The following is a 69466-nucleotide window of genomic DNA, read 5'->3' as shown; positions in this document are numbered from 1 at the left end:
TGGCTTGGAATTTTCTTGCACTCTTTAATATTCATTAAAACATTCTTCATTAATTGTGTCCTCAGGGATGATAACATAGAGCTCCCACACCATTTTGTGTTTGTGTACCGCTCTGTCATTTTCATCTAATGATCTCCTCATGAGCATGTCCTGCACTTCAGAAAGGCTTTACAAAGCCCCTTGAAAATCCATCTGTTCTTTACACACTAATTACACATTAGTGATGTTTCAGTTTCATAATTTAAGCATCTCCTCAGGATTCGCCATGTGTAAAAGTTACATTTATATGGACCCCAGCAGGACTCTGGCTGTCAGGGATTGGTTTCAATCCACACTGGTGCAGTGGCATTTTTTTCTTGCACCATTTGTCTTGCACCAATTTTAGCACCACTGTTGCACCTCACATTACTATGAACAAGAGACCTTCCAGCTGTTCGAAATGGACAATACAGACAGGCAAAACATTTATTAATGTACAACCCCAATTCTAAAAAAAGTTGGGACGCTGGGTAAAATGTAAATTAAAACAGAATACAATGATTTTCAAATCTCATAAACCCCTATGTTATTCACAATAGAACATAGAAAACATATCAAATGTTTAAACTGAGTAAATGTACTACTTTAAGGGGAAAAATTATGTAATTTTGAATTTGATGGCAGCACCATGTCTCAAAAAAGCAGGGACTGTGCAACAAAAGGTTGGAAAATAAGTGTTTCTGAAAGGAAACAGACGGAGGTCGATTGGCAACAGGTCAGTAACGTGATTGGGTATAAAAAGAGTATCTTAGAGAAGTGGAGTCTCTCAGAATTAAAGTTGGGCAGAGGTTCACTAATCTGTGAAAAAATGTCTACAAATTGTGGAACTGTCATGTTCCGGGACTTAAGGGAGGTTGAGGACGGATGCAAATGCAGATAAAGATGTTTATTAAAGAGCGAGACAGGCAGACAAATCCAAATCGTGATACAGAAGCGTGGTCTAATAACATTCAAAAGGTCAGGCGATATACAAACAGGCATGAACTGGGCGAGGCTAGAATCATAAATGTGAAACGAGAAACAAGGTCAAAAACATGAATGAAAAAGAGAAACAACGAACATCCGCTTGGTAATGAGATATACTCAGGTAATACTTCACCAAGACTAATTGTTTGAACAGTTTCTTATATAGCGTGGAGTGAGTGACTATGAGATTGGCAACAAGTGTGTGTGATTAGAATTCTGGAGAAGGTGAACATATTTGTGTTGGTGGTGCATCCTGGGAAATGGAGTTGCTGGTTTGCTGTGATATGACAGGGCAAAGAGGCGAAGCGATGTCCTAAGTGGAGCAGGAAGGTGGAGCGATGGCCTGAGCAGAGCAGAAAGGCGGAGCGACGTTCTCAGCGGAGCAGGAAGGCAGAACGACGTCCTCAGTGACATGGGAAAATGGAGTGACGTCCATATAGAACCTTGGTGTAGTGGCATCCACGGCAGAGTAGGGAAGCAAAGTGGAGCTCTTGGTTGCAACAGGAGGTGAAGAAACCTCTGTAGAACAGGGTGGCTGAGCAGCGTTCTCAGTCACACAGAGAGTCTGAGCATCGTTGTCCATCAACTTTGCAGGCTGAACTTGGTGGAATTTGGTGTGAGAGGTCATCTCTTCGACCTCTGACAGGAACTTGGCTTGGGAGGTCACCTTGTTAACCTCTAGCAGGAACATGACTTTATGCTGGAGCTCGGGGATGAGACAACGTTGTAGGTCTCGAACTGGAGCTCTGGGACTGAGGTCGCCACGTTGACCTCGGTAGGATGGTCGGCAGATGAGACCACTTTGTGAGTCTCATGTTGGAGCTCTGAGTAGGAGGTCGCCCAGTTTGCCTGTTCATAATAGTTAATGATGAACGGCACATCAGGTTCATCTCTGAGGTAGGGCTCCCCCAAAAGATCCTCAAGGACTGCCCTGGATTCTGGACTGCCGAACATCATGAGTAGTCTAACAAACTGAGTGACATTCTCCAGTCCCCTGGATCCCATGGCTGGTAGAAGATTTGCACATTGGCGTGCTGGGCCACAAAACCGGGACAACAGTGTCACGATCCGAGGTTGAGGCAGAAGCAATCGCAGATATATTAATGCTTATTAAACAATTAAACAACAAAACAAAGACACGAAGACAACTTGGCATAACACCGTGGCATAGAAGACAGAAGTTTAAGACAACGCAAGACAGAGAAACAGTGCAGACAATGACTATATATACACAAGAGTGCTCATTAACAGAACGTGAATCAGGTGCAGGTGGTCATGTGACATGTAGTGCAGTGGCTGATGGGAACTGGAGTCCAGAGTTTCCTGATATATGACAGAACCCCCCCCCAAGGGTGCTACTCCCGGAGCGCCCAAAATTACATGCCCTCCATCTGGTGGTCCTGGCCCCCTGGGCAAAATGTCCCCAGCAAAACAAGGGGGCTGAGTGGCTTCCATAACGGAGCAGGGAGGCAGATTGACGTCCTTGGTGGAGCATGACAGCGGAGCAACGTCCTTGGCGGAGCATGAAAGTGGAGCGACGTCCTTGGCAGAGCAGGTAAGCGGAGCGACGTCTGCGTGGCAGAACAGCGGGACAACTTCCTCCGCAGGACAGGAGAGGGAAGCAATGTTCTCCACAAGGCCATAGAGGGGAGTGAGGTTCTCCATGAGGCCCAAGGGGGGAGCGAGGTTCTCCACGAGGCCAGGGAGATCAGCGAGGTTCTCCCCAGAGCATGAGGAGCGAACGATGTCCTCCGTGGAGCAGGAAGGGGGAGTGACATACTGCACGCAGCAAGGAAGAGGAACAACATCTTCAGCGGAACATGGAGGCAGAGTGACGTCCTCAGTGAAGCAGGATGGCAGAGTGATGACCTCAGCTGAACAGGAAGGCAGAGCGACCTCCACAGCCGAGCAGGAAGGCAGAGGGACGTCCACAGCCGAGCAGGAAGGCAGAGGGACGTCCACAGCCGAGCAGGAAGGCAGAGGGACGTCCACAGCCGAGCAGGAAGGCAGAGGGACGTCCACAGACGAGCAGGAAGGCAGAGGGATGTCCACAGACGAGCAGGAAGGCAGAGGGACGTCCTCGGCAGTGCAGGAAACAGAGCGACGTCCTCAGCTGAACAGGAAGGCAGAGCGACGTCCTCAGCTGAACAGGAAGGCAGAGCGATGTCCTCAGCTGAACAGGAAGGCAGAGCGACGTCCTCAGCTGAACAGGAAGGCAGAGCGACGTCCTCAGCTGAACAGGAAGGCAGAGCGACGTCTTCAGCTGAACAGGAAAGCACAGCGGCTTTGAGCGCGAGGTTGTTGAACAGAGGGGAATTCTTAAGTCTGGCAGGAGACGGATCAACGTCCTCAGACGAGCGGGTAGGCTGAACAAGATCCATAATAGGGGAGGGAGGGTGGGAGATGGTATTAGCCCTGACCACAGACTCCCCCTCCTGTTGGCGTGGCATCTTGATGCCCCAGTTGTCCATCCGGGCGATCTGCTCCTTCTGATTGTAGGTCTTTCGTTCTGTCATGAACCGAGGTTGAGGCAGAAGCAATTGCAGATATATTAACGTTTATTAAACAATTAAACAACAAAACAAAGACACGAAGACAACTTGGCATAACACCATGGCATGAAACAAAACACTGTGACATAGAAGACAGAAGTCTAAGACAACGAAAGACAGAGGAACAGTGCAGACAATGACTATATATACACAAGAGTGCTCATTAACAGAACATGAATCAGGTGCAGGTGGTTATGTGACATGTAGTGCAGTGCAGTGGCTGATGGGAACTGGAGTCCAGAGTTTCCTGATACATGACAAACAGGAACCCTAGCCATTGCTTCTCGCCAAGAACAATTTCAGAATATTCTTCCTCAATGTAAATCTCGTCATCTACAGTACATAATATCATCAAAAGGTTCTGAGAATAAGGAGAAATCTCTGTGCACAAGGGACGAGGGTGAAAACCTACTGAACAGCGTGACAGGGTGAACCAAGATTTATACGTGGTGTTAAGACGGAACAGAAGTCCCTGGAGCAGTCACATCTGGTGCACCAAATATACAAACAACACCCTAAAAACAGAGCCTGGTGCATTAGGATTTTTATTACAGACTGCTTTATTTCAGTAAGCTATAAATTTGATGACTATTCTCAAAGCTTTTGTTTTATTTTTGTATGCAGTGATAAGTGGCTGAGTGCTGATCCAAATGATATTCATTAAAATCATGGTGCTTGTTTGAACAATGGTGATGTCTGTCAGGGAAAATGGCGGCTCACGCCGCTACTGCGCGCACTTCCACAGTGCCTAGCGTTTGTTTACACTGCCATGTGTGTTTTTGTTTTGGTCCATGTCTTGTCTCCACCCTTGTCTTGTGATTGGTTGTCTGCCTAATGTGTCATGACTACTCTCACCTGTTCTGTGTTTACTCTTGATTAGTTTGCGTATTTATGGCCGTCGTGTTGCCTTGTTCATCACAAAGTATATGTGCTGTGATTAACGCTAGGCGTTAGTGTCCACTGTCTAATGTGTGGAACTAAAGGGAGGATCCTCTGCACTCAACACTCACTCTAATACCTTTCTGAATCAGAGCGGGGTCGGGAGATTGTTTGGATATTCTGTACTAATGGATGGACCGTAGCTCTTAATTTGCTTAGTGATATAATGTATGTCTCAGGCTCTATTTTAGGGAGGGACTTGTATATTTAAAGGTCTTACTGTTTAACCCAAGATAAACAGCCTGGAAATCCTACCATGTGTTTTTGATCATTAATATCTGACTTTTTTGTTGTAGATCATGTGATTTTTATCTAAAATGTATGCATATCTGTTAATTTTTGCTCCAGAGAAGCAACACCTGCACCTAATACTTGCTGGAGAATCCAGATAAATGAATGAATCAGGTTGATTCAGGTGGAGTTGCTGCTTTGCTTGGAATTAAATTTGCAGAATTACTGCCCATTTTCAAATCAGATTGAAGACCATTGATCTATATTATCATTTCACATCAGCCCCTGTCCTAGCACTTCCTGACCCTGACCTAGCCTTCATAGTGGATTTGGGAAGAGTCAGGTGTTGGGGTTGTAGCTGTGCTGCCAGTGATTGAATCATGATGAGCTTCACCCTTGTCCATCGTCGACTCATTAATTGACCCCCCACCAGAATTTTTTTTATGGTCAAGCTGGCTTTGAACGTGCTGGCTAGAGGACACCAAACATATAATCCTGCTCTGGGCCAACCATAAAACCCAGCTCATATCCAGAAGCCACAAAATATAAAATGTCTCCAAACCAGAGGAACACAACTGTTCCCCTGCTTTGACTCCACCCTGTCTTATCGCCTAGGTTCCACCTAACAGAACCAACATGTCTTTTTCCAGAAATTTGGAGTCACAAGAATCTAAACTCACCCCAGAATACAGGCACTCAAGCTCAAAGACTGTACCACCAATGTGTTGGGGAACTAAACCATGAATAGTCTGACAAACTGAATGACAGGAAAATTTTCTGGCTCCGTTTGTGGTTCTCTCCTGATGATACATCAGGAGAGAACCACAAACGGAGCCAGACCTGAACACCAATCTACTGGGATGTTCTTTGATTCTTAAAGTCATTCAATTACTTCTAACACCTCACCCACAGAGTATGCAGACAGTGGAGTTTCTAAAGAAACAGTTTTAATGCCCACCATGGAGAGGATGTCATGTCTTTAGTAGCTACCTGAGGTACATGTACCCAAAGCAAGGAATACGTGGTGAGAAAACACCATCATCTTGGTAACTGTGGAAAGGATTTCTAAACCATTTCATTTTGTGTCTCTATCCAAGCTATCCTCAACTTAAACTGCTGATATAATATAATACTACCTCATGTCCTCCATTTGCATGGTCTCCACAGGATATTTCTGAGTTGAAAGAATCTTTTGTACACCATTTTGGTGCATCTCTAATCATCTCTTATCAGTTTCACCATTAGTCCCTTGGACTGTCCGATAGGTCCATCCATCCATCTTCTATACCGCTTTACCCTTATAGGGTGAACCAAAATTCATAGTTCACCCTATGTGAAGAGGGTATATACACAAGAGAACGTCATTAACAGTTCTCCACCACAACTCCCTGCGGTAGTCCAGTCTTTTGAGACAAATATTTGAATAACATTCTAACAACAGAGCCTGATATATTAGGATTTTCTTACAGGAAGTGATTTTCTTGCAGCAGAGTTAAAATTTGATGATTATCCTCAAAGTTTTGTTTTTACATTTATATGTAGTCGTACATGTCTAAGTGCTGGTTCAATTGTACCAAATGATATTCAATAAAATTGTTGTATATGTATGATATGTAGGTTTGAACACTGATGCTGTGACAATACTTTTTAAATCTTTTTTTGTAGATTCACAAATCTGGGTTGACAAAATGGTTTCATGTTGTTTTATATATATATATATATATATATATATATATATATATATATATATATATATATATATATGTATATATATATGAAATACATTATTAAAGCACACGCTAAGAAAAACATGCTTGTAGTCATTTTATTATATGATTCTATATTTTGATTAAACAGCAAATTAAGTCATCACTACATCCTCTATCATTAACAGTTCTACAATATTAAATCAAAGTTAAATCAAGCCAAAAGACCAAGTTCAGCACTTGTAGAGAGTGTTGATCCTCAGGATGTCGATGGCAGACAATTCATCTCTCTGTCCAATCTCCACTGAAGGATCAGGGATAGGAGTGATGGTGTCCAGATCGTTGATGGAGAAAGCTGTTTTCCCATAGTGCATCACAGAGGAGTAGTCGTACAGCGTGTTGAGGTTGTTGGTGTTATGTAGGTTGAAATTATACTGCATTTCTGGGTCGATGTTTTCCCAGTTGATGGTGACGTACTGATCACGGTCACTCCTAGTATGCTCGTGGTAGAAACCGAGCGCGTGGTTCAGCTCGTGCTCGACGATGCCGTAGTAAACACAACCCAACCTGTTGAGAGAGACCACCTGAGCACCACCTGTTCTGCCCAGATTAGAGTAGCATCTGATTGAAAAGAGAGAAGATTGACCATGTCACTGACATCAACATGTGGACACTGTGCAGTAAAAGCGAATTAAAAAATGTCGAACTCCATTTACAGGTACAGGAAATGTTTCGTTGGTTCTCACCCGTCTTTGCTCTCGATGCTCAGGTAGTCAGTTTGATTTGTCCTGGGAACAAAACTAATGCAGGTTTTGCTGCGGAAGGTGGCCATGGCGTTGGCAATTACAGTCTTGTCAGAGGAAGCTGTAAAGAAAATGGCCAAAGCATTCATAAGAAATAAACAGAGACGTGTCATAATTGGACAATGTGAATAAGGAACTCTTACACTTACAGAAAACACGGCTCAGTGTGAAAGGCACCTCCACTAAGCCATTTGAGGACTTCTTCCAAAAGCAGTTTTTGGTGGCGCAGACCAGAGCGTTCCTGCTTCTTGGCAAGAGTATGTCTCCCTCCAACAGCAGTTCACTGGATCCTTCATACAGAGAAACAAAAAGGGATAAGGACAACAAAACCAATAAGCAGTAGGATAATGATGCTGGTGTAGTGCTATTGGGATCAGCGAGTTATCAGACCGTTGTTGGTGGTGAGAATCTGTGTCGTGATGTCCACGTGCTGAGGTTGGTCGAGATGGAGAGCTTGCGAGAAGCCAAGCAGCAGGGCGAGAACGGAGAGAGACGCTCTGGACTCCATGATGCTTCAGTGTGTGGAGATGATCTGGATGCTCCTTCAGCGTAGCTTGGTGACTGCATACTGTCATACCTGGCTTTTTATACACACGGACACATACAGAAACAACTGGGTGTGGTGTTCTGGGGATTAACGCTAGGCGTTAGTGTCCACTGTCTAATGTGTGGAACTAAAGGGAGGATCCTCTGCACTCAACACTCACTCTAATACCTTTCTGAATCAGAGCGGGAGTCGGGAGATTGTTTGGATATTCTTTACTAATGGATGGACCGCAGCTCTTAATTTGCTTAGTGATATAATGTATGTCTCAGGCTCTATTTTAGGGAGGGACTTGTATATTTAAAGGTCTTACTGTTTAACCCAAGATAAACAGCCCGGAAATTCTACTATGTGTTTTTGGTAATGTAATGTTTGTTTTTACAAGGAATGGAAGGTAACAACTGATTCTAGACAATTGGCTTGGAATTTTCTTGCACTCTTTCATATTCATTAAAACATATTCATTAATTGTGTCCTCAGGGATGATAACATAGAGCTCCCACACCATTTTGTGTTTGTGTACCGCTCTGTCATTTTCATCTAATGATCTTCTCATGAGCATGTCCTGCACTTCAGAAAGGCTTTACAAAGCCCCTTGAAAATCCATCTGTTCTTTACACACTAATTACACATTAGTGATGTTTCAGTTTCATAATTTGAGCATCTCCTCAGGATTCGCCATGTGTAAAAGTTACATTTATATGGACCCCAGCAGGACTCTGGCTGTCAGGGATTGGTTTCAATCCACACTGGTGTAGTGGCACTTTTTTCTTGCACCATTTGTCTTGCACCAATTTTAGCACCACTGTTGCACCTCACATTACTATGAACAAGAGACCTTCCAGCTGTTCGAAATGGACAATACAGACAGGCAAAACATTTATTAATGTACAACCCCAATTCCAAAAAAAGTTGGGACGCTGGGTAAAATGTAAATTAAAACAGAATACAATGATTTACAAATCTCATAAACCCATATGTTATTCACAATAGAACATAGAAAACATATCAAATGTTTAAACTGAGTAAATGTACTACTTTAAGGGGAAAAATTATGTAATTTTGAATTTGATGGCAGCAACATGTCCCAAAAAAGTTGGGACTGGGCAACAAAAGGTTGGAAAATAAGTGTTTCTAAAAGGAAACAGATGGAGGTCGATTGGCAACAGGTCAGTAACGTGATTGGGTATAAAAAGAGTATCTTAGAGAAGTGGAGTCTCTCAGAAGTAAAGTTAGGCAGAGGTTCACTAATCTGTGAAAAAATGTCTACAAATTGTGGAACTGTCATGTTCCGGGACTTAAGGGAGGTTGAGGACGGATGCAAATGCAGATAAAGATGTTTATTAAAGAGCGAGACAGGCAGACAAATCCAAATCGTGATACAGAAGCGTGGTCTAATAACATTCAAAAGGTCAGGCGATATACAAACAGGCATGAACTGGGCGAGGCTAGAATCATAAACGTATAACGAGAAACAAGGTCAAAAACATGAATGAAAGAGAAACAATGAACATCCGCTTGCTAATGAGATGTACTCAGGTAATACTTCACCAAGACTAAGTGTTTGAACAGTTTTTTTATATAGCGTGGAGTGAGTGACTATGAGATTGGCAACAAGTGTGTGTGATTAGAATTCTGGAGAAGGTGAACATATTTGTGTTGGTGGTGCATCCTGGGAAATGGAGTTGCTGGTTTGCTGTGATATGACAGGGCAAAGAGGCGAAGCGATGTCCTAAGTGGAGCAGGAAGGTGGAGCGATGGCCTGAGCTGAGCAGAAAGGCGGAGCGACATCCTCAGCGGAGCAGGAAGGCAGAACGACGTCCTCAGTGACATGGGAAAATGGAGCGATGTCCATATAGAACCTTGCCGTAGTGGCATCCACGGCAGAGTAGGGAAGCAAAGTGGAGCTCTTGGTTGCAACAGGAGCTGAAGAAACCTCTGTAGAACAGGGTGGCTGAGCAGCATTCTCAGTCACACAGAGTCTGAGCATCGTTGTCCATCAACTTTGCAGGCTGAACTTGGTGGAATTTGGTGTGAGAGGTCATCTCTTCGACCTCTGACAGGAACTTGGCTTGGGAGGTCACCTCGTTAACCTCTAGCAGGAACATGACTTTATGCTGGAGCTCGGGGATGAGACAACCTTGTAGATCTCGAACTAGAGCTCTGGGACTGAGGTCTCCACGTTGACCTCGGTAGGATGGTCGGCAGATGAGACCACTTCGTGAGTCTCATGTTGGAGCTCTGAGTAGGAGATCGCCCAGTTTGCCTGTTCATAATAGTTAATGATGAACGGCACATCAGGTTCATCTCTGAGGCAGGGCTCCCCCAAAAGATCCTCAAGGACTGCCCTGGATTCTGGACTGCCGAACATCATGAATAGTCTAACAAACTGAGTGACATTCTCCAGTCCCCTGGATCCCATGGCTGGTAGAAGATTTGCACATTGGCGTGCTGGACCACAAAACCGGGACAACAGTGTCACGATCCGAGGTTAAGGCAGAAGCAATCGCAGATATATTAATGCTTATTAAACAATTAAACAACAAAACAAAGACACGAAGACAACTTGGCATAACACCGTGGCATAGAAGACAGAAGTTTAAGACAACGAAAGATAGAGAAACAGTGAAGACAATGACTATATATACACACAAGAGTGCTCATTAACAGAACGTGAATCAGGTGCAGGTGGTCATGTGACATGTAGTGCAGTGGCTGATGGGAACTGGAGTCCAGAGTTTCCTGATATATGACAGCTGAACAGGAAGGCAGAGCGACGTCCTCAGCTGAACAGGAAGGCAGAGCGACGTCCTCAGCTGAACAGGAAGGCAGAGCGACGTCCTCAGCTGAACAGGAAGGCAGAGCGACGTCCTCAGCTGAATAGGAAGGCAGAGCGACGTCTTCAGCTGAACAGGAAAGCACAGCGGCTTTGAGCGCGAGGTTGTTGAACAGAGGGGAATTCTTAAGTCCGGCAGGAGACGGATCAACGTCCTCAGATGAGCGGGTAGGCTGAACGAGATCCGTAATAGGGGATGGTATTAGCCCCGACCACAGACTCCCCCTACTGTTGGCGTGGCATGGCGTAGTCCTTCATAAACATGGGCAGTGAGTTGAAGGCCAGGTAATTCCTGGTGACCTGCTGCTGTCGTAGCACAGCGGCATTGAGTGCAGGGTTGTAGAACAGAGGGGAGTACTTGAGTCCGGCAAGAGACGGAGCAACATCCTCAGACGAGCGGGTAGGCTGAACAAGATCCATAATAGGGGAGGGAGGGTGGGAGATGGTATTAGCCCTAACCACAGACTCCCCCTCCTGTTGGCGTGGCATCTTGATGCCCCAGTTGTCCATCCGGGCGATCTGCTCCTTCTGATTGTAGGTCTTTCGTTCTGTCATGAACCGAGGTTGAGGCAGAAGCAATTGCAGATATATTAACGTTTATTAAACAATTAAACAACAAAACAAAGACACGAAGACAACTTGGCATAACACCATGGCATGAAACAAAACACTATGACATAGAAGACAGAAGTCTAAGACAACGAAAGACAGAGGAACAGTGCAGACAATGACTATATATACACAAGAGTGCTCATTAACAGCACATGAATCAGGTGCAGGTGGTTATGTGACATGTAGTGCAGTGCAGTGGCTGATGGGAACTGGAGTCCAGAGTTTCCTGATACATGACAAACAGGAACCCTAGCCATTGCTTCTCGCCAAGAACAATTTCAGAATATTCTTCCTCAATGTAAATCTCGTCATCTACAGCACATAATATCATCAAAAGATTCTGAGAATAAGGAGAAATCTCTGTGCACAAGGGACGAGGGTGAAAACCTACTGAACAGCGTGACAGGGTGAACCAAGATTTATACGTGGTGTTAAGACGGAACAGAAGTCCCTGGAGCAGTCACATCTGGTGCACCAAATATACAAACAACACCCTAAAAACAGAGCCTGGTGCATTAGGATTTTTATTACAGACTGCTTTATTTCAGTAAGCTATAAATTTGATGACTATTCTCAAAGCTTTTGTTTTATTTTTGTATGCAGTGATAAGTGGCTGAGTGCTGATCCAAATGATATTCATTAAAATCATGGTGCTTGTTTGAACAATGGTGATGTCTGTCAGGGAAAATGGCGGCTCACGCCGCTACTGCGCGCACTTCCACAGTGCCTAGCGTTTGTTTACACTGCCATGTGTGTTTTTGTTTTGGTCCATGTCTTGTCTCCACCCTTGTCTTGTGATTGGTTGTCTGCCTAATGTGTCATGACTACTCTCACCTGTTCTGTGTTTACTCTTGATTAGTTTGCGTATTTATGGCCGTCGTGTTGCCTTGTTCATCACAAAGTATATGTGCTGTGATTAACGCTAGGCGTTAGTGTCCACTGTCTAATGTGTGGAACTAAAGGGAGGATCCTCTGCACTCAACACTCACTCTAATACCTTTCTGAATCAGAGCGGGGTCGGGAGATTGTTTGGATATTCTGTACTAATGGATGGACCGTAGCTCTTAATTTGCTTAGTGATATAATGTATGTCTCAGGCTCTATTTTAGGGAGGGACTTGTATATTTAAAGGTCTTACTGTTTAACCCAAGATAAACAGCCTGGAAATCCTACCATGTGTTTTTGATCATTAATATCTGACTTTTTTGTTGTAGATCATGTGATTTTTATCTAAAATGTATGCATATCTGTTAATTTTTGCTCCAGAGAAGCAACACCTGCACCTAATACTTGCTGGAGAATCCAGATAAATGAATGAATCAGGTTGATTCAGGTGGAGTTGCTGCTTTGCTTGGAATTAAATTTGCAGAATTACTGCCCATTTTCAAATCAGATTGAAGACCATTGATCTATATTATCATTTCACATCAGCCCCTGTCCTAGCACTTCCTGACCCTGACCTAGCCTTCATAGTGGATTTGGGAAGAGTCAGGTGTTGGGGTTGTAGCTGTGCTGCCAGTGATTGAATCATGATGAGCTTCACCCTTGTCCATCGTCGACTCATTAATTGACCCCCCACCAGAATTTTTTTTATGGTCAAGCTGGCTTTGAACGTGCTGGCTAGAGGACACCAAACATATAATCCTGCTCTGGGCCAACCATAAAACCCAGCTCATATCCAGAAGCCACAAAATCTAAAATGTCTCCAAACCAGAGGAACACAACTGTTCCCCTGCTTTGACTCCACCCTGTCTTATCGCCTAGGTTCCACCTAACAGAACCAACATGTCTTTTTCCAGAAATTTGGAGTCACAAGAATCTAAACTCACCCCAGAATACAGGCACTCAAGCTCAAAGACTGTACCACCAATGTGTTGGGGAACTAAACCATGAATAGTCTGACAAACTGAATGACAGGAAAATTTTCTGGCTCCGTTTGTGGTTCTCTCCTGATGATACATCAGGAGAGAACCACAAACGGAGCCAGACCTGAACACCAATCTACTGGGATGTTCTTTGATTCTTAAAGTCATTCAATTACTTCTAACACCTCACCCACAGAGTATGCAGACAGTGGAGTTTCTAAAGAAACAGTTTTAATGCCCACCATGGAGAGGATGTCATGTCTTTAGTAGCTACCTGAGGTACATGTACCCAAAGCAAGGAATACGTGGTGAGAAAACACCATCATCTTGGTAACTGTGGAAAGGATTTCTAAACCATTTCATTTTGTGTCTCTATCCAAGCTATCCTCAACTTAAACTGCTGATATAATATAATACTACCTCATGTCCTCCATTTGCATGGTCTCCACAGGATATTTCTGAGTTGAAAGAATCTTTTGTACACCATTTTGGTGCATCTCTAATCATCTCTTATCAGTTTCACCATTAGTCCCTTGGACTGTCCGATAGGTCCATCCATCCATCTTCTATACCGCTTTACCCTTATAGGGTGAACCAAAATTCATAGTTCACCCTATGTGAAGAGGGTATATACACAAGAGAACGTCATTAACAGTTCTCCACCACAACTCCCTGCGGTAGTCCAGTCTTTTGAGACAAATATTTGAATAACATTCTAACAACAGAGCCTGATATATTAGGATTTTCTTACAGGAAGTGATTTTCTTGCAGCAGAGTTAAAATTTGATGATTATCCTCAAAGTTTTGTTTTTACATTTATATGTAGTCGTACATGTCTAAGTGCTGGTTCAATTGTACCAAATGATATTCAATAAAATTGTTGTATATGTATGATATGTAGGTTTGAACACTGATGCTGTGACAATACTTTTTAAATCTTTTTTTGTAGATTCACAAATCTGGGTTGACAAAATGGTTTCATGTTGTTTTATATATATATATATATATATATATATATATATATATATATATATATATATATATATATATATATATATGAAATACATTATTAAAGCACACGCTAAGAAAAACATGCTTGTAGTCATTTTATTATATGATTCTATATTTTGATTAAACAGCAAATTAAGTCATCACTACATCCTCTATCATTAACAGTTCTACAATATTAAATCAAAGTTAAATCAAGCCAAAAGACCAAGTTCAGCACTTGTAGAGAGTGTTGATCCTCAGGATGTCGATGGCAGACAATTCATCTCTCTGTCCAATCTCCACTGAAGGATCAGGGATAGGAGTGATGGTGTCCAGATCGTTGATGGAGAAAGCTGTTTTCCCATAGTGCATCACAGAGGAGTAGTCGTACAGCGTGTTGAGGTTGTTGGTGTTATGTAGGTTGAAATTATACTGCATTTCTGGGTCGATGTTTTCCCAGTTGATGGTGACGTACTGATCACGGTCACTCCTAGTATGCTCGTGGTAGAAACCGAGCGCGTGGTTCAGCTCGTGCTCGACGATGCCGTAGTAAACACAACCCAACCTGTTGAGAGAGACCACCTGAGCACCACCTGTTCTGCCCAGATTAGAGTAGCATCTGATTGAAAAGAGAGAAGATTGACCATGTCACTGACATCAACATGTGGACACTGTGCAGTAAAAGCGAATTAAAAAATGTCGAACTCCATTTACAGGTACAGGAAATGTTTCGTTGGTTCTCACCCGTCTTTGCTCTCGATGCTCAGGTAGTCAGTTTGATTTGTCCTGGGAACAAAACTAATGCAGGTTTTGCTGCGGAAGGTGGCCATGGCGTTGGCAATTACAGTCTTGTCAGAGGAAGCTGTAAAGAAAATGGCCAAAGCATTCATAAGAAATAAGCAGAGACGTGTCATAATTGGACAATGTGAATAAGGAACTCTTACACTTACAGAAAACACGGCTCAGTGTGAAAGGCACCTCCACTAAGCCATTTGAGGACTTCTTCCAAAAGCAGTTTTTGGTGGCGCAGACCAGAGCGTTCCTGCTTCTTGGCAAGAGTATGTCTCCCTCCAACAGCAGTTCACTGGATCCTTCATACAGAGAAACAAAAAGGGATAAGGACAACAAAACCAATAAGCAGTAGGATAATGATGCTGGTGTAGTGCTATTGGGATCAGCGAGTTATCAGACCGTTGTTGGTGGTGAGAATCTGTGTCGTGATGTCCACATGCTGAGGTTGGTCGAGATGGAGAGCTTGCGAGAAGCCAAGCAGCAGGGCGAGAACGGAGAGAGACGCTCTGGACTCCATGATGCTTCAGTGTGTGGAGATGATCTGGATGCTCCTTCAGCGTAGCTTGGTGACTGCATACTGTCATACCTGGCTTTTTATACACACGGACACATACAGAAACAACTGGGTGTGGTGTTCTGGGGATTAACGCTAGGCGTTAGTGTCCACTGTCTAATGTGTGGAACTAAAGGGAGGATCCTCTGCACTCAACACTCACTCTAATACCTTTCTGAATCAGAGCGGGAGTCGGGAGATTGTTTGGATATTCTTTACTAATGGATGGACCGCAGCTCTTAATTTGCTTAGTGATATAATGTATGTCTCAGGCTCTATTTTAGGGAGGGACTTGTATATTTAAAGGTCTTACTGTTTAACCCAAGATAAACAGCCCGGAAATTCTACTATGTGTTTTTGGTAATGTAATGTTTGTTTTTACAAGGAATGGAAGGTAACAACTGATTCTAGACAATTGGCTTGGAATTTTCTTGCACTCTTTCATATTCATTAAAACATATTCATTAATTGTGTCCTCAGGGATGATAACATAGAGCTCCCACACCATTTTGTGTTTGTGTACCGCTCTGTCATTTTCATCTAATGATCTTCTCATGAGCATGTCCTGCACTTCAGAAAGGCTTTACAAAGCCCCTTGAAAATCCATCTGTTCTTTACACACTAATTACACATTAGTGATGTTTCAGTTTCATAATTTGAGCATCTCCTCAGGATTCGCCATGTGTAAAAGTTACATTTATATGGACCCCAGCAGGACTCTGGCTGTCAGGGATTGGTTTCAATCCACACTGGTGTAGTGGCACTTTTTTCTTGCACCATTTGTCTTGCACCAATTTTAGCACCACTGTTGCACCTCACATTACTATGAACAAGAGACCTTCTAGCTGTTCGAAATGGACAATACAGACAGGCAAAACATTTATTAATGTACAACCCCAATTCCAAAAAAAGTTGGGACGCTGGGTAAAATGTAAATTAAAACAGAATACAATGATTTACAAATCTCATAAACCCATATGTTATTCACAATAGAACATAGAAAACATATCAAATGTTTAAACTGAGTAAATGTACTACTTTAAGGGGAAAAATGAGGTAATTTTGAATTTGATGGCAGCAACATGTCCCAAAAAAGTAGGGACTGGGCAACAAAAGGTTGGAAAATAAGTGTTTCTAAAAGGAAACAGATGGAGGTCGATTGGCAACAGGTCAGTAACGTGATTGGGTATAAAAAGAGTATCTTAGAGAAGTGGAGTCTCTCAGAAGTAAAGTTAGGCAGAGGTTCACTAATCTGTGAAAAAATGTCTACAAATTGTGGAACTGTCATGTTCCGGGACTTAAGGGAGGTTGAGGACGGATGCAAATGCAGATAAAGATGTTTATTAAAGAGCGAGACAGGCAGACAAATCCAAATCGTGATACAGAAGCGTGGTCTAATAACATTCAAAAGGTCAGGCGATATACAAACAGGCATGAACTGGGCGAGGCTAGAATCATAAATGTGAAATGAGAAACAAGGTCAAAAACATGAATGAAAAAGAGAAACAATGAACATCCGCTTGCTAATGAGATATACTCAGGTAATACTTCACCAAGACTAAGTGTTTGAACAGTTTCTTATATAGCGTGGACTGAGTGACTATGAGATTGGCAACAAGTGTGTGTGATTAGAATTCTGGAGAAGGTGAACATATTTGTGTTGGTGGTGCATCCTGGGAAATGGAGTTGCTGGTTTGCTGTGATATGACAGGGCAAAGAGGCGAAGCGATGTCCTAAGCGGAGCAGGAAGGTGGAGCAACGTCCTCAGCGGAGCAGGAAGGCAGAATGATGTCCTCAGTAACATGGGGAAATGGAGCGACGTCCATATAGAACCTTAGTGGCATCCATGGCAGAGTAGGGAAGCAAAATGGAGCTCTTGGTTACAACAGGAGGTGAAGAAACCTCTGTAGAACAGGGTGGCTGAGCAGCGTTCTCAGTCACACAGAGAGTCTGAGCATCGTTCTCCATCAACTTTGCAGGCTGAACTTGGTTGTCCGTGTCAGCAGACTTGGATGTGAGCATAAATTGGTTGTCTGTGTCAGCAGAACCTGGTTGGTCGTGACGTCGGTTTCAGGCATGAGGAGAACTTGGTTGGTCATATCAACAGAGTCTGGTGTGAGCATAACTTGGTTGGTCGTGACGTCGGTGTCAGGTGTGAGCAGAAGCTGGTTGGTTGTGACGTCAGTTTCGGGCTGGAACGTGGCGTGGAAAGTCACATCATCGATCTCAGACTGGAACATCACATCGTTGACTTTTAGCTGGAACTTGGTGTGGGAGGTCGCCTAGTCAACCTCAGACAAGAACTTGGCATGGGAGGTCACCTCGTTGACCTCAGACAGAAACGTGTCTTGGGATGCAGTCTCTTCGACATCGGACAGGAACTTGGCGTGAGAGGCCGCCTCTTCGACCTTGGACAGGAGCTTGTTTTGAGAGGTCGTCTCTTTGACCTCTGACCGGAACTTGGCTTGAGAGGTCACCTCTTTGACCTCTGATCAGATCTTGGCTCGAGAGGTCGCCTCTTTGACCTCAGACAGGAGCTTGGCTCGAGAGGTCATCTCTTCGACCTCTGACCGGAACTTGGCTTGAAAGGTCGCCTCTTCCACCTCTGACATGAACTTGGCGTGAGAGGTCATCTCTTCGACCTCTGACAGGAACTTGGCTTGGGAGGTCACCTCATTGACCTCAGACAGAAACGTGTCTTGGGAGGCAGTCTCTTTGACCTCGGACATGAACTTGGCTTGAGAGGTCGCCTCTTCAACCTCTGACATGAACTTGGTGTGAGAGGTCATCTCTTCGACCTCTGACAGGAACTTGGCATGAGAGGTCATCTCTTCGACCTCTGACAGGAACTTGGCTTGGGAGGTCACCTCATTGACCTCAGACAGAAACGTGTCTTGGGAGGCAGTCTCTTCGACCTCGGAGAGGAACTTGGCGTGAGAGGCCGTCTCTTCGACCTCGGTCAGGAACTTGGCTTGGGAGGTCACCTCGTTGACCTCAGACAGAAACGTGTCTTGGGAGGCAGTCTCTTCAACCTCGGACAGTTACTTGGTGTGAGAGGCTGTCTCTTCGATCTCTGACAGTAACTTGGTTTGAAAGGTCGTCTCTTTGACCTCTGACAAGAACTTGGCTTAGGAGGTCACCTTGTTAACCTCTAGCAGGACGATGACTTTATGCTGGAGCTCGGGAGATGAGACAACCTTGTAGGTCTCGAGCTAGAGCTCTGCAACTGAGGTCGCCACGTTGACCTCCGGCTGGAGCTCGGCAGATGAGACCACTTCGTGAGTCTCATGTTGGAGCTCTGAGTAGGAGATCACCCAGTTTGCCTGCTCATAATAGTTAATGATGAACAGCACATCAGGTTCATCTCTGAGGCAGGGCTCCCCCAAAAGATCCTCAAGGACTGCCCTGGATTCTGGACTGCCGAACATCATCTTGAATAGTCTAACAAACTGAGTGACATTCTCCAGTCCCCTGGATCCCATGGCTGCTAGAAGCTGTGCACACTGGCGTGCTGGGCCACAAAACTGGGACAACAGTATCACGAACCGAGGTTGAGGCAGAAGCAACCTCAGATATATTAATGTTTATTAAACAATTAAACAAAACAAAGACACAAAGACAACTTGGCATAACACCGTGGCATGAAACAAAACACCGTGACATAGAAGACAGAAGTTTAAGACAACGAAAGACAGAGGAACAGTGCAGACAATGACTATATATACACAAGAGTGCTCATTAACAGAACGTGAATCAGGTGCATGTGGTCATGTGACATGTAGTGCAGTGCAGTGGCTGATGGGAACTGGAGTCCAGAGTTTCCTGATACATGACAGAACCCCCCCAAGGGCGCTACTCCCGGAGCGCCCAAAATTACACGCCCTCAATCCGGTGGTCCTGGCCCCCTGGGCAAAATCTCCCCAGCAAAACCAGGAGGCTGAGCGGCTTCTATAACAGAGCAGGGAGGCAGATCGACATCCTTGGCGGAGCATGAAAGCGGAGCAACGTCTTTGGTGGAGCATGAAATTGGAGCGACATCCTCAGTGGAGCAGGTAAGCGGAGCGATGTCTGCATGGCAGAACAGCGGGACAACTTCCTCCGCAGGACAGGAGAGGGAAGCAATGTTCTCCGCAAGGCCATAGAGGGAAGCAAGGTTCTCCGCGAGGCCCAAGGGGGGAGCAAGGTTCTCTACGAGGCCAGGGAGAGGAGCGAGGTTCTCCTCGAGGCCCAAGGGAGGAACGATGCTCTCCGCGGAGCATGAGGGGGGAACGATGTCCTCCGTGGAGCAGGAAGGGGGAGTGACATACTGCACGCAGCAAGGAAGAGGAACGACATCTTCGGCGGAACATGGAGGCAGAGCGACGTCCTCGGTGAAGCAGGATGGCAGAGTGATGACCTCAGCTGAGCAGGAAGGCAGAGCGACGTCCACAGCCGAGCAGGAAGGCAGAGGGACGTCCACAGCCGAGCAGGAAGGCAGAGCGATGTCCTCGGCGGTGCAGGAAAACAGAGCGACGTCCTCAGCTGAACATGAAGGCAGAGCGACGTCCTCAGCTGAACAGGAAGGCAGAGCGACGTCCTCAGCTGAATAGGAAGGCAGAGCAGCGTCCTTTGCTGAACAGGAAAGCACAGCGGCATTGAGCGAGGTTGTTGAACAGAGGGGAATTCTTAAGTCCGGCAGGAGACGGAGCAACGTCCTCAGACGAGCAGGTAGGCTGAACAAGATCCATAAGAGGAGGGAGGGCGGGAGATGGTATTAGCCCCGACCAAAGACTCCCCCTCCTGTTAGCATGGCATGGCGTAGTCCTTCATAAACATGGGCAGTGAGTTGAAGGCCAGGTAATTCCTGGCGACCTGCTGCTGTCGTAGCACAGCGGAATTGAGTGCGGGGTTGTAGAACAGAGGGGAGTACTTGAGTCCGGCAGGAGACGGAGCAACGTCCTAAGACGAGCGGGTAGGCTGAACAAGATCCATAATAGGGGAGGGAGGGTGGGAGATGATATTAGCCCCAACCACAGACTCCCCCTCCTGTTGGCGTGGCATCCTGATGCATCAGGTGCAGGTGGTCATGTGACATGTAGTGCAGTACAGTGGCTGATGGGAACTGGAGTCCAGAGTTTCCTGATACATGACAAACAGGAACCCTAGCCATTGCTTCTCGCCAAGAACAATTTCAGAATAATCTTCCTCACTGTAAATCTCGTCATCTACAGTACATAATATCATCAAAAGATTCTGAGAATAAGGAGAAATCTCTGTGCACAAGGGACGAGGGTGAAAACCTACTAAACAGCGTGACAGGGTGAACCAAGATTTATACGTGGTGTTAAGACGGAACAGAAGTCCCTGGAGCAGTCACATCTGGTGCACCAAATATACAAACAACACCCTAAAAACAGAGCCTGGGGGTTCGAATTCGGAGTTCGATGGAGTAGGACGCGAACTTGGAGTCTCCTGCTGATTTCGATTAAAATTGTAATTAATTAGCGCTTTTTGGTCATATAATATATTTTGACTTATTCTACTTCTTTTCCTTGTTCGCACTTTTAACTTTGTGGCTCGTTAAAATGTCTGGAGAGAACACGAAACCCCGTGGTAGTATTCAGACCCTGACTTCACCGCACTCAAGGTTGAGTTGCTGGCTTCACTGAGGAAGGAGATTGCCGATATTTTTAAAAAGGAGTTCCAGGAGATTCTCAGGGATGTACTGTCTACTATCCAGCTTGACCTGCAGGCCGTGAAAACACAGCAGGCCAGTGATAAAGTTGCTACCGAGGCTACCATATCAACACTGAAAGGTAGTGTTGGGGAAATGCAGCACGTGCTCTCCGGTTGCACTGATGACATAGTTCATATGAAGACTACTATCGAGTCTCTCACTGCGACCGTGACTCAATTAGAGAATAAATGTGAGGATTTGGAGTCGAGGTCACGGCGCAATAACGTTAGGATAGTGGGAGTTCAAGAGGGCCCTGACACATCTACAACTGCTGCTGTAGCGACCTTGTCAAAGGAGGCATTTGGTCTAGAGAAGGAGCCGGTTTTGGACCGGTCCCACCGGACCCTTCAGCCGAAGCCCAAGCCTGGTGAACGACCACGAGCTATTGTGTGCAGATTCCACTATCACAGTGACTTTGTTGACATTTTACGCCATGTGAGAGAGATCCAGCGGATTAAAGTGAAGGATCTGACCATCTCCGTTTTTCCTGATTACACAGCCAAGATAGCCCAGGCCCGGGCTGCATTTAACGAGGTTCGGCGTCAACTTCGTGGTATTGAGAGCGTTCGCTATGGAATACTTCACCCAGCTCGGCTTCGCATTACTTATAACGGTGTTCAGAAGGACTTTATTTCAGCGGAGGAAGCAGGAGACTATGTTAAATTCTTGATATCGGGGTGAACTGCATCACCTATATAGTGGAGTATTTCTTTTCTTTTATTATTTTTTTGCACTCGGCCTTCCAGCTCTACAGAATTCAGATTCTTATTGAAGATATTGTGGATGCGTTACTTCATCTAGATTTTGTGGCTTACTCCTCTTAAATCTACTTCTGTATTAATGTGCTTCTCTGTTTTGTTGCTCTGAGCGGGTTAGAGTTTCTGTTTATTTAATTTTATTAGTGCTATTTCCTCAACTTTATGTGCTACACTGTTATATTATTTGTTACAAGTCTTTAAAAGTTAAGGACATTATATTTGTTAATGTGCGCAGACTATTTATCAGATTTGAAGTCAATAGGGGACTTTTCTCTTACTGGAATTTTTTTATTTAGGTAATTTTGTTTGTTAGTTCAGCTTACTCTTTGACTTGTTTTCACATCATGGACAACTCTTGGTGGGAAACACTGCTATCTCCCTTGTTTTATGGAGACTTTGGGTGTGTGTTTGGGGGGGGTTGGGGGCTGGGGGCTGGGTTGAGATTGTGTTTGCATACCTGGTTTTGATCTAGTACCTGTTATTCATGTATGTTTTTTCTCTTGTCTGCCCTTGTTTTTGGTGTTTGCACATACCCTGACCTTTGCATGTTTTTTGGATCATGTCTTTGACTTGGTTGAAACGATTAATAGAACCAATGAGTACCAGCACTTGTGTGTTTCCTGAAAATGTCAATACATCTTTTTGAGATTTGTGATTCTGCGATGACAGAAATGGTTTCATGTTGTTTAGGTGAAATACATTATTAAAGCACACGCTAAGAAAAACATGCTTGTAGTCATTTTATTATATGATTCCACATTTTGATTAAACAGTAAATGAAGTCATCACTACGTCCTCTAACATTAACAGTTCTACAATATTAAAGCAAAGTTAAATCAAGCCAAAAGACCAAGTTCAGCACTTGTAGAGAGTGTTGATCCTCAGGATGTCGATGGCGGACAACTCATCTCTCTGTCCAATCTTCACTGAAGGATCAGGGATAGGAGTGATGGTGTCCTGACCGTTGACGGAGAAAGCTGTTTTCCCATAGTGCATCACAGAGGAGTAGTCGTACAGCGTGTTGAGGTTGTTGGTTTTCTGTAGGTTGAAATTAGCCTGCATTTCTGGGTTGATGTTTTCCCAGTTGATGGTGACGTACTGATCACGGTCACTCCTAGTATGCTCGTGGTAGAAACCGAGCGCGTGGTTCAGCTCGTGCTCCACGATGCCGTAGTAAACACAACCCAACCTCTTGAGAGAGACCACCTGAGCACCACCTGTTCTGCCCAGATTAGAGTAGCATCTGATTGAAAAGAGAGAAGATTGACCATGTCACTGACATCAACATGTGGACACTGTGCAGTAAAAGCGAATTAAAAAATGTCGAACTCCATTTACAGGTACAGGAAATGTTTCGTTGCTTCTCACCCGTCTTTGCTCTCGATGCTCAGGTAGTCAGTTTGATTTGTCCTGGGAACAAAACTAATGCAGGTTTTGCTGCGGAAGGTGGCCATGGCGTTGTCAATTACAGTTCTGTCAGAGGAAGCTGTAAAGAAAATGGCCAAAGCATTCATAAGAAATAAACAGAGACGTGTCATAATTGGACAATGTGAATAAGGAACTCTTTCACTTACAGAAAACACGGCTCAGCGTGAAAGGCACCTCCACTAAGCCATTTGAGGACTTATTCCAAAAGCAGTTTTTGGTGGCGCAGACCAGAGCGTTCCTGTTTCTTGGCAAGAGTATGTCTCCCTCCAACAGCAGTTCACTGGATCCTTCATACAGAGAAACAAAAAGGGATAAGGACAACAAAGCAGTAGGATAATGATGCTGGTGTAGTGCGGTTGAGATCAGCGAGTTATCAGACCGTTGTTGGTGGTGAGAATCTGTGTCGTGATGTCCACATGCTGAGGTTGATCGAGATGGAGAGCTTGCGAGAAGCCAAGCAGCAGGGCGAGAACGGAGAGAGACGCTCTGGACTCCATGATGCTTCAGTGTGTGGAGGTGATCTGGATGCTCCTTCAGCGTAGCTCGGTGACTGCATACTGTCATACCTGGCTTTTTATACCCAGGACACATACAGAAACAACTGGGTGTGGTGTTCTGGGGATTAACGCTAGGCGTTAGTGTCCACTGTCTAATGTGTGGAACTAAAGGGAGGATCCTCTGCACTCAACACTCACTCTAATACTTTTCTGAATCAGAGCGGGAGTCGGGAGATTGTTTGGATATTCTGTACTAATGGATGGACCGTAGCTCTTAATGTTTGTTTATTATACTGAATGATATACTGTATGTCTCAGGCTTTATTTTAGGGAGGGACTTGTATATATTTAACCTTACTTACTAAACTTACTGTTTAACCCAAGATAAACAGCCCGGAAATTCTACTATGTGTTTTTGGTCATTAATATCTGATCTTCATTGATTTAACTCAGGCAATTTATATCCACATTTTTTGCTAGAAAGGCACCTAATATTTGTTTGAGAATCCTGATATATTAATGAATCAGGTAGATTAAGGTGAAGTTGCTGCTTTGATTGGAATGAAATCTGCAGCATTACTGACCATATTCAAATCAGACTGAAGACCATTGCTCTATATTATCATTTCACATGAGATCCTGTCCTGCTTTGACTCCACTCTGTCTTAGGTTCCAGCTATCAGAATCCACATGTCTTCTCTAGAAATTTTGAATCAAAACTGTCCCTAGAATTAAGGCACCCAAGCCCAAAGACTGTGCCACCAATTCGTTGGTAAACTAAACCTATCCTCAGGAGGGAACCACATGCACACACACAGAAATCCTATGGATTCTATGATCTGATATACACCAACACAAAGGTGTGTTTAATTCTTTAGAACTTATATAGCATTGGTAAGCATTCTGAGTTGAAATGCTGAATGAGAAGATGGGTCAAATTCATCTAAACCAAATACGAAACTACACCATCTATTTTTCACTGGCAATTTAAATCTTTTTAGTTTAGAATGGTATTAAAATGAATTTTAATTATTTCCCATGTACTAAGATTTATGTTTGCATGCAATATTCTGTTATGGTCTAGGTTATGGTATTTTATACTGGAACCTTATAATACGGTGTTTATTCTTCTACATTTGAAGATAATGATATGTATAGATACTGCATTGCTTTTCCCTGATTATACTGACTAACTAATCTACACAAGTAGTAGTTTCTCTTTTCTCAACAGCATAGATCTTTTCATAAACAAAGAAATTCCAGTAACCACTTTTAATCATCACAGAAACAAGAGAATAATTCAGAGTTGTTGATGGTTTAGATTCATAAATCCAAATAGAGTGTTTAATAAAATTTTTTCTATCATAGAAATAACTTATGTCAGTGGACCACTGGGAACAGGACAACGTTGGGCCAGCTCTAATTACAACACAGCACAGTGGCACTGTGAAGAAAAGATTCATAAAGTTTGCATCTACTCCCGACTCCCGCTCTGATTCAGAAAGGTATTAGAGTGAGTGTTGAGTGCAGAGGATCCTCCCTTTAGTTCCACACATTAGACAGTGGACACTAACGCCTAGCGTTAATCCCCAGAACACCACACCCAGTTGTTTCTGTATGTGTCCTGGGTATAAAAAGCCAGGTATGACAGTATGCAGTCACCAAGCTACGCTGAAGGAGCATCCAGATCATCACACACTGAAGCATCATGGAGTCCAGAGCGTCTCTCTCCGTTCTCACCCTGCTGCTTGGCTTCTCGCAAGCTCTCCATCTCGACCAACCTCAGCACGTGGACATCACGACACAGATTCTCACCACCAACAACGGTCTGATAACTCGCTGATCTCAACCGCACTACACCAGCATCATTATCCTACTGCTTATTGGTTTTGTTGTCCTTATCCCTTTTTGTTTCTCTGTATGAAGGATCCAGTGAACTGCTGTTGGAGGGAGACATACTCTTGCCAAGAAGCAGGAACGCTCTGGTCTGCGCCACCAAAAACTGCTTTTGGAAGAAGTCCTCAAATGGCTTAGTGGAGGTGCCTTTCACACTGAGCCGTGTTTTCTGTAAGTGTAAGAGTTCCTTATTCACATTGTCCAATTATGACACGTCTCTGTTTATTTCTTATGAATGCTTTGGCCATTTTCTTTACAGCTTCCTCTGACAAGACTGTAATTGCCAACGCCATGGCCACCTTCCGCAGCAAAACCTGCATTAGTTTTGTTCCCAGGACAAATCAAACTGACTACCTGAGCATTGAGAGCAAAGACGGGTGAGAACCAACGAAACAATTCCTGTACCTGTAAATGGCGTTCGACATTTTTTAATTCGCTTTTACTGCACAGTGTCCACATGTTGATGTGAGTGACATGGTCAATCTTCTCTCTTTTCAATCAGATGCTACTCTAATCTGGGCAGAACAGGTGGTGCTCAGGTGGTCTCTCTCAGCAGGTTGGGTTGTGTCTACTACGGCATCGTCGAGCACGAGCTGAACCACGCGCTCGGTTTCTACCACGAGCATACTAGGAGTGACCGTGATCAGTACGTCACCATCAACTGGGAAAACATCGACCCAAAAATGCAGTCTAATTTCAACCTACAGAAAACCAACAACCTCAACACGCTGTACGACTACTCCTCTGTGATGCACTATGGGAAAACAGCTTTCTCCATCAACGGTCAGGACACCATCACTCCTATCCCTGATCCTTCAGTGAAGATTGGACAGAGAAATGAGTTGTCCGCCATCGACATCCTGAGGATCAACACTCTCTACAAGTGCTGAACTTGGTCTTTTGGCTTGATTTAACTTTGCTTTAATATTGTAGAACTGTTAATGTTAGAGGACGTAGTGATGACTTAATTTACTGTTTAATCAAAATATGGAATCATATAATAAAATGATTACAAGCATGTTTTTCTTAGCGTGTGCTTTAATAATGTATTTCAGATGTATATATATATATATATATATATATATATATATATATATATATATATATATATATATATATATATACACGCACACAACATGAAACCATTTTTCTCAACCCAGATTTGTGAATCTACAAAAAAAGATTTAAAAAGTATTGTCACAGCATCAGTGTTCAAACCTACATATCATACATATACAACAATTTTAGTGAATATCATTTGGTACAATTGAACCAGCACTTAGACATGTACGACTACATATAAATGTAAAAACAAAACTTTGAGGATAATCATCAAATTTTAACTCCGCTGCAAGAAAATCACTTCCTGTAAGAAAATCCTAATATATCAGGCTCTGTTGTTAGAATGTTATTCAAATATTTGTCTCAAAAGACTGGACTACCGCAGGGAGTTGTGGTGGAGAACTGTTAATGCGGTCTATGAATTTTGGTTCACCCTATAAGGGTAAAGCGGTATAGAAGATGTATGGATGGACCTATCGGACAGTCCAAGGTACTAATGGTGAAACTGATAAGAGATGATTAGAGATGCACCAAAATATTGTACAAAAGATTCTTTCAACTCAGAAATATCCTGTGGAGACCATGCAAATGGAGGACATGAGGTAGTATTATATTATATCAGCAGTTTAAGTTGAGGATAGCTTGGATAGAGACACAAAATGAAATGATTTAGAAATCCTTTCCACAGTTACCAAGATGATGGTGTTTTCTCACCACGTATTCCTTGCTTTGGGTACAGGTACCTCAGGTAGCTACTAAAGACATGACATCCTCTCCATGGTGGGCATTAAAACTGTTTCTTTAGAAACTCCACTGTCTGCATACTCTGTGGGTGAGGTGTTAGAAGTAATTGAATAACTTTAAGAATCAAAGAACATCCTAGTAGATTGGTGTTCAGGTCTGGCTCCGTTTGTGGTTCTCTCCTGATGATAGGTTTAGTTCCCCAACACATTGGTGGTACAGTCTTTGAGCTTGAGTGCCTGTATTCTGGGGTGAGTTTAGATTCTTGTGACTCCAAATTTCTGGAAAAAGACATGTTGGTTCTGTTAGGTGGAACCTAGGCGATAAGACAGGGTGGAGTCAAAGCAGGGGAACAGTTGTGTTCCTCTGGTTTGGAGACATTTTAGATTTTGTGGCTTCTGGATATGAGCTGGGTTTTATGGTTGGCCCAGAGCAGGATTATATGTTTGGTGTCCTCTAGCCAGCACGTTCAAAGCCAGCTTGACCATAAAAAAAATTCTGGTGGGGGGTCAATTAATGAGTCGACGATGGACAAGGGTGAAGCTCATCATGATTCAATCACTGGCAGCACAGCTACAACCCCAACACCTGACTCTTCCCAAATCCACTATGAAGGCTAGGTCAGGGTGAGGAAGTGCTAGGACAGGGGCTGATGTGAAATGATAATATAGATCAATTGTCTTCAATCTGATTTGAAAATGGGCAGTAATTCTGCAAATTTAATTCCAAGCAAAGCAGCAACTCCACCTCAATCTACCTGATTCATTCATTTATGAGTTGTCCGCCATCGACATCCTGAGGATCAACACTCTCTACAAGTGCTGAACTTGGTCTTTTGGCTTCATTTAACTTTGCTTTAATATTGTAGAACTGTTAATGATAGAGGACGTAGTGATGACTTAATTTACTGTGCAATCAAAATGTGGAATCATATAATATCACTACAATCACTGTATACAAAAATAAAACAAAAGCTTTGAGAATAGTCATCAAATTTATAGCTTACTGCAATAAAGCAGTCTGTAATAAAAATCCTAATACACCAGGCTCTGTTTTTATTTTTTTTTCCAGTTTCATTTTTATTGAACATTTCTGCTGAACTAAACATTTCTGCTAAACATTTCTGTTGAACATTTCTGCTGAACATTTCTGCCGGACATTTCCGCTGAACTGAACATTTCTGCTGAGCATTTCTGCTGAACATTTCTGCTGAACACGTCTACCAAACATATCTGCTGAACACAATATTGACACACCTTTGGAAAACAACCAATGACTAAATGGGTCGGAGACAGAACATAATCATAACAGACGTGTCCAATGTAAACAAAGTCACGGTCATTGAAAACCAAAAAGTGTGCGTTCACTACGCGTTCTTATCTGGCTCGAGAAAACTGCAGCGCTGTCTCAAGGTGAAATCGTGACAGAACCCCCCCCCCCCCCCCCCCCCAAGGGCACTCCTCCCAGAGCGCCAGAAAACACTCCCCTCCCCTGGCGGTCCTGGCCCTTTGGGCAAAATGACTTTAGCTGAACCAGGAGACTGAGGACGCCGCTCTAACTTCCTGCTCCGCTGAGGACATCGCTCTGCCTTCCAACTCCGCTGAGGACATCGCTCTGCCTTCCTGCTCCGCTGAGGACGTCGCTCTTCCTTCCTTACCTCCCGGAACGTGACAGAATACTGCGCCTTAACATGAATGCAGCAGGAAGACGGAGGAGATGTCACACAGGGAAAACCAAGCAAACTGTCCCAGATATGGATTCAATCCAGTTTCCACAGTTAACTATAGTAGATCTCCCAGAGCTGTATGTTGGTTTGTCAGATGATCCTGAATATTTTCTTATGGACTGCCAGATCTGCTTTTCTAGCCTAGACCCCAAGCCCGACGAGAAGCAATGGCTAGGGTTCCTGTTGTCCCGGTTTTGTGGCCCAGCATGCCAGTGTGCACAGCTTCTAGCAGCCATGGGATCCAGGGGACTGGAGAATGTCACTCAGTTTGTTAGACTATTCATGATGATGTTCGACAGTCCAGAATCCAGGGCAGTCCTTGAGGATCTTTTGGGGGAGCCCTGCCTCAGAGATGAACCTGATGTGCTGTTCATCATTAACTATTATGAGCAGGCAAACTGGGTGATCTCCTACTCAGAGCTCCAATATGAGACTCACGAAGTGGTCCAGCCGGAGGTCAACGTGGCGACCTCAGTTGCAGAGCTCTAGCTCGAGACCTACAAATTTGTCTCATCTCCCAAGCTCCAGCATAAAGTCATCATCCTGCTAGGGGTTAACGAGGTGACCTCCTAAGCCAAGTTCTTGTCAGAGGTCAAAGAGACGACCTTTCAAACCAAGTTCCTGTCAGAGATCGAAGAGACAGCCTCTCACACCAAGTTCCTGTCCGAAGTCGAAGAGACTGCCTCCCAAGACACATTTCTGTCTGAGGTCAATGAGGTGACCTCCCAAGCCAAGTTCCTGTCAGAAGTCGAAGAGATGACCTCTCACGCCAAGTTCCTGTCAGAGGTCGAAGAGGTGACCTTTCAAGCCAAGTTCCGGTCAGAGGTCGAAGAGATGACCTCTGGAGCCAAGCTCCTGTCTGAGGTCAAAGAGGCGACCTCTCGAGCCAAGATCTGGTCAGAGGTCAAAGAAGTGACCTCTCAAGCCAAGTTCCTATCAGAGGTCAAAGAGACGACCTCTCAAAACAAGCTCCTGTCCAAGGTCGAAGAGGCGGCCTCTCACGCCAAGTTCCTGTCCGATGTCGAAGAGACTGCATCCCAAGACACGTTTCTGTCTGAGGTCAATGAGGTGACCTCCCAAGCCAAGTTCCTGTCAGAGGTCGAAGAGATGACCTCTCACGCCAAGTTCCTGTCAGAGGTCGAAGAGATGACCTCTCACGCCAAGTTCATGTCAGAGGTGGAATAGGCGACCTTTCAAGCCAAGTTCCGGTCAGAGGTCGAAGAGATGACCTCTGGAGCCAAGCTCCTGTCAGAGGTCGAAGAGGTGACCTATCAAGCCAAGTTCCGGTCAGAGGTCGAAGAGATGACCTCTGGAGCCAAGCTCCAGTCTGAGGTCAAAGAGGCGACCTCTCGAGCCAAGATCTGGTCAGAGGTCAAAGAGGTGACCTCTCAAGCCAAGTTCCGGTCAGAGGTCAAAGAGACGACCTCTCAAAACAAGCTCCTGTCCAAGGTCGAAGAGGCGGCCTCTCACCCCAAGTTCCTGCCCGAGGTCGAAGAAGCGGCCTGTCATGCCAAGTTCCTGTCCAATGTCGAAGAGACTGCATCCCAAGACACGTTTCTGTCTGAGGTCAACGAGGTGACCTCCCATGCCAAGTTCTTGTCTGAGGTCGACGAGGCGACCTCCCACACCAAGTTCCAGCTAAAAGTCAACGATGTGATGTTCCTGTCTGAGATCGATGATGTGACCTTCCACGCCACGTTCCAGCCCGAAACTGACGTCACAACCAACCAGCTTCTGCTCATATCTGACACCGACGTCACGACCAACCAAGTTATGCTCACACCAGACTCTGTTGATATGACCAACCAAGTTCTCCTCATGCCTGAAACCGACGTCACGACCAACCAGGTTCTGCTCACACCAGAGTCTGCTGACACGGACAACCAATTTATGCTCACGTCCAAGTCTGCTGACACGGACAACCAAGTTCTACTCAGGCCTGAAGCAGACATCATGACTAACCAAGTTCTCCTCAAGCCTGAGACTGACGACACGATCAACCGAGTTCTCCTCATACCTGAGACTGACGACACAGCCCACGAAGTTCAGCCTGCAAAGTTGATGGAGAACGATGCTCAGACTCTCTGTTCTACAGAGGTTTCTTCACCTCCTGTTGCAACCAAGAGCTCCATTTTGCTTCCCTACTCTGCCGTGGATGCCACTACACCAAGGTTCTATATGGACATCGCTCCATTTTCCCATGTCACCGAGGACATCATTCTGCCTTCCTGCTACGCTGAGGACGTCGCTCCGCCTTTCTGCTCTGCTCAGGCCATCGCTCCACCTTCCTGCTCCACTTAGGACATCACTTCGTTTACTTTAATTCTGAGAGACTCCACTTCTCTAAGATACTCTTTTTATACCCAATCACGTTACTGACCTGTTGCCAATCGACCTCCATCTGTTTCCTTTTAGAAACACTTATTTTCCAACCTTTTGTTGCCCAGTCCCTACTTTTTTGGGACATGTTGCTGCCATCAAATTCAAAATTACCTCATTTTTCCCCTTAAAGTAGTACATTTACTCAGTTTAAACATTTGATATGTTTTCTATGTTCTATTGTGAATAACATAGGGGTTTATGAGATTTGTAAATCATTGTATTCTGTTTTAATTTACATTTTACCCAGCGTCCCAACTTTTTTTGGAATTGGGGTTGTACATTAATAAATGTTTTGCCTGTCTGTACTGTCAATTTCGAACAGCTGGAAGGTCTCTTGTTCATAGTAATGTGAGGTGCAACAGTGGTGCTAAAATTGGTGCAAGACAAATGGTGCAAGAAAAAAGCGCCACTGCACCAGTGTGGATTGAAACCAATCCCTGACAGCCAGAGTACTGCTGGGGTCCATATAAATGTAACTTTTACACATGGCGAATCCTGAGGAGATGCTTAAATTATGAAAATGAAACATCATTAATGTGTAATTAGTGTGTATAGAACAGATGGATTTTCAAGGGGCTTTGTAAAGCCTTTCTGAAGTGCAGGACATGCTCATGAGGAGATCATGAGATGAAAATGACAGAGCGGTACACAAACACAAAATGGTGTGGGAGCTCTATGTTATCATCCCTGAGGACACAATTAATGAATATGTTTTAAGAAATATGAAAGAGTGCAAGAAAATTCCAAGCCAATTGTCTAGAATCAGTTGTTACCTTCCATTCCTTGTAAAAACAAACATTACATTACCAAAAACACATAGTAGAATTTCCGGGCTGTTTATCTTGGGTTAAACAGTAAGACCTTTAAATATACAAGTCCCTCCCTAAAATAGAGCCTGAGACATACATTATATCACTAAGCAAATTAAGAGCTACGGTCCATCCATTAGTACAGAATATCCAAACAATCTCCCGACTCCCGCTCTGATTCAGAAAGGTATTAGAGTGAGTGTTGAGTGCAGAGGATCCTCCCTTTAGTTCCACACATTAGACAGTGGACACTAACGCCTAGCGTTAATCCCCAGAACACCACACCCAGTTGTTTCTGTATGTGTCCGTGTGTATAAAAAGCCAGGTATGACAGTATGCAGTCACCAAGCTACGCTGAAGGAGCATCCAGATCACCTCCACACACTGAAGCATCATGGAGTCCAGAGCGTCTCTCTCCGTTCTCGCCCTGCTGCTTGGCTTCTCGCAAGCTCTCCATCTCGACCAACCTCAGCACGTGGACATCACGACACAGATTCTCACCACCAACAACGGTCTGATAACTCGCTGATCTCAACCGCACTACACCAGCATCATTATCCTACTGCTTTGTTGTCCTTATCCCTTTTTGTTTCTCTGTATGAAGGATCCAGTGAACTGCTGTTGGAGGGAGACATACTCTTGCCAAGAAGCAGGAACGCTCTGGTCTGCGCCACCAAAAACTGCTTTTGGAAGAAGTCCTCAAATGGCTTAGTGGAGGTGCCTTTCACACTGAGCCGTGTTTTCTGTAAGTGAAAGAGTTCCTTATTCACATTGTCCAATTATGACACGTCTCTGTTTATTTCTTATGAATGCTTTGGCCATTTTCTTTACAGCTTCCTCTGACAAGACTGTAATTGCCAACGCCATGGCCACCTTCCGCAGCAAAACCTGCATTAGTTTTGTTCCCAGGACAAATCAAACTGACTACCTGAGCATCGAGAGCAAAGACGGGTGAGAACCAACGAAACAATTCCTGTACCTGTAAATGGAGTTCGACATTTTTTAATTCGCTTTTACTGCACAGTGTCCACATGTTGATGTCAGTGACATGGTCAATTTTCTCTCTTTTCAATCAGATGCTACTCTAATCTGGGCAGAACAGGTGGTGCTCAGGTGGTCTCTCTCAGCAGGTTGGGTTGTGTCTACTACGGCATCGTCGAGCACGAGCTGAACCACGCGCTCGGTTTCTACCACGAGCATACTAGGAGTGACCGTGATCAGTACGTCACCATCAACTGGGAAAACATCGACCCAAAAATGCAGTCTAATTTCAACCTACAGAAAACCAACAACCTCAACACGCTGTACGACTACTCCTCTGTGATGCACTATGGGAAAACAGCTTTCTCCATCAACGGTCAGGACACGATCACTCCTATCCCTGATCCTTCATTGAAGATTGGACAGAGAAATGAGTTGTCCGCCATCGACATCCTGAGGATCAACACTCTCTACAAGTGCTGAACTTGGTCTTTTGGCTTGATTTAACTTTGCTTTAATATTGTAGAACTGTTAATGATAGAGGACGTAGTGATGACTTAATTTACTGTTTAATCAAAATATAGAATCATATAATAAAATGACTACAAGCATGTTTTTCTTAGCGTGTGCTTTAATAATGTATTTCAGATGTATATATATATATATATATATATATATATATATATATATATATATATATATATATATATATATATATATACACGCACACAACATGAAACCATTTTTCTCAACCCAGATTTGTGAATCTACAAAAAAAGATTTAAAAAGTATTGTCACAGCATCAGTGTTCAAACCTACATATCATACATATACAACAATTTTATTGAATATCATTTAGTACAATTGAACCAGCACTTAGACATGTACGACTACATATAAATGTAAAAACAAAACTTTGAGGATAATCATCAAATTTTAACTCCGCTGCAAGAAAATCACTTCCTGTAAGAAAATCCTAATATATCAGGCTCTGTTGTTAGAATGTTATTCAAATATTTGTCTCAAAAGACTGGACTACCGCAGGGAGTTGTGGTGGAGAACTGTTAATGACGTTCTCTTGTGTATATACCCTCTTCACATAGGGTGAACTATGAATTTTGGTTCACCCTATAAGGGTAAAGCGGTATAGAAGATGGATGGATGGACCTATCGGACAGTCCAAGGGACTAATGGTGAAACTGATAAGAGATGATTAGAGATGCACCAAAATATTGTACAAAAGATTCTTTCAACTCAGAAATATCCTGTGGAGACCATGCAAATGGAGGACATGAGGTAGTATTATATTATATCAGCAGTTTAAGTTGAGGATAGCTTGGATAGAGACACAAAATGAAATGGTTTAGAAATCCTTTCCACAGTTACCAAGATGATGGTGTTTTCTCACCACGTATTCCTCGCTTTGGGTACAGGTACCTCAGGTAGCTACTAAAGACATGACATCCTCTCCATGGTGGGCATTAAAACTGTTTCTTTAGAAATTCCACTGTCTGCATACTCTGTGGGTGAGGTGTTAGAAGTAATTGAATAACTTTAAGAATCAAAGAACATCCTAGTAGATTGGTGTTCAGGTCTGGCTCCGTTTGTGGTTCTCTCCTGATGATAGGTTTAGTTCCCCAACACATTGGTGGTACAGTCTTTGAGCTTGAGTGCCTGTATTCTGGGGTGAGTTTAGATTCTTGTGACTCCAAATTTCTGGAAAAAGACATGTTGGTTCTGTTAGGTGGAACCTAGGCGATAAGACAGGGTGGAGTCAAAGCAGGGGAACAGTTGTGTTCCTCTGGTTTGGAGACATTTTAGATTTTGTGGCTTCTGGATATGAGCTGGGTTTTATGGTTGGCCCAGAGCAGGATTATATGTTTGGTGTCCTCTAGCCAGCACGTTCAAAGCCAGCTTGACCATAAAAGAATTCTGGTGGGGGGTCAATTAATGAGTCGACGATGGACAAGGGTGAAGCTCATCATGATTCAATCACTGGCAGCACAGCTACAACCCCAACACCTGACTCTTCCCAAATCCACTATGAAGGCTAGGTCAGGGTGAGGAAGTGCTAGGACAGGGGCTGATGTGAAATGATAATATAGATCAATGGTCTTCAATCTGATTTGAAAATGGGCAGTAATTCTGCAAATTTAATTCCAAGCAAAGCAGCAACTCCACCTCAATCTACCTGATTCATTCATTTATGAGTTGTCCGCCATCGACATCCTGAGGATCAACACTCTCTACAAGTGCTGAACTTGGTCTTTTGGCTTCATTTAACTTTGCTTTAATATTGTAGAACTGTTAATGATAGAGGACGTAGTGATGACTTAATTTACTGTGCAATCAAAATGTGGAATCATATAATATCACTACAATCACTGTATACAAAAATAAAACAAAAGCTTTGAGAATAGTCATCAAATTTATAGCTTACTGCAATAAAGCAGTCTGTAATAAAAATCCTAATACACCAGGCTCTGTTTTTATTTTTTTTTCCAGTTTCATTTTTATTGAACATTTCTGCTGAACTAAACATTTCTGCTAAACATTTCTGTTGAACATTTCTGCTGAACATTTCTGCCGGACATTTCTGCCAGACATTTCCGCTGAACTGAACATTTCTGCTGAGCATTTCTGCTGAACATTTCTGCTGAACACGTCTACCAAACATGTCTGCTGAACACAATATTGACATACCTTTGGAAAACAACCAATGACTAAATGGGTCGGAGACAGAACATAATCATAACAGACGTGTCCAATGTAAACAAAGTCACGGTCATTGAAAACCAAAAAGTGTGCGTTCACTACGCGTTCTTATCTGGCTCGAGAAAACTGCAGCGCTGTCTCAAGGTGAAATCGTGACAGAAACCCCCCCCCAGGGCACTCCTCCCAGAGCGCCAGAAAACACTCCCCTCCCCTGGCGGTCCTGGCCCTTTGGGCAAAATGACTTTAGCTGAACCAGGAGACTGAGGACGTCGCTCTAACTTCCTGCTCCGCTGAGGACATCGCTCTGCCTTCCAACTCCGCTGAGGACATCGCTCTGCCTTCCTGCTCCGCTGAACACGTCGCTCTTCCTTCCTTACCTCCCGGAACGTGACAGAATACTGCGCCTTAACATGAATGCAGCAGGAAGACGGAGGAGATGTCACACAGGGAAAACCAAGCAAACTGTCCCAGCTATGGATTCAATCCAGTTTCCACAGTTAACTATAGTAGATCTCCCAGAGCTGTATGTTGGTTTGTCAGGTGATCCTGAATATTTTCTTATGGACTGCCAGATCTGCTTTTCTAGCCTAGACCCCAAGCCCGACGAGAAGCAATGGCTAGGGTTCCTGTTGTCCCGGTTTTGTGGCCCAGCATGCCAGTGTGCACAGCTTCTAGCAGCCATGGGATCCAGGGGACTGGAGAATGTCACTCAGTTTGTTAGACTATTCATGATGATGTTCGACAGTCCAGAATCCAGGGCAGTCCTTGAGGATCTTTTGGGGGAGCCCTGCCTCAGAGATGAACCTGATGTGCTGTTCATCATTAACTATTATGAGCAGGCAAACTGGGTGATCTCCTACTCAGAGCTCCAATATGAGACTCACGAAGTGGTCCAGCCGGAGGTCAACGTGGCGACCTCAGTTGCAGAGCTCTAGCTCGAGACCTACAAGTTTGTCTCATCTCCCAAGCTCCAGCATAAAGTCATCGTCCTGCTAGAGGTTAACGAGGTGACCTCCTAAGCCAAGTTCTTGTCAGAGGTCAAAGAGACGACCTTTCAAACCAAGTTCCTGTCAGAGATCGAAGAGACAGCCTCTCACACCAAGTTCCTGTCCGAAGTCGAAGAGACTGCCTCCCAAGACACGTTTCTGTCTGAGGTCAATGAGGTGACCTCCCAAGCCAAGTTCCTGTCAGAGGTCGAAGAGATGACCTCTCACGCCAAGTTCCTGTCAGAGGTCGAAGAGGTGACCTTTCAAGCCAAGTTCCGGTCAGAGGTCGAAGAGATGACCTCTGGAGCCAAGCTCCTGTCTGAGGTCAAAGAGGCGACCTCTCGAGCCAAGATCTGGTCAGAGGTCAAAGAGGTGACCTCTCAAGCCAAGTTCCTGTCAGAGGTCAAAGAGACGACCTCTCTAAACAAGCTCCTGTCCAAGGTCGAAGAGGCGGCCTCTCACGCCAAGTTCCTGTCCGATGTCGAAGAGACTGCATCCCAAGACACGTTTCTGTCTGAGGTCAATGAGGTGACCTCCCAAGCCAAGTTCCTGTCAGAGGTCGAAGAGATGACCTCTCACGCCAAGTTCCTGTCAGAGGTCGAAGAGATGACCTCTCACGCCAAGTTCATGTCAGAGGTGGAAGAGGCGACCTTTCAAGCCAAGTTCCGGTCAGAGGTCGAAGAGATGACCTCTGGAGCCAAGCTCCTGTCAGAGGTCGAAGAGGTGACCTTTCAAGCCAAGTTCCGGTCAGAGGTCGAAGAGATGACCTCTGGAGCCAAGCTCCTGTCTGAGGTCAAAGAGGCGACCTCTCGAGCCAAGATCTGGTCAGAGGTCAAAGAGGTGACCTCTCAAGCCAAGTTCCGGTCAGAGGTCAAAGAGACGACCTCTCAAAACAAGCTCCTGTCCAAGGTCGAAGAGGCGGCCTCTCACCCCAAGTTCCTGCCCGAGGTCGAAGAAGCGGCCTGTCATGCCAAGTTCCTGTCCAATGTCGAAGAGACTGCATCCCAAGACACGTTTCTGTCTGAGGTCAACGAGGTGACCTCCCATGCCAAGTTCTTGTCTGAGGTCGACGAGGCGACCTCCCACACCAAGTTCCAGCTAAAAGTCAACGATGTGATGTTCCTGTCTGAGATCGATGATGTGACCTTCCACGCCACGTTCCAGCCCGAAACTGACGTCACAACCAACCAGCTTCTGCTCATATCTGACACCGACGTCACGACCAACCAAGTTATGCTCACACCAGACTCTGTTGATATGACCAACCAAGTTCTCCTCATGCCTGAAACCGACGTCACGACCAACCAAGTTCTGCTCACACCAGAGTCTGCTGACACGGACAACCAATTTATGCTCACATCCAAGTCTGCTGACACGGACAACCAAGTTCTACTCAGGCCTGAAGCAGACATCATGACTAACCAAGTTCTCCTCAAGCCTGAGACTGACGACACGATCAACCGAGTTCTCCTCATACCTGAGACTGACGACACAGCCCACGAAGTTCAGCCTGCAAAGTTGATGGAGAACGATGCTCAGACTCTCTGTTCTACAGAGGTTTCTTCACCTCCTGTTGCAACCAAGAGCTCCATTTTGCTTCCCTACTCTGCCGTGGATGCCACTACACCAAGGTTCTATATGGATGTCGCTCCATTTTCCCATGTTACTGAGGACATCGTTCTGTCTTCCTGCTCCGCTGAGGACGTCGCTCCGCCTTTCTGCTCTGCTCAGGCCATCGCTCCACCTTCCTGCTCCACTTAGGACATCACTTCGTTTACTTTAATTCTGAGAGACTCCACTTCTCTAAGATACTCTTTTTATACCCAATCACGTTACTGACCTGTTGCCAATCGACCTCCATCTGTTTCCTTTTAGAAACACTTATTTTCCAACCTTTTGTTGCCCAGTCCCTACTTTTTTGGGACATGTTGCTGCCATCAAATTCAAAATTACCTCATTTTTCCCCTTAAAGTAGTACATTTACTCAGTTTAAACATTTGATATGTTTTCTATGTTCTATTGTGAATAACATAGGGGTTTATGAGATTTGTAAATCATTGTATTCTGTTTTAATTTACATTTTACCCAGCGTCCCAACTTTTTTTGGAATTGGGGTTGTACATTAATAAATGTTTTGCCTGTCTGTACTGTCAATTTCGAACAGCTGGAAGGTCTCTTGTTCATAGTAATGTGAGGTGCAACAGTGGTGCTAAAATTGGTGCAAGACAAATGGTGCAAGAAAAAAGCGCCACTGCACCAGTGTGGATTGAAACCAATCCCTGACAGCCAGAGTACTGCTGGGGTCCATATAAATGTAACTTTTACACATGGCGAATCCTGAGGAGATGCTTAAATTATGAAAATGAAACATCATTAATGTGTAATTAGTGTGTATAGAACAGATGGATTTTCAAGGGGCTTTGTAAAGCCTTTCTGAAGTGCAGGACATGCTCATGAGGAGATCATGAGATGAAAATGACAGAGCGGTACACAAACACAAAATGGTGTGGGAGCTCTATGTTATCATCCCTGAGGACACAATTAATGAATATGTTTTAAGAAATATGAAAGAGTGCAAGAAAATTCCAAGCCAATTGTCTAGAATCAGTTGTTACCTTCCATTCCTTGTAAAAACAAACATTACATTACCAAAAACACATAGTAGAATTTCCGGGCTGTTTATCTTGGGTTAAACAGTAAGACCTTTAAATATACAAGTCCCTCCCTAAAATAGAGCCTGAGACATACATTATATCACTAAGCAAATTAAGAGCTACGGTCCATCCATTAGTACAGAATATCCAAACAATCTCCCGACTCCCGCTCTGATTCAGAAAGGTATTAGAGTGAGTGTTGAGTGCAGAGGATCCTCCCTTTAGTTCCACACATTAGACAGTGGACACTAACGCCTACCGTTAATCCCCAGAACACCACACCCAGTTGTTTCTGTATGTGTCCGTGTGTATAAAAAGCCAGGTATGACAGTATGCAGTCACCAAGCTACGCTGAAGGAGCATCCAGATCATCACACACTGAAGCATCATGGAGTCCAGAGCGTCTCTCTCCGTTCTCACCCTGCTGCTTGGCTTCTCGCAAGCTCTCCATCTCGACCAACCTCAGCACGTGGACATCACGACACAGATTCTCACCACCAACAACGGTCTGATAACTCGCTGATCTCAACCGCACTACACCAGCATCATTATCCTACTGCTTATTGGTTTTGTTGTCCTTATCCCTTTTTGTTTCTCTGTATGAAGGATCCAGTGAACTGCTGTTGGAGGGAGACATACTCTTGCCAAGAAACAGGAACGCTCTGGTCTGCGCCACCAAAAACTGCTTTTGGAAGAAGTCCTCAAATGGCTTAGTGGAGGTGCCTTTCACACTGAGCCGTGTTTTCTGTAAGTGTAAGAGTTCCTTATTCACATTGTCCAATTATGACACGTCTCTGTTTATTTCTTATGAATGCTTTGGCCATTTTCTTTACAGCTTCCTCTGACAAGACTGTAATTGCCAACGCCATGGCCACCTTCCGCAGCAAAACCTGCATTAGTTTTGTTCCCAGGACAAATCAAACTGACTACCTGAGCATCGAGAGCAAAGACGGGTGAGAACCAACGAAACAATTCCTGTACCTGTAAATGGCGTTCAACATTTTTTAATTCGCTTTTACTGCACAGTGTCCACATGTTGATGTGAGTGACATGGTCAATCTTCTCTCTTTTCAATCAGATGCTACTCTAATCTGGGCAGAACAGGTGGTGCTCAGGTGGTCTCTCTCAGCAGGTTGGGTTGTGTTTACTACGGCATCGTCGAGCACGAGCTGAACCACGCGCTCGGTTTCTACCACGAGCATACTAGGAGTGACCGTGATCAGTACGTCACCATCAACTGGGAAAACATCGACCCAAAAATGCAGTCTAATTTCAACCTACAGAAAACCAACAACCTCAACACGCTGTACGACTACTCCTCTGTGATGCACTATGGGAAAACAGCTTTCTCCGTCAACGGTCAGGACACCATCACTCCTATCCCTGATCCTTCAGTGAAGATTGGACAGAGAAATGAGTTGTCCGCCATCGACATCCTGAGGATCAACACTCTCTACAAGTGCTGAACTTGGTCTTTTGGCTTGATTTAACTTTGCTTTAATATTGTAGAACTGTTAATGTTAGAGGACGTAGTGATGACTTAATTTACTGTTTAATCAAAATATGGAATCATATAATAAAATGATTACAAGCATGTTTTTCTTAGCGTGTGCTTTAATAATGTATTTCAGATGTATATATATATATATATATATATATATATATATATATATATATATATATATATATATATACACGCACACAACATGAAACCATTTTTCTCAACCCAGATTTGTGAATCTACAAAAAAAGATTTAAAAAGTATTGTCACAGCATCAGTGTTCAAACCTACATATCATACATATACAACAATTTTATTGAATATCATTTGGTACAATTGAACCAGCACTTAGACATGTACGACTACATATAAATGTAAAAACAAAACTTTGAGGATACTCATCAAATTTTAACTCCGCTGCAAGAAAATCACTTCCTGTGAGAAAATCCTAATATATCAGGCTCTGTTGTTAGAATGTTATTCAAATATTTGTCTCAAAAGACTGGACTACCGCAGGGAGTTGTGGTGGAGAACTGTTAATGCGGTCTATGAATTTTGGTTCACCCTATAAGGGTAAAGCGGTATAGAAGATGGATGGATGGACCTATCGGACAGTCCAAGGGACTAATGGTGAAACTGATAAGAGATGATTAGAGATGCACCAAAATATTGTACAAAAGATTCTTTCAACTCAGAAATATCCTGTGGAGACCATGCAAATGGAGGACATGAGGTAGTATTATATTATATCAGCAGTTTAAGTTGAGGATAGCTTGGATAGAGACACAAAATGAAATGGTTTAGAAATCCTTTCCACAGTTACCAAGATGATGGTGTTTTCTCACCACGTATTCCTTGCTTTGGGTACAGGTACCTCAGGTAGCTACTAAAGACATGACATCCTCTCCATGGTGGGCATTAAAACTGTTTCTTTAGAAATTCCACTGTCTGCATACTCTGTGGGTGAGGTGTTAGAAGTAATTGAATAACTTTAAGAATCAAAGAACATCCTAGTAGATTGGTGTTCAGGTCTGGCTCCGTTTGTGGTTCTCTCCTGATGATAGGTTTAGTTCCCCAACACATTGGTGGTACAGTCTTTGAGCTTGAGTGCCTGTATTCTGGGGTGAGTTTAGATTCTTGTGACTCCAAATTTCTGGAAAAAGACATGTTGGTTCTGTTAGGTGGAACCTAGGCGATAAGACAGGGTGGAGTCAAAGCAGGGGAACAGTTGTGTTCCTCTGGTTTGGAGACATTTTAGATTTTGTGGCTTCTGGATATGAGCTGGGTTTTATGGTTGGCCCAGAGCAGGATTATATGTTTGGTGTCCTCTAGCCAGCACGTTCAAAGCCAGCTTGACCATAAAAGAATTCTGGTGGGGGGTCAATTAATGAGTCGACGATGGACAAGGGTGAAGCTCATCATGATTCAATCACTGGCAGCACAGCTACAACCCCAACACCTGACTCTTCCCAAATCCACTATGAAGGCTAGGTCAGGGTGAGGAAGTGCTAGGACAGGGGCTGATGTGAAATGATAATATAGATCAATGGTCTTCAATCTGATTTGAAAATGGGCAGTAATTCTGCAAATTTAATTCCAAGCAAAGCAGCAACTCCACCTCAATCTACCTGATTCATTCATTTATGAGTTGTCCGCCATCGACATCCTGAGGATCAACACTCTCTACAAGTGCTGAACTTGGTCTTTTGGCTTCATTTAACTTTGCTTTAATATTGTAGAACTGTTAATGATAGAGGACGTAGTGATGACTTAATTTACTGTGCAATCAAAATGTGGAATCATATAATATCACTACAATCACTGTATACAAAAATAAAACAAAAGCTTTGAGAATAGTCATCAAATTTATAGCTTACTGCAATAAAGCAGTCTGTAATAAAAATCCTAATACACCAGGCTCTGTTTTTATTTTTTTTTCCAGTTTCATTTTTATTGAACATTTCTGCTGAACTAAACATTTCTGCTAAACATTTCTGTTGAACATTTCTGCTGAACATTTCTGCCGGACATTTCTGCCAGACATTTCCGCTGAACTGAACATTTCTGCTGAGCATTTCTGCTGAACATTTCTGCTGAACACGTCTACCAAACATGTCTGCTGAACACAATATTGACATACCTTTGGAAAACAACCAATGACTAAATGGGTCGGAGACAGAACATAATCATAACAGACGTGTCCAATGTAAACAAAGTCACGGTCATTGAAAACCAAAAAGTGTGCGTTCACTACGCGTTCTTATCTGGCTCGAGAAAACTGCAGCGCTGTCTCAAGGTGAAATCGTGACAGAAACCCCCCCCCAGGGCACTCCTCCCAGAGCGCCAGAAAACACTCCCCTCCCCTGGCGGTCCTGGCCCTTTGGGCAAAATGACTTTAGCTGAACCAGGAGACTGAGGACGTCGCTCTAACTTCCTGCTCCGCTGAGGACATCGCTCTGCCTTCCAACTCCGCTGAGGACATCGCTCTGCCTTCCTGCTCCGCTGAACACGTCGCTCTTCCTTCCTTACCTCCCGGAACGTGACAGAATACTGCGCCTTAACATGAATGCAGCAGGAAGACGGAGGAGATGTCACACAGGGAAAACCAAGCAACCTGTCCCAGCTATGGATTCAATCCAGTTTCCACAGTTAACTATAGTAGATCTCCCAGAGCTGTATGTTGGTTTGTCAGGTGATCCTGAATATTTTCTTATGGACTGCCAGATCTGCTTTTCTAGCCTAGACCCCAAGCCCGACGAGAAGCAATGGCTAGGGTTCCTGTTGTCCCGGTTTTGTGGCCCAGCATGCCAGTGTGCACAGCTTCTAGCAGCCATGGGATCCAGGGGACTGGAGAATGTCACTCAGTTTGTTAGACTATTCATGATGATGTTCGGCAGTCCAGAATCCAGGGCAGTCCTTGAGGATCTTTTGGGGGAGCCCTGCCTCAGAGATGAACCTGATGTGCTGTTCATCATTAACTATTATGAGCAGGCAAACTGGGTGATCTCCTACTCAGAGCTCCAATATGAGACTCACGAAGTGGTCCAGCCGGAGGTCAACGTGGCGACCTCAGTTGCAGAGCTCTAGCTCGAGACCTACAAGTTTGTCTCATCTCCCAAGCTCCAGCATAAAGTCATCGTCCTGCTAGAGGTTAACGAGGTGACCTCCTAAGCCAAGTTCTTGTCAGAGGTCAAAGAGACGACCTTTCAAACCAAGTTCCTGTCAGAGATCGAAGAGACAGCCTCTCACACCAAGTTCCTGTCCGAAGTCGAAGAGACTGCCTCCCAAGACACGTTTCTGTCTGAGGTCAATGAGGTGACCTCCCAAGCCAAGTTCCTGTCAGAGGTCGAAGAGATGACCTCTCACGCCAAGTTCCTGTCAGAGGTCGAAGAGGTGACCTTTCAAGCCAAGTTCCGGTCAGAGGTCGAAGAGATGACCTCTGGAGCCAAGCTCCTGTCTGAGGTCAAAGAGGCGACCTCTCGAGCCAAGATCTGGTCAGAGGTCAAAGAGGTGACCTCTCAAGCCAAGTTCCTGTCAGAGGTCAAAGAGACGACCTCTCTAAACAAGCTCCTGTCCAAGGTCGAAGAGGCGGCCTCTCACGCCAAGTTCCTGTCCGATGTCGAAGAGACTGCATCCCAAGACACGTTTCTGTCTGAGGTCAATGAGGTGACCTCCCAAGCCAAGTTCCTGTCAGAGGTCGAAGAGATGACCTCTCACGCCAAGTTCCTGTCAGAGGTCGAAGAGATGACCTCTCACGCCAAGTTCATGTCAGAGGTGGAAGAGGCGACCTTTCAAGCCAAGTTCCGGTCAGAGGTCGAAGAGATGACCTCTGGAGCCAAGCTCCTGTCAGAGGTCGAAGAGGTGACCTTTCAAGCCAAGTTCCGGTCAGAGGTCGAAGAGATGACCTCTGGAGCCAAGCTCCTGTCTGAGGTCAAAGAGGCGACCTCTCGAGCCAAGATCTGGTCAGAGGTCAAAGAGGTGACCTCTCAAGCCAAGTTCCGGTCAGAGGTCAAAGAGACGACCTCTCAAAACAAGCTCCTGTCCAAGGTCGAAGAGGCGGCCTCTCACCCCAAGTTCCTGCCCGAGGTCGAAGAAGCGGCCTGTCATGCCAAGTTCCTGTCCAATGTCGAAGAGACTGCATCCCAAGACACGTTTCTGTCTGAGGTCAACGAGGTGACCTCCCATGCCAAGTTCTTGTCTGAGGTCGACGAGGCGACCTCCCACACCAAGTTCCAGCTAAAAGTCAACGATGTGATGTTCCTGTCTGAGATCGATGATGTGACCTTCCACGCCACGTTCCAGCCCGAAACTGACGTCACAACCAACCAGCTTCTGCTCATATCTGACACCGACGTCACGACCAACCAAGTTATGCTCACACCAGACTCTGTTGATATGACCAACCAAGTTCTCCTCATGCCTGAAACCGACGTCACGACCAACCAAGTTCTGCTCACACCAGAGTCTGCTGACACGGACAACCAATTTATGCTCACATCCAAGTCTGCTGACACGGACAACCAAGTTCTACTCAGGCCTGAAGCAGACATCATGACTAACCAAGTTCTCCTCAAGCCTGAGACTGACGACACGATCAACCGAGTTCTCCTCATACCTGAGACTGACGACACAGCCCACGAAGTTCAGCCTGCAAAGTTGATGGAGAACGATGCTCAGACTCTCTGTTCTACAGAGGTTTCTTCACCTCCTGTTGCAACCAAGAGCTCCATTTTGCTTCCCTACTCTGCCGTGGATGCCACTACACCAAGGTTCTATATGGATGTCGCTCCATTTTCCCATGTTACTGAGGACATCGTTCTGTCTTCCTGCTCCGCTGAGGACGTCGCTCCGCCTTTCTGCTCTGCTCAGGCCATCGCTCCACCTTCCTGCTCCACTTAGGACATCACTTCGTTTACTTTAATTCTGAGAGACTCCACTTCTCTAAGATACTCTTTTTATACCCAATCACGTTACTGACCTGTTGCCAATCGACCTCCATCTGTTTCCTTTTAGAAACACTTATTTTCCAACCTTTTGTTGCCCAGTCCCTACTTTTTTGGGACATGTTGCTGCCATCAAATTCAAAATTACCTCATTTTTCCCCTTAAAGTAGTACATTTACTCAGTTTAAACATTTGATATGTTTTCTATGTTCTATTGTGAATAACATAGGGGTTTATGAGATTTGTAAATCATTGTATTCTGTTTTAATTTACATTTTACCCAGCGTCCCAACTTTTTTTGGAATTGGGGTTGTACATTAATAAATGTTTTGCCTGTCTGTACTGTCAATTTCGAACAGCTGGAAGGTCTCTTGTTCATAGTAATGTGAGGTGCAACAGTGGTGCTAAAATTGGTGCAAGACAAATGGTGCAAGAAAAAAGCGCCACTGCACCAGTGTGGATTGAAACCAATCCCTGACAGCCAGAGTACTGCTGGGGTCCATATAAATGTAACTTTTACACATGGCGAATCCTGAGGAGATGCTTAAATTATGAAAATGAAACATCATTAATGTGTAATTAGTGTGTATAGAACAGATGGATTTTCAAGGGGCTTTGTAAAGCCTTTCTGAAGTGCAGGACATGCTCATGAGGAGATCATGAGATGAAAATGACAGAGCGGTACACAAACACAAAATGGTGTGGGAGCTCTATGTTATCATCCCTGAGGACACAATTAATGAATATGTTTTAAGAAATATGAAAGAGTGCAAGAAAATTCCAAGCCAATTGTCTAGAATCAGTTGTTACCTTCCATTCCTTGTAAAAACAAACATTACATTACCAAAAACACATAGTAGAATTTCCGGGCTGTTTATCTTGGGTTAAACAGTAAGACCTTTAAATATACAAGTCCCTCCCTAAAATAGAGCCTGAGACATACATTATATCACTAAGCAAATTAAGAGCTACGGTCCATCCATTAGTACAGAATATCCAAACAATCTCCCGACTCCCGCTCTGATTCAGAAAGGTATTAGAGTGAGTGTTGAGTGCAGAGGATCCTCCCTTTAGTTCCACACATTAGACAGTGGACACTAACGCCTACTGTTAATCCCCAGAACACCACACCCAGTTGTTTCTGTATGTGTCCGTGTGTATAAAAAGCCAGGTATGACAGTATGCAGTCACCAAGCTACGCTGAAGGAGCATCCAGATCATCACACACTGAAGCATCATGGAGTCCAGAGCGTCTCTCTCCGTTCTCACCCTGCTGCTTGGCTTCTCGCAAGCTCTCCATCTCGACCAACCTCAGCACGTGGACATCACGACACAGATTCTCACCACCAACAACGGTCTGATAACTCGCTGATCTCAACCGCACTACACCAGCATCATTATCCTACTGCTTATTGGTTTTGTTGTCCTTATCCCTTTTTGTTTCTCTGTATGAAGGATCCAGTGAACTGCTGTTGGAGGGAGACATACTCTTGCCAAGAAACAGGAACGCTCTGGTCTGCGCCACCAAAAACTGCTTTTGGAAGAAGTCCTCAAATGGCTTAGTGGAGGTGCCTTTCACACTGAGCCGTGTTTTCTGTAAGTGTAAGAGTTCCTTATTCACATTGTCCAATTATGACACGTCTCTGTTTATTTCTTATGAATGCTTTGGCCATTTTCTTTACAGCTTCCTCTGACAAGACTGTAATTGCCAACGCCATGGCCACCTTCCGCAGCAAAACCTGCATTAGTTTTGTTCCCAGGACAAATCAAACTGACTACCTGAGCATCGAGAGCAAAGACGGGTGAGAACCAACGAAACAATTCCTGTACCTGTAAATGGCGTTCAACATTTTTTAATTCGCTTTTACTGCACAGTGTCCACATGTTGATGTGAGTGACATGGTCAATCTTCTCTCTTTTCAATCAGATGCTACTCTAATCTGGGCAGAACAGGTGGTGCTCAGGTGGTCTCTCTCAGCAGGTTGGGTTGTGTTTACTACGGCATCGTCGAGCACGAGCTGAACCACGCGCTCGGTTTCTACCACGAGCATACTAGGAGTGACCGTGATCAGTACGTCACCATCAACTGGGAAAACATCGACCCAAAAATGCAGTCTAATTTCAACCTACAGAAAACCAACAACCTCAACACGCTGTACGACTACTCCTCTGTGATGCACTATGGGAAAACAGCTTTCTCCGTCAACGGTCAGGACACGATCACTCCTATCCCTGATCCTTCAGTGAAGATTGGACAGAGAAATGAGTTGTCCGCCATCGACATCCTGAGGATCAACACTCTCTACAAGTGCTGAACTTGGTCTTTTGGCTTGATTTAACTTTGCTTTAATATTGTAGAACTGTTAATGATAGAGGACGTAGTGATGACTTAATTTACTGTTTAATCAAAATATGGAATCATATAATAAAATGATTACAAGCATGTTTTTCTTAGCGTGTGCTTTAATAATGTATTTCAGATGTATATATATATATATATATATATATATATATATATATATATATATATATATATATATATATATATATATATACACGCACACAACATGAAACCATTTTTCTCAACCCAGATTTGTGAATCTACAAAAAAAGATTTAAAAAGTATTGTCACAGCATCAGTGTTCAAACCTACATATCATACATATACAACAATTTTAGTGAATATCATTTGGTACAATTGAACCAGCACTTAGACATGTACGACTACATATAAATGTAAAAACAAAACTTTGAGGATAATCATCAAATTTTAACTCGCTGCAAGAAAATCACTTCCTGTAAGAAAATCCTAATATATCAGGCTCTGTTGTTAGAATGTTATTCAAATATTTGTCTCAAAAGACTGGACTACCGCAGGGAGTTGTGGTGGAGAACTGTTAATGCGGTCTATGAATTTTGGTTCACCCTATAAGGGTAAAGCGGTATAGAAGATGGATGCATGGACCTATCGTACAGTCCAAGGGACTAATGGTGAAACTGATAAGAGATGATTAGAGATGCACCAAAATGGTGTACAAAAGATTCTTTCAACTCAGAAATATCCTGTGGAGACCATGCAAATGGAGGACATGAGGTAGTATTATATTATATCAGCAGTTTAAGTTGAGGATAGCTTGGATAGGGACACAAAATGAAATGATTTAGAAATCCTTTCCACAGTTACCAAGATGATGGTGTTTTCTCACCACGTATTCCTTGCTTTGGGTACATGTACCTCAGGTAGCTACTAAAGACATGACATCCTCTCCATGGTGGGCATTAAAACTGTTTCTTTAGAAACTCCACTGTCTGCATACTCTGTGGGTGAGGTGTTAGAAGTAATTGAATAACTTTAAGAATCAAAGAACATCCTAGTAGATTGGTGTTCAGGTCTGGCTCCGTTTGTGGTTCTCTCCTGATGATAGGTTTAGTTCCCCAACACATTGGTGGTACAGTCTTTGAGCTTGAGTGCCTGTATTCTGGGGTGAGTTTAGATTCTTGTGACTCCAAATTTCTGGAAAAAGACATGTTGGTTCTGATAGGTGGAACCTAGGCGATTCTCCAGCAAGTACTAGGTGCAGGTGCTGCTTCTCTGGAGCAAAAACCAACAGATATGCATACATTTTGGATAAAAATCACATGATCTACACCAAGAAAGATTAGATATTAATGACCAAAAACAGATAGTAGGATTCCACATCTCCACACACTGAAGCATCATGGAGTCCAGAGCGTCTCTCTCCGTTCTCGCCCTGCTGCTTGGCTTCTCGCAAGCTCTCCATCTCGACCAACCTCAGCACGTGGACATCACGACACAGATTCTCACCACCAAATATAAATCAAGTATTGTCACCCCACCAATTCAAATCTGCATACTGTACAAGTACCATGATTGTACTGAATATTATTCAGACCGGCACTGATCCACTTATCACTACAGATAAATATTAAAACACAGGTTTGAGGATAGTGGTTCAATTTAGACTGAACTGTAAGCTCTCCTTTAGGGTGTTGATCGTCTGTTTGGACCAAAAGATACTTTAGTACACAATTTTTTCCCACTAATCTTAGTGACCAGTGGAAGATACATCACAGAACTAAGGCTTGACTTTTTGAAATCGGGCTCCTAAGTTAGCTTCGGTGAACAAGTTAGAGTTCTGAGCTGTGCAGTTTTTCCGTCGGCACCATTTTTACAAGACCACCCAGATGTTCTCAGATATAAATTTGCGGGTGCTTGCTTCTGCAGATGTCTGAGCTCAAAAAAAAAAAAAAAAAAGACTGAGAGTACTGACAGCAAGGGGGGAAGGTGAAGTGCGAGAAGATGAAATGTATGATGGTAGAACATTGGCAAAGTTGTGAAGCACCTTCTGGGACATACAGCCTTGATGGTTTCATTCTAGTTTACGGACGTGAATTTACGGAAACTTCTGGAACGACTCAAATAGTCATCATAAGGCAGAGCGATGGGTTTTCTTTTTTTAGCTTCGGTGTAATCGTGCAGTAACTAGTGAGTCCCTCTTACTGTGCCATCTGTGCACTGCGGTTTTACTGCTTCACCGCATGTGGTCAGTCTTTACTGTTCTCCTGTCTCGGTTTAATCAGAAACAGGATGCTTAAACACTGACATAAACTCCGTGTGTACTCTGCAGTTTGGATAGTTTGGACGGTGCTTTGTTTTTGTATTTCAAGTCATTTCGTGTTCAGAGAGTGGATACTAAAAGTATAAATAACAGGCTTGTCTATTCACTCCTGTCCTCAAGCAAAATAAATGTAAACAATATGAAATCAAAGACTGCAAACTCACTATGCAATCAGTTGCATAGTGGTTCATTACCTACAGCCAAATAGTGCCTTGTGTTTACCCTACATTGTTTACTGTAGAAATGTATTAATCGGTTAGCTGGCAGTCTTGTTAACACATTAGCGACCTTAACCTTTATTCAGTTCTACCAGGATTATACTGGCTTTTAACTGTGCAAAACCAAGATGGCTGCCACAAGTGTCCTGTGGTCTTTTGGAGCGTAGAGAGGTCGATGAGGAAATCTAGTGACGCTTGATCACCGCAGCATGCAAGTTCTGTGAAAATTGGACTTGACTTGGACTCTCAGACTCCGATTTGTTGGCACAATGCATGTGTCCTTCTTAGAAACTGAAATCCCCAAACTTCTTCATGTGTACATTTCGCAATTCCACACACTAAATTCAGAACGATGTCTCGGGTTAATGCACATATTTAGAGGTTGGCGCTGAAGGAAAATGCGTATTTCTATGATCTCGTATCAAAAAAGCACAACAGATTTCGGTCGTCAGGGCAACCAGGATATATTATCTTAGATAACCTTAGTCTTAGCCTGTGTGTGTGAGAGCGTGAGAGAGACAGACAGAAAGACAGACACCCTGTAGTGAATGATCAGAGAAAAGTCTGATCTCCTACATGGATCACAGATGCCTTATTAAACAACACAGAAGTCTCTCTGTGGGCGCAGAGGGATTAACTAAACATACACACTGTGTGCATAAGGGCGCTCCTGCTGAGATCTTCCCCTCAGCTCTCATCATTACAGCTGTCACACACCCCAAACACATCCATCATACACTCCCCAAACTCATCAATCACACATACACACACACATTCATCACTATGGGACCACAGAGTGAATGAGCCATAGCTTCAGACACCGCGCTAGTTCTTGATTTAGCTAGCTAGCATGTAGTTTTTAGGTTTTTCACATCAGGTAAAAGACAGAGTGACGGAATTATCCAACAGTTACCTCAGGTGTGTTGCTGGATTACTAAGAAAAGATTCAGAACAAGTAAAAATACACTAAAAATACACAATAACCTACACATAGTATCAACAGCTAATAAAACTTCACATATACAGTAACTGAAGCTTACACACAATGCCCATATTAGGCCATTAATAAGAATTAGACGTCTCATCTCTCTTTATCGCTCTCTGTCTGTCTTTCTGTGTGCGTGTGTGTGTGTGTGTCTCATCTCTCTCTTATTGCCCTTTTTCATTAAAAGAGACATCTGTTTTCAAGTACACCGTAACCCCGCCCCATCTCTCCTTTGTGATATTTTAGCTCTGCCCCCTTTTTTTTTTTACAGCCTTTCTTCTCTTTCATCTCTGTGTGAAGATGTGACCTGCAGTTTACTTTGTAAAGAAAATTGTTTTACACGCTGGCAGAACTGAACACTGGATGAAGCTTTTCACTATGAGTGTGAGTGAGTGTGTGTGTGTGTGTGTGTGTGTGTGTGTGAGATCAAAGGCAGCCGAGTAACCTAGAAACTTTTCGTTACTCAGAGAGAGAAAGTGGAATGTAGGTCAGAAGAGAAATGATAGTGTCTGAACTGAGTGTGTATAAGCTTGTTAAATATGAACAGCATTTCCCTAAGGACACACACACACACACACACACACACACACACACACGCAAGCATAGATTCATGATGAGTGTCTAAGCTCTCGGTGCTGGCAACGTTCCAGACAGTTGCTTAGCAACCAGGTATCTTTCTCTTTCTCTCTCTGTGTGTAATAACTTCAGGATACTCATAACTGTACAAACTACATGTCACACACACACACACACACACACACACACACACACACACATTACATTCCTCTCCTTGTCAGTATTTCCATCAGAGATGACCTGTGTATGTGTGTGTGTGTGCATGTGTGTGTGCCATGACGACTATACACACACTATTCATACATTTGGCCACTATACATATGTGTCCCTACAGTGGTGTTTGAAAGTTTGTGCACCCTTTAGAATGTTCTGCAGAAATATGACCAAAAACATCCTAAAAGTAGATAAAGAGAACCCAATTAAACAAATGAAACAAAAATATTATACCCGGTCATTTATTCACTGAGGGAAAATGATCCAATATTACATATTTGTGAGTGGCAAAAGTATGTGAACACCTAAATACGGTATTCCAGTGTAAGAACCTTATCCCATCTGTGAAGCATGATGGCGGTGGTATCGTATGGTGGGTTGGGCCTGTTTTACTGCGACTGGGCCAGGACGGCATTTCGTTCTGTGGAGGAAACATCTACAGCCGAGATTATTAATGATATATTAAAAAGATTATTTAATTTTCTCTCAGCTTTACATTTGGAGTCTTCGTACCTTCGTGTTCTACGTTTCGCTCCTGAAATAGAACGATCAGGAACATCAACATTTCCCTCAGATGTGCTGGTAAAACACACACACTTTTGTATGTTTAAAATTGCATTAGAACTACACTTAGCATGAACGCTTGTTAGCATAACGCTTGTAAGCACTGACTTGGGTCCAGCTCCTCTTCGGGGTGCAGCGTTAATTCTATAAGTCTGATATAGAAATGTTTTATTACCCGCTGTGCCGAAAATAGGCCGGTCTCCGAGAGAATGAACGGAAGAGGGATCAGCGAGAGGTCGGGTGATAATTATCCTAGCGTGTTAGCTCATTAGCTTATTTTAGTCCAATAGTCCCAAAAAGTCAAATATCAGAAGTGTCTGTGGGATTACGCAGGCTTAAAGCGGTTTAGCTAATTATGCAACAAGTGTGACATGTTAATAATATCCAATCTAAATCACACCAAGCTCATTACTGACTCCACACACACACACACACACACGATTCTTCACTAGTTTGATTTCATTTATTGAGAATTCAGATTACAGATTAAACAGTGCATTAGAAGCACAAGGCATGTGCTTATATCAACGTTGAACTTTTATCCAAAGCCCTATGTGGACGGGATTAAGTCGGACTTGTGTAATTCCACCGTTTGTCAGCAATTTCCTCGCTAAGCGTCGTAGCGCTTTCTGTCCACGTTAGCAGACCATCAGCGGGAGAAAAGAAATAATGATCTAAATCCACTCGATCAGAAGAGCGCAGATGGATTAACGGAGCTTTTCTAACGACAGCGACGGAAATGAAACCACTTCACGTCGCGGACAAATAAATAAATAAACAAACAAACAAACCTGTAAACGATCATATGCTCGGCATCACGACCTCTGACGTATCGGCATGCGATCGGTCACGCTCGCAGGGAAAACAAAGCCGTAGCTGTCCGTTTAACCGGACGCTTTAGCGCAGAAGGGTACGGGTAAAGAGTAAACGTGTTACACACGTCTTACCGAGAAATCAATCCCGTCCAAATAGGGCTTTAAAAACAGTGCTCTGTTTACCTTTCCCTGTTGTATCTAAGCGTCAGTGGGAATCATATAAAAGCTAAGTTTATAGAGAAACAGGTGAAGCAGCTACACAACAGGAGCCAGCCTGTTTTTCTTTCACGTCTCTGATTAGTGGTGTTTCTTCCTGCAAAATGAAATATTATATTATATAATCATAGGAACATGGAATTGTTCTCGCCTGACACAACAGCAGCTTTGTGCGCGAGACAAACTTGTTCTTCAGTTCATTATAGATAGAGGTGCTACAGTTAATTATCCGGATCATTAAACCATGTTTCAAGATTTGCGTCATTATCATTATTATCATCGTTATTATTATTATTATCATCATTATTATTATCATTAGCCCACGTCTTCCTTATTACACATTCTTTCTTACTCGGAAGAATAATCAGGACTTTCAGGCGCTAAACACAGTCTATTTTGCGATTGCGATATAAAACCGTGTCTGATAATATAATCATACGCACTCACTGAAATATTCATTAGTCTGTAGTTCTGTTATTTTTATCATTGGACCAATTTATACAGTCAAAAAAGAGTTAAATATATATATATATATATATATATATATATATATATATATATATATATATACACGCACACACACACACTTTAATATAACTGTTTTAAAACTCTCCAGACTTTTTGTGTTCGGTTTTCTTGCTAGTTTTTATTTGTATTATTATTATTATTATTATTATTTGATTTAAACTTATAATACAATAATGTTCTGGCTGCTTCTTGAAGGTTTTTTTTTTTGTTTGTTTTTTTGTTTTTTATTCCTGAATTTTTCATAAAGAGCACACACGTGAAGTCCGTAGATTTGATGTCCTACAAAAACGATACGAGAAGAAAAAAAAAAACACCTAAAAATGAAGGGGAAGATATAAAAACTCTTAGCAAATGTTTACAAGGTTTTAAAGATACAAATTTAAAAAGTACAAATTTAACACCTCCTCGAAATTTCTATGTTACACGCGACATCTCTGGGGAAAAAGGCGTGTCGTGACATCGTTATCACAATAGCGGTATTATATAGTCGTACTGCCCCGCCCTTATCGCCCCGTCCTTTAATATCATTATAATGTTGAAGAATTATAATCTCAGCGTCTTGGGGACTTTGACGAGCGATTCTGAGGGTCAGGTCTGGAACCGAGTGCTTTTATATTCTGTACTTTTCCAGAATCCTGTCATCAAAATCCGTTCGATTCCCTGGATTATCATCTTCGCTTTTTTCTTCTTCTTCTTCATGGTGATTTTTTTTGGCATGTGCAAATTCGGTTTGGTTTGTTTACGTTAGTATGTGATTTATGAATCGTAATAAGACGTTATCATGCGTTATCTTTCTTACACAGCAGAATTCCAGCAGCAGTTGTTGTTTTTTTTGCACCTGAAATGAATCCTATGTCAAGCTCTTATTTGGTTAGTTATATATAAACACGCTTACATTTATAGACGCAAGTATATATTAAAAAACTGCAGTCAGATATGAAAGTAAATGTGAAAGGGGTTTATCGTTTTTTCTTCTGTTTCAGAGCCTTCCTGCGCTTGGCGATCATGTCGTACAGCTTGTCCATGCCCTCGTGCAGCCCCTCACCGATGATGGCGCAGGCGGGCTGCACGTGGTACGCGGCGGAGGGTCCGAGCTCTCGCAGCCCCAGCCTCTTCTCGATGTCGGCGGCAGGCAGGGAGCCGGGCAGGTCCTGCTTGTTGGCGATGACGAGCAGAGGCGCTCCCTGGTTCTCGGTGAGCCGTGCCACCTTGTGAAGCTCAGCCTTGGCTTCGTCCAGCCGCTCGGCGTCCACCGAGTCCACCACGTACACGATGCCATCCGTGCAGCGGCTGTACGACTTCCAGAGCGGACGCAGCTTCTCCTGGCCGCCCACGTCCCACACGTGGCAGCTGATCCCCCGCGCGGCGCCGTTGTTCACACGTACGCGCTCGGCGTTAAAGCCGATGGTCGGAACCGTGTTCACGAACTCGTCGAACTTGAGGCGGTACAGAACCGTGGTCTTTCCTGCCGAGTCCAGCCCGAGCATCACCACGTGTAGCGACTGGAACGGTCCCACCGTGGACAATCCGTTCCCCATGCCGTGTTTACGGAGAGCACGTGGAGAAACGAGCGAAAGGCCTCAGAGTTGAAGATGAAGACGAGTCTGCAGCGGTTTGATCGTCAGAAGGTCAGAAGGAGAGAAAAGTGCAAGTCGTAATGTACACCAAAGCCAAAGGTGCGAGATCCTGCTCTGCTTCATTGCTCGGGTTTTCTTACATCACGGTTTGTTGCTTTATTTTATTATAAAGCTCCAAACTGCCAGCACTCATATTTACCTACAAGTGCAGATTTATTTTTTTACTTTTTACCATTTCAGAAAGCTCTTACTCGGTTTACATCAGACTGAACCGGATCATTATATAAAAGTGTCGCGCATTAAAGCTCACCAAAGCCGGTGCGGTGACATGGAGGTGGATCAGTATTTTTCTCCCGCGTGCACACGTGATCCCGCGCACAACAGACTCGCGCGCACATCCCGCAGTCACACCTCCGCGTCCGCGTGAAGGAAAATAAATCAATCCTCGACTTTAATCTCGGTCGGTGTGGACAGCGCGCGCGTCTCCTGTGTCTCCTGCGTCCGCGAGCTGAACTGACCGGTACAAACCTGCCTATGTGTTTTGCAGGTTGTCCCGAAACCCCGCCCACAAACGATGACGCTTTAATCGTAAACCGCCTATAATAAAGCTCTGATTGGACCACTGAACAGTATGTGTGTGTGTGTGTGTGTGTGTGTGTGTGTGTGTGAGAGAGAGAGAGAGAGAGAGAGAGAAACATTTATTTATCTCGTTGTGCAGCACACGCATGCGCACAAACTTATCTTAACGGTCTCCAGATTTGAATTTGAATTGCACGTGTTTCTATAGAAACGGATCGTCCCACTGTGCGCTGTTAGTTTGCACACCGCAGGCGTGGCCACGAGGGGGCAGTAATCTTAAAATAATGGATATTTCAGCATGTCCCCTGTACGTACATTCAGTGCGTTTACATGGACAGCAATAATTCGATATTAACCCGATTAAGACGATACTCTGATTAAGAAACTAGCATGTAAACAGAGATTATAGATGACCTTAATCCGACTAAAGTCCTACAGAAAGAATGGAATTAAGACGTGTGGAGTACTCCTGTTTTAGTCGATTATCGAAGTGTATTACAGACACGTACACACCTTAATCACACTATTAACGCCATGTGGGAGTTTTCACCGCATTTAGAGACAGGACACGTACACAAACAAGAGAGCACGGCTGCGTCCCAAACCGCGTCCTTACCTGCTGTGTAGTAGGCGAAATACATGTAGTTAGGTAATTACGCAGTTTGGGACACAGCCCACAGCTTCAAACCGTCGTCTATCCACACGTATAGCACGACAAATAATTAACCGCACTCGAAGCTTTCGTAAAATTAAAAATGAAACTGTATACGGTTCCATAACGTACATCGATACGTGAAATTCTGCAGGGAACGTCGGATGGCGTGGCGTGGGGACGTAACGACGTGTGCTGTTAACTGAACTATGTTCTATAACATGTCAAATATTCTCAAAGCGACTCGTGTAAACACCTTAATCAGAATGTCTTAGTCAGAATAAGGTCGATAAGTAGATTACTGCTGTCCATGTAAACGTAGTCAACGTTGATTATTCATAACGTATTTATTCACAATTACTAGGACATTAGGGGTCCAGGACACTGGAGAAATGAGCGAGCCGGAAGCCAGAAACGAAGGAGAATGGGGAACTATGGTGCTAAGTAGAAAGCGAGGAGACTAGACGGTGAGACATGGGGACATGGACACAGTAAAGTAAACAACTATTGCAATTTATTCAATCGTACACATTTCTATCGACAATTTGGCTCATCGGGAACCCATCAGCCCCGGGACTAACCACAGAGCGAGACATGTTTGCTCAGACAGAGGAGAGTTTTATGAAAGACGGTTTAGAAGAAGGTTTAAAGACTGGACTGGGATCCCGAGAAGAGCAACAGAAAAGTCATCGTCAGTTAGTTCTGGAGTTTTATGTTTAGTGGACCTGAACTGGATATTTAAATAAAGTGAACAGATTAGGACATCAGGGAACCGAGAAAGCAGATTACCGAGGAGCTAGAACGTTAGGACACGTTAGGACACTGAATTACAGTATTAAATTACCAAGAAATCGCCAGATCACGAGGAAAACGGGACGTTGGGGAATCATGACGCTGCGTTATTGAACAACTAGAATACGAAAGTACCTGGAAAGAAAGTAAAGGGTAAGAAATGAGGACATTAGCTGAAAAGCAGTGTTCTGTAGGGACCGAGGGAATGAAGAAACAAGGCCACTAGTGAGCTAATAAAAACAAGTCGACGAAACTGCGACGCTTATCGACCAGGAAGCTAGAACAGTTGGGAACTGGGACATTCGGGAAATCCCAAACTACAGTGCTAGGAAACCAGGACAATAGGGCACGAGGGAACTGGTACGCTTAGTAACCTGAAACCCTTGTTCACTTACTGGAGTACAGTCACGTATGGAAACTTAATGCTAATGAGGATACCCACAAAGATCAGCTGCTCATCATCATCATCGATTAACATCGTTAACAGTGTCTGACTGATTCATCCATCTTATCTCTCTTATTTATATTGCATATTAAAAGGATGTATTTTAGACCGTTTATAATAATAACGCATACATTATACAATTACGCACTTTTACACACATTTTTAGAAATCTGTGTGTACGTGTACATGTTCTTGAACACTGTAAGAGATTCACACACCTTTACGCACACACGTAACACGAAGGGATTCAGCTTTAATATCACTTGAAACCAACCCAAGTGTTTGAGGATGAAATCTTTTACTGGATGTTAAGTGTAATGTCGGTGTTTAGCCACAAGATGGCAGCGTTGAGCAGTGTAAGAGTGTGTAGTGTAGATGAGCGCTAGAGGAAAACTGAGAGAATAAACATGGCAGTGTGTAGCGTGTTCTCACAGCGCCAGGGTTCCAGGCTGGTTCCTGAGCTCGAGTTACTGTGTGTAGGTTTCCTCTGGGTTCTCTGGTTTCCTCCCACAAGCGTGCGGGTAGGAGGGTTGGCTGTGACAAGTGTGGACGAGTGTGTGAACGTCTGTTTGGTGTAACATCCAGGGTGTGTTCCTGCATCACACCCAGTGTTCCCGGGATAAACTCCATATCCGGCTTCCTGACCAGGACACGGCGCTCACTGAGGATGATGAGAATGTTAAATTGTGAGGTGATTATGTAGAGATTGTTTAATAGCACTAGAGATGATGATGATGGAGATGATGATGATGATGATGAAGAACGCCTCGTGGTGTGTTTGAAATCTTTACGCTCACATTACGAAGAGCTCGAGGAGGAAGACTGGAGATAAACAAGTAAACAAAAGGCAACGTTCCAGCAATTCTGCTGCTTGTGAAGATGGAAGGAAACAGGAAGGAAGGTGTGTGTGTGTGTGTGTGTGTGTGTGTGTGTGTGTGTGGACTAACAAGTGATAATTTTTTTTCCTGCCGCTATTAAACCCCAAACACACTCCATCACCCTTCACCACATGCCACACACACACACACACACACACACACACACTTGGTTCAGAGAGAGTGAAGTGTGTAAGGAGCAGGAGACAAGACACCTGGAGTGACTGGAATAGCTTCTTATTGAGTGCACACACACACACACACGCACACGCACACACACACACACACACACGCACAACACACACACACATTTGCTGTAAGTGTGTGTGTCATTTGAGGAGTTCTGAGCAGCGATATGTTTTTCAGCACCTGCAAAGTGCACATGGATTTCTGTCTCTCTCTTCTTTTTTCCTCCCTCTTTTTACTGTCTCTCTGTCTTCCTTCCTCGTTTAGCCTCTTTCCTTCCGTCACTCTTCCATTCCTGTCTTCCTCTTTTCTCTCTCTCTCTCCTTCTGTCTTCCTCTTTACTCTATCTCTCCTTCCGTCTTCCTCTTTTCTCTCTCTCTCCTTCTGTCTTCCTCTTTTCTCTCTCTCCTGTCTTCCTCTTTTCTCTCTCTCTCCTTCCGTCTTCCTCTTTTCTCTCTCGCTCTCCTTCCGTCTTCCTCTTTTCTATATCTCTCCTTCTGTCTTCCTCTTTTCGCTCTCGCTCTCCTTCCGTCTTCCTCTTTTCTCTATCTCTCCTTCCGTCTTCCTCTTTTCTCTCTCTCCTTCCGTCTTCCTTTCTCTCTCTCTCCTTTCTCTCACCTTCTGTGACTTTTCCATTTTTCTGTCTTTATCTTCTTCCTCTTTTCCTTCTTCACACTTGCTGACTATTTTCTTCCTGCCAATAACCTCAACAAACTCAGAGATTAATCGACTCGTTTAGTGCCCTGAAAATGTACTTTATTGGTGTTATTAATCGTGTGTGTGTGTGTGTGTGTGTGTGTGTGTGTGTGTGTGTGTGTGTGTGTGATTAGTGAATCAGGACTAAGTGCCTCACAAATGATCGCTCAATTCCTCTGAATCTGCTGGGCAGCAAAAACCTGATGAACTGATTAACACACACACACACACACACACACACACACACACACACACACACACACCATTCTGTCTGTCTATATCTGGGCCGAATAAATCAGTGTAATGGAGGAAACTGTGCCCCGCTGAGTTCACTGCATTTCACACTGTGTGTGTGTGTGTGTGTGTGTGTGTGTGTGTGTGTGTGTGTGTGTGTGTGATCTCAGGTGTGTGCGACAAGACTGAAATGTCGACTGACTGCAGATCTCTTCTTTAGATGATTAGTATTCACACACGTAATTAAATGCAAAAGTTTGCGCCCCCTTTCTTAATGCGCTATAAATATTGTTAAACACAGTGTTTATCTCGCGAGAATAAGTGAGGAGTTTTCCCCTGTCACAGCACGCGTGTTGTTTTTATCCCTCGCTTATTTCTTCCGTGACTCAGAATCATGTTTTTATTCAACACACTGTAGCTAGACTTCTTTTTTTTCTTCCGTATTAGCTAAATAACTGACGTTTTCTGGTTGCACGAGTTAAGAAAAAAAAAGAAAAAAGGTGCCAATATTTACGCAGTCGAGATTTCACATTCGTGCGTGTAGAAGATTCCAGAAAGTAACTGCGGCGAGCTTTAGGAATAAATGTAGAAATATGAAAAAAATGTCAGCACGGTGCATAAATCATCGAAAGAAAGAGAGAGAGCGTGTGCGTGTACGCGTGTGTGTACGCGCGTGTGTGTGTGTGTGTGTGTGTGTGTGTGTGTGTGTGTGTGTGTCTGATCAGTGTTTCTGAAGCTGTACGAGGAGCTGTAAGGGTTGATGTTTAAAACATGTTCACTCTACAGGGTTCTTAATTTCAGACTGCGGATGAGTTTCGTCAAGTGTCCTCGAGTCATCGTTGCCTCGGCAACGAAGAACTTATGACGTCACTAACGTGATGTCCGTTACTGCTGAAGTGTCTCACCAGTGTGAAGGAGAAACGGGGGTGGGGGTGGGGTGGGGGACAGGACGAGACGACCGGTGTACGTCCTCCTCCAGCGTCTGAGCTCCGGGAAATAAAAGACCTACATTAATAACATTATTATTATTAATTACTATTATTCATTTTATATATATATATATATATTTGTAGCTTCACACTGACAATCCTGTAACTTTTAAAACATTGCACAGGACAAAAATAAAGTGACTCAGTGACGCAGAGGTAAACGCTAACACTTACAGTTTAGCTGTAGTACTTCTAATCCTGTTGCTATGGCGATAAGGAAGCCCCAGCGGAAAAGCTGGTTCACTGAAGGGGAAAGGACGCGGAAGATGTGCTCGCTATCTCTAGTAGGCGACCTGTGAATTCCTGCGAGCTGGTAGAAAGCAGGCGAAAACGTGTCACGATATGCCACGTCTTTATTCGTGGCGTCTCGATGATGTCATCGGTTTCCTTCCGCCCCACCTGGTTCGCACGGCGCGACGTGAGGGAAAATAAATCCACAAACACATGAACGTTTTCCGGCGCATTTATTGACTCGATTCGAAGAAAACGTACACACGGCAACGTCTTGAAACACGTGGCTGAAACTAGGACGTGTGCGTGTGTGAGAGAGCCTACGGTTTCCCACGGTTCGTCCGTTAAAGGGGACGGAAGTGAGGGTCGGGTCGGGTCGGGTCGGATCGGATCGACTCGGCAGACGAGTGCGGAGTGAAGCGTGTGGAGCTTAACACTGCACACTGAGAAACAACAACACAGGTTCATGAGCAACACGCGGAGCAACACGTCGAAACGTTCACGTATTTAAAAAAAACAAAGGAAGGGAATATAGCAGGAAGAGCTGGGTCGTGAATAATACTGCAACTGAACACTTAACACTTAACACGGATCAGTATTTGGCAATGACAGAAGCACTTTATCAGTTTTCCTTCACGGTACGATCGATCGCTCGGTAGTGTTCCTGGACAATTTGGTTCGAACATGACGTGAGCGAGAGCCTATTACCCATAATGCACTGTGTCAGGTTTAAAAATGAGAAACAGGCCAAGAGAAGTTCAGATGCTAGTGCGGTGGTTTAATTGCTTTTTTTTTTTTTACGCTGTCGCAATATCCAGTACTGTTTACTTCTGATGCGCTTACACTGCGCTTTAACGTCGGAGTACGTGAGTATTGGAAGCCCCGCCCCCTCTTCCCCAGAATCTCACGTGTTCTCAACTGGGCACTCTCGCTCTCTGTCCCAGGCAAAAAAAAAAATATCAAAGAACGTTTCGAGTTGATTCATGTAAAATCAGATTCACGTAAAAAAAAGCACGCACGACGTAGCGACATGACGTTTTTTTTTTTTTTTTAGAAACACCATAAAAATAACAGTAACTGCGGAGGATTCTACGCGTTTTACCGTCCAAACTCCTCATACACCTCATAGAGCGGAGAGAAAACACCGCCAGACTACCTTAACGAATGCGGAATGACTGTAGCTCGGACTGTGGGCGGAGTTTCAGCGGTTTTGGACGGCGATTGTCATTGGAGAGACAGTTTACCGTGAGTAGCCTCAGCCTCATCGAAGAAGATGAAACGAAACAAAGCATTTTACGACAATTCCAACAGTCGATCACTTTCGGAAACAACGTGTGACACTGACATTTTTAAAAAGACACACACACACACACACACACACACACGCACGCACGCACGTAAAATCCAGACGACTCGCTAATTCACAACGAGTGCAATCCTAGCATCATTTCTACATTTCTATCTGATTGTCCGTTTGTCTTAATAACAGTAATAACAATAATAATAATAATAATAATAATAAGCAGAGTAGACAGGATGCTTGAAAGGACAAAACGCTTTACGATAACCTTCACGTGATGAGATAAAGGGGCGCGGTGCCGCGTTAGTAGACGTTACGTGATGTGTTTCATTTCGGGGAAATAATTTACAGCGGAGTCTAAAAAGTGTATAAAAAGTAAACGCGCTGGCTAAAAAAAAAAAACAACGAGAGCGAACCGGCGAGAGTGTTTTCGCCTTCGCGCGTTTCATTCAAACTGCGACGGAGAGACGGACGGAAGAGGTCAAAGGTCAAACTGTGAGGAGAAGACAGTCCGATCCGTCACGGGTCCTACTGAGGTAAAACATGCAGGACAGTCCGTAATAAGAGATGGTCGGCACCACGCCGCGCTCTAGATGGCGAAATCGTCATGGGAGGCGGGGCTGAAGGCGGAGCTCCGTAGCATGTCGAGGCAGTTGACGAGGACGAGTGTGCCTGTGAGATGTTTCCAGCGCTTGGTGATGGGGTTCTTCATGCGGTCCAGACCCAGCTGGAGCTCCTGGATCACGTCGCGGTAGCTGTCGCCGATCTGAGCCGCCCACGTCAGCAGGAAGTCGTACGCTGGTTTCCACATGGCCTGTGATTGGACACACAGAGCGCTCTGTTCAGTGCTACATTCTGACCGGGCAGTCGATGCTGATTAACGCTGTAACTTTGAAGTTTTCCGACATCTTCGGGACATTAACGTCGAGAGAGCGAGAGAGAGAATAAAGAGGGGACTACTGTTTACAGGAACTGACTCGTTTCTACACGGTGTATATAGAACATGCGAGGAGTGTGTTCGCTCACCTCGGCATCCATCGCTCCGTTTCGGTCTCTGTGTGGAGCTTCGTAGTCGTCCATCTGCTGCTTGGAGACGCGAGAGAGCTTCTCGGCCAGATCCCTCCAGCGAGGAGCCACTTCCACCGCCGTCGTCAAGAGCACGAAATCCAGCAAGAGACGCACCACCAAACCCTGACAGTCCATCTTTAACAGAGCCTGCACATAGAAACACACACACACACACACACTTAATTTCCAAAAAAAAAAACTATAAAGACTGTGCACATAGAGAAAGAACCAGCACACTGGACTCACACTGGTAGACAAGTTTAAACGTAATGGTGATGAAGGCAGCCAATCAGAAACAAGCTCCTGAATCTGTGATTGATGGAGGACACACACACACACACACACACACACACACACACACACACACACAAGGCTGTTCTGTCTGTCTCCTTTCTGTTCATCTTTCTCTGTGTTTTTCTTACATTTCCTGTCCCTATCTCGGTTTCCTCCTTCTGTCTCATTTTTCTGTCTCTCTCTCTCTCTCATGTCTCACTTTCTCTTTGTCTCTGTCTCCTCTGCGTCCACTCAGTAGACACCAGGGGTAAATAATTGCATCCTCCACCGCATGGGGGGTCCAGCCCTGTTTCCTGTCTGTCTCTGACACACACACACACACACACACACACACACACACAGAACACCATATTTGGAATAAGAATGGGTCTGTAGGGATTTACAGTAAATCCCCCACACCTCTGTGTGAAGTAGATGACATAATGTGTGTACAGTATGTGTGTGTGTGTGTGTTTAAACTCCTCTTGTATGCTGATTTTTATCACTAAACTTGACTTTTTTTTTTTTAAATTAAAAAAAGAGGAAAAAAAAAGAAAAAAGCTTTCTCTGATTCGGGGGCGGGCCTTACATATAAACACGTTTTTTTTTGGTGATGTTGCACAATAACCTATCGTATCTGATATGCAAATTAGTCATCTTGCATAACGTTAGTGGTGAGCAATGACGCTGGTTGTCGTGGCAGCGTGGCGCGTACGGTCGGCCGGATGAGAAATCCGAGGACGCTTGTGTTAACGAGTTTTTTTTAATTTGCGTATCCGAATTTGCATACTTATGCATATTCATGCGCGGTCGCACTTTAAATACGTTACTCTGCGCATATTAGCGTCTGATGGATTAAAACGCCGTGTTTAATAATGGGCGGTCGTACGATAAGATGTCATAGGAGAATAAAGTGGGATTAACATCCGCGTTAGTCATCAATTAGAGGAATGTTAGTCAAATGGAGGCGGTGACACGTTAGCCGCCTTTACAGCCGCGTACTGCCGATAAACCGCCGTGCAGCGGGACGGAGAGAGACGGAGACGGAGACGAGTAGACGAATCAATCACAGCGGAGACGTGGAAGGAATCGTCTTTAGAACAATCTGTATTTTATTTGTGAATTGACGTACAGTGTGAGAGAATTAACACTTAAAACTTGACACTCAAAGTAAAATAGAAACAGTACCGACTGCACTGAGAAAATACTCTAGTAAAAAAGTACGCTGTAAAAATTTAATAAATATATAATGATTAATGAATCATTCAGGCCTCCCAGCAGCTTGTCTTCAACCAGTCCGAGAGAACCCATGTCACACCCCTCTTCATCTCCCTCCACTGGCTTCCTGTAGCCGCCCGTATCAAATTCAAGGCCTTGATGCTCACCTACAAGACCTTGTCAGGAACAGCGCCCCCTACCTCAACTCTCTCCTGAAGGCCTACGTTCCCTCACGCAATCTGCGATCGATTAGCGACCGACGTTTAGCAGTTCCAACTCAGCGTGGCGCAAGATCCCTTTCCAGAACCTTCACACTGACTGTCCCTCAGTGGTGGAATGAACTTCCAACCTCAATCCGGACCACAGAATCTCTCACCGTCTTCAAAAAACAGCTAAAGACCCACCTCTTCCGTCAACACCTAACCAACTCATTAAAATAAATAATTAAATAAATAAATAAAAAATTCCCCTTACACCTCTACTCTGCATTTTGCTTCTTCTGGAATTCAATTAATAGATCTTGTACGGTAGCACTTCTTGTATTGTTCTCTGCTCGATATATTTCCTCATTTGTAAGTCGCTTTGGATAAAAGCGTCCGCTAAGTGATTAAATGTAAATGTAATAAATGTAAAAGATATATATCCAAATAGAACCAAAAATTTACGCTCCAAATAACACGAGACGTCCAAACAACAAAAACAAAAACACTTCAAATAACACGGTAAAATTAGTCTGCGGTAGTTTTTATTTTGCCTCCAGAGGGCGCGCTCATACTTCATAATGGCAAAACTATGGGTGTGGATTTTTGCCGATAACCGGTCACTGAGCAGGTTTTTTTTACGGTAACGTAAACACTAACGCTCACGCCGCACACTACAGCGTTGTTTCTGGAATTAATAGTCCACGTTCCGTCGTTTGGACGTTTTACTAACGTGGTTCTCGCGTGGTTCTGATGGAAGGGAGATGAGACCGGGTGCAGGTGTAGTCCTGCTCGTGGTTAATGCTGCGCGATTGGAGGAATAATCGTCGTCTATAAACTTCACAGAAGAGATTTATAATAACACTCGTCGGTTTAACGCGTGAAGAAGCTATCAATTAACGTAAAAACGATTCCCTCCGTCTCGGTGCTCCATCCGACTCTTCGCTTTGCCTCACGCACACACACTTTCATTTGTTCCCAAGATGAGCGATCGCTTTCTTCTCTGCTCTGCTAATGGTGTGTTTGGGTCTGGGCCAGACGAGCCCGCTGCGAGGACCGAGAGGATGGAGTGAAACACTGCCAGCAGCCCGGGGGGGAGCCGACGGCTAATGTTTGGGACGCGGCGCCGCTAACATCACGACCAAACAGCGTTTTGTATTCAGAGTGCGCGGCGAGGATTTAACACTGAAACGACACGCATCGGTTTTCAGTTGCATATAGGAAGGGCGGGGTTTGTCTAAAACATGGACGTGTCCCAGTCATACCCGAGCGAGGCGCCGCCGTCTCTTAACAGTTTGACGTGACAACAATACGCTGAAATGTCTATCTTTATGTTCTGGATGTAAATACACTCAAAAAAGAACTATTCGAGAGCGACGTTAAATACATAAATACTTTTAATTTATTAATAACATCATGTCCTTAAAGTCAACACGTTTGTTTCTCCCACGGAGGACGTCGGAGGAGAGACGCGTCTCAATCAGGGACGGCGCTTATTCTTAACTCAGCCCTTTTGAGAACGTGTCCACGTACGCGCTCTCCGTTTGTCCGACTCGTCCTGGTTAAACGGACTGGAAATAAGTTTTACGACTCCGAGCTGCAGCCACGGATTTGTTCTTGTGTTAAGACGTGAAAGTGGTTTATGAATATTTGATGTGAAATGCTGCTGAAATCGTTCCGTGGCCGGGAGGAGGCGGGCGTATTAACTGCTCTCGTCGAGAGTGAGCGATGAGATGGCTTAGGATCGGATTTCGCCTTCAGGATCCAGCTGGACTCCGGCTCAACCGCTACTTTACACACCTCGTCAAAGGTGGATTTCGGACGAAAATGAAACGTCCGCCTTTGCACCAAGGCGGTACGTCGTGGCGTGTTGCATTGACGTAATGAGCAGTACGTCGTGGCGTGTTCGGGTTCTGCGGTTCCTTTAGATTTGCTCTGGAGCGTTGAGGCTAATACAGCTGTAAGCTAAAACAGCTTGTGTGTATTGGTGTATTTTGTATCTCCTGACATTCCTCCTGATCTGGTGAACCCCACGCTCCTGTTCTGGGAACACAACCTCGGAATGGAACGACAAAAAGGCCCCGACGAAGGTTCCTTAATGAAATTATTATTCCGGAGCAGCGGGAGCTCGCCGGACCACCTGCTCGGAGTGCGAGTGCACCAACGGAGCCGGAATGCTGAATCAGGAGCCTGAGTAATGCGGTTATAAATAGTCCAGCACTCACCTGGTCTGTGTCCAGAAACGACTAAAGCGCCTACGGAAAAATAAAGACCGCAAATCCGTTCGGATTATTGAAAGAGTTGGTATTTCAACGCGTGAACATGAAATACGAGTCTGTAATTCTGTCGCCTGCTTTCTCAGTGCACGGCACGTTCATATCATATCGCATCCATCACGGAGCCGTTTTCATTTACTTACCCCGCACCGTCACGCCGATCAGATTATTATTATTATTATTATTATTAGTGTTTGGTACCGAACAACGCCGTCGTCTTTCCGCGGCGTGAAAAAAACGCTCGCGGCGTACGAGATTTTAAGGAAGAGTCTTATTTTGTTTGAAGATTCACGTCACGGATATTTCCGTCCGCCTTATCAGCGTCTCAGAATGTCTGATTATGACACGGGGACAATTTGTTGACGTGCGTGTTAGAGCTGGAACGGCAGGATCCGTCGTTCCTTCCTGAAGCCGAACAGAGCTCGATACTTCAGAAAACGTCCGCGCTGAAGGGCAGATGGATAGACGGATCCCTAAGCCCTGCACATCTAAGGCGCTTTATTAGCATGTGAAAGCAATTCGGAGTGCGCGCTGACCGCCGAGAGATCCTGCTCTCCGACTAGGCGGCAGATAGGAAGCAATCCCGCTCGGCGCAGGCCGTCCCCCCAATCACTCGGCGCTCCATTACAGCCAGATGAATAGGAGGCGAGACAGGAGGAAATGATGGACGCTGGGCCAAATGGGATTGCTGGGCCGTTTCGGTCCGTCAGCGTCAGCGCGTTTCCCCTCTGACAGGCGCGAGCGATGGGGGGAATTGACCCGCGTGCTCGGGAGCTCAGAGCATGTTTATCTCCTTACACTCTTCACACGTGTCTGCGTTTCTGCCGTGCGAGGAAGAGAAATGCAATGCAGACAAAACGGCAGGACGTGAGACACACTGGGGGTGAGACACACTGG

At 44.2% G+C, this 69466-nt stretch overlaps 9 protein-coding genes across 11 annotated transcripts in view; 4 read left to right on the top strand and 5 right to left on the bottom strand.

The window, feature by feature from the left end:
• Positions 1–6611: 6611 nt before the first annotated feature.
• LOC128629287 (hatching enzyme 1.2-like) lies at positions 6612–7862 on the bottom strand. Its single transcript, XM_053676668.1, has 4 exons — positions 7627–7862; positions 7386–7526; positions 7180–7297; positions 6612–7054 (listed from the first exon to the last, which is right to left on the bottom strand). The coding sequence occupies exons 1-4, from the start codon at positions 7742–7744 to the stop codon at positions 6667–6669; spliced, it is 765 nt and encodes a 254-aa protein (XP_053532643.1). The 5' UTR covers positions 7745–7862; the 3' UTR covers positions 6612–6666.
• A 6397-nt stretch (positions 7863–14259) lies between these two features.
• On the bottom strand, positions 14260–15510 carry LOC128629289 (hatching enzyme 1.2-like). The gene is made up of 4 exons (XM_053676670.1): positions 15275–15510; positions 15034–15174; positions 14828–14945; positions 14260–14702 (listed from the first exon to the last, which is right to left on the bottom strand). Exons 1-4 carry the CDS (start codon positions 15390–15392, stop codon positions 14315–14317), a joined length of 765 nt encoding a protein of 254 aa, XP_053532645.1. The 5' UTR covers positions 15393–15510; the 3' UTR covers positions 14260–14314.
• Positions 15511–22704: 7194 nt separating this feature from the next.
• LOC108259527 (hatching enzyme 1.2) lies at positions 22705–23827 on the bottom strand. The gene is made up of 4 exons (XM_017459105.3): positions 23710–23827; positions 23477–23617; positions 23271–23388; positions 22705–23145 (listed from the first exon to the last, which is right to left on the bottom strand). The coding sequence occupies exons 1-4, from the start codon at positions 23825–23827 to the stop codon at positions 22758–22760; spliced, it is 765 nt and encodes a 254-aa protein (XP_017314594.1). The 3' UTR covers positions 22705–22757.
• A 1665-nt stretch (positions 23828–25492) lies between these two features.
• On the top strand, positions 25493–26623 carry LOC128629285 (hatching enzyme 1.2-like). Its single transcript, XM_053676665.1, has 4 exons — positions 25493–25653; positions 25754–25894; positions 25983–26100; positions 26226–26623. Exons 1-4 carry the CDS (start codon positions 25536–25538, stop codon positions 26611–26613), a joined length of 765 nt encoding a protein of 254 aa, XP_053532640.1. The 5' UTR covers positions 25493–25535; the 3' UTR covers positions 26614–26623.
• Positions 26624–32837: 6214 nt separating this feature from the next.
• Positions 32838–33964, top strand: LOC108259525 (hatching enzyme 1.2). The gene is made up of 4 exons (XM_017459103.3): positions 32838–32955; positions 33048–33188; positions 33277–33394; positions 33520–33964. Exons 1-4 carry the CDS (start codon positions 32838–32840, stop codon positions 33905–33907), a joined length of 765 nt encoding a protein of 254 aa, XP_017314592.2. The 3' UTR covers positions 33908–33964.
• Positions 33965–40167: 6203 nt separating this feature from the next.
• Positions 40168–41290, top strand: LOC128629249 (hatching enzyme 1.2-like). Its single transcript, XM_053676456.1, has 4 exons — positions 40168–40285; positions 40323–40526; positions 40615–40732; positions 40858–41290. The coding sequence occupies exons 1-4, from the start codon at positions 40168–40170 to the stop codon at positions 41243–41245; spliced, it is 828 nt and encodes a 275-aa protein (XP_053532431.1). The 3' UTR covers positions 41246–41290.
• A 5642-nt stretch (positions 41291–46932) lies between these two features.
• Positions 46933–48628, top strand: LOC128629288 (hatching enzyme 1.2). The gene is made up of 4 exons (XM_053676669.1): positions 46933–47578; positions 47679–47819; positions 47908–48025; positions 48151–48628. The coding sequence occupies exons 1-4, from the start codon at positions 47461–47463 to the stop codon at positions 48536–48538; spliced, it is 765 nt and encodes a 254-aa protein (XP_053532644.1). The 5' UTR covers positions 46933–47460; the 3' UTR covers positions 48539–48628.
• Positions 48629–54989: 6361 nt separating this feature from the next.
• arl4ca (ADP-ribosylation factor-like 4Ca) lies at positions 54990–62303 on the bottom strand. Its single transcript, XM_017459123.3, has 2 exons — positions 56866–62303; positions 54990–56582 (listed from the first exon to the last, which is right to left on the bottom strand). The coding sequence occupies exon 2, from the start codon at positions 56514–56516 to the stop codon at positions 55938–55940; it is 579 nt and encodes a 192-aa protein (XP_017314612.1). The 5' UTR covers positions 56517–56582; positions 56866–62303; the 3' UTR covers positions 54990–55937.
• Positions 62304–62450: 147 nt separating this feature from the next.
• The window catches only part of sh3bp4a (SH3-domain binding protein 4a), a 30773-nt gene continuing 23757 nt past the window's right edge, over positions 62451–69466 (bottom strand). The window contains exons 4-5 of one of the 3 annotated variants that reach the window (XM_017459015.3): positions 64561–64749; positions 62451–64348 (exon numbers count right to left, since the gene is read on the bottom strand). In XM_017459015.3, the coding sequence (XP_017314504.1) occupies positions 64124–64348; positions 64561–64749 (414 nt within the window). In that variant the 3' untranslated portion in view covers positions 62451–64123. Of the gene's footprint in view, positions 64443–64560; positions 64750–64788; positions 65200–69466 lie in introns of those variants that run through there. The other 2 variants (XM_053676664.1, XM_017459017.3) reach the window with 2 other exon arrangements.

This window comes from Ictalurus punctatus, chromosome 27, assembly GCF_001660625.3.
Source record: "Ictalurus punctatus breed USDA103 chromosome 27, Coco_2.0, whole genome shotgun sequence".
NCBI lineage: Eukaryota > Metazoa > Chordata > Actinopteri > Siluriformes > Ictaluridae > Ictalurus > Ictalurus punctatus.
Note: the sequence above shows the minus strand (reverse complement) of the source record. Positions and strands in the feature narration are given on the sequence as shown.

Bases quoted from the DNA above. Each gene is read 5' to 3' on its own strand.
- LOC128629287 (XM_053676668.1), bottom strand. From the start codon at position 7,744: ATGGAGTCCAGAGCGTCTCTCTCCGTTCTCGCCCTGCTGCTTGGCTTC. The intron at 7,527-7,626 runs GTCTGATAACTC...CTCTGTATGAAG, and splicing joins GATTCTCACCACCAACAACG to GATCCAGTGAACTGCTGTTG. The intron at 7,055-7,179 runs GTGAGAACCAAC...CTTTTCAATCAG, and splicing joins AGCATCGAGAGCAAAGACGG to ATGCTACTCTAATCTGGGCA.
- LOC128629289 (XM_053676670.1), bottom strand. From the start codon at position 15,392: ATGGAGTCCAGAGCGTCTCTCTCCGTTCTCGCCCTGCTGCTTGGCTTC. The intron at 15,175-15,274 runs GTCTGATAACTC...CTCTGTATGAAG, and splicing joins GATTCTCACCACCAACAACG to GATCCAGTGAACTGCTGTTG. The intron at 14,946-15,033 runs GTAAGTGTAAGA...TTTTCTTTACAG, and splicing joins CACACTGAGCCGTGTTTTCT to CTTCCTCTGACAAGACTGTA.
- LOC108259527 (XM_017459105.3), bottom strand. From the start codon at position 23,827: ATGGAGTCCAGAGCGTCTCTCTCCGTTCTCGCCCTGCTGCTTGGCTTC. The intron at 23,618-23,709 runs GTCTGATAACTC...CTCTGTATGAAG, and splicing joins GATTCTCACCACCAACAACG to GATCCAGTGAACTGCTGTTG. The intron at 23,389-23,476 runs GTAAGTGAAAGA...TTTTCTTTACAG, and splicing joins CACGCTGAGCCGTGTTTTCT to CTTCCTCTGACAGAACTGTA.
- LOC128629285 (XM_053676665.1), top strand. From the start codon at position 25,536: ATGGAGTCCAGAGCGTCTCTCTCCGTTCTCACCCTGCTGCTTGGCTTC. The intron at 25,654-25,753 runs GTCTGATAACTC...CTCTGTATGAAG, and splicing joins GATTCTCACCACCAACAACG to GATCCAGTGAACTGCTGTTG. The intron at 25,895-25,982 runs GTAAGTGTAAGA...TTTTCTTTACAG, and splicing joins CACACTGAGCCGTGTTTTCT to CTTCCTCTGACAAGACTGTA.
- LOC108259525 (XM_017459103.3), top strand. From the start codon at position 32,838: ATGGAGTCCAGAGCGTCTCTCTCCGTTCTCGCCCTGCTGCTTGGCTTC. The intron at 32,956-33,047 runs GTCTGATAACTC...CTCTGTATGAAG, and splicing joins GATTCTCACCACCAACAACG to GATCCAGTGAACTGCTGTTG. The intron at 33,395-33,519 runs GTGAGAACCAAC...CTTTTCAATCAG, and splicing joins AGCATCGAGAGCAAAGACGG to ATGCTACTCTAATCTGGGCA.
- LOC128629249 (XM_053676456.1), top strand. From the start codon at position 40,168: ATGGAGTCCAGAGCGTCTCTCTCCGTTCTCACCCTGCTGCTTGGCTTC. The intron at 40,286-40,322 runs GTCTGATAACTC...GCACTACACCAG, and splicing joins GATTCTCACCACCAACAACG to CATCATTATCCTACTGCTTA. The intron at 40,527-40,614 runs GTAAGTGTAAGA...TTTTCTTTACAG, and splicing joins CACACTGAGCCGTGTTTTCT to CTTCCTCTGACAAGACTGTA.
- LOC128629288 (XM_053676669.1), top strand. From the start codon at position 47,461: ATGGAGTCCAGAGCGTCTCTCTCCGTTCTCACCCTGCTGCTTGGCTTC. The intron at 47,820-47,907 runs GTAAGTGTAAGA...TTTTCTTTACAG, and splicing joins CACACTGAGCCGTGTTTTCT to CTTCCTCTGACAAGACTGTA. The intron at 48,026-48,150 runs GTGAGAACCAAC...CTTTTCAATCAG, and splicing joins AGCATCGAGAGCAAAGACGG to ATGCTACTCTAATCTGGGCA.
- arl4ca (XM_017459123.3), bottom strand. From the start codon at position 56,516: ATGGGGAACGGATTGTCCACGGTGGGACCGTTCCAGTCGCTACACGTG.